A 72,089-nucleotide genomic window follows, 5' to 3' on the forward strand; every position below is an offset into this window, starting at 1 on the left:
AGGTGGAGGCCCTGAATCCCAGGCCGACCTCGGCCAAGAGGAAGGAGGGAGAGGTCGCAAGTCCCAAACCCCAGGTCCAACCCAAGAAGACCAGGACCGAGGAGCCACGCCAACTTCTGGGCAAGGGACCCAAGTTTGTCCAGTACACGGAGTATACTCCCCTCAACGCCGGTCTGGAGACAATTTACTCCGAGGTCAAGGATCAACTCCCAGTCGCAAGGGAGATCAAGGGACCACCCCCGGACAAAATCAAGGAGGGCGTCTTCTGCAAATACCATTCCAATCACGGCCACGTCACGGGTGATTGCTACGCCCTCCGCGACGGGATTGAGACTCTTGCCCGGGCGGGTAAGATCAATCAATTCCTGGCCGGTGGGCCTAGGGTACCCAAGGCCGCGCCGAAGAAGCCCACCAACACCATCGAGGTCCAGGATGCTGCCATCGGATCAATCGGCGGGGGACCGACCTTCGTGGGAAGCTCTAACCGATCCCAGAAGGAGTATGTCAGACAGGCGGCTCAAGCTCACGAGTCCCTGTCGATCCAGGCAGATCAGCCCAACACTTCAAAAAGACAGCGGAAGGACTGGGCGCCGGTCACCTTTGAGCCGAACGAGGCAAACGAGATCATCTTCCCCCACTATGATCCGGTCGTCATAGTGACTGAGGTGGCCGGAACAACCGTCGCGCGTTCCTTCGTCGATGGAGGGAGCTCAGTCAACATCCTCTACCACTCTGCGTTCGCGCAGATGGGCATCGGCGAGGATAAGCTGGAGACCGATACACCTGCCTTGGTCGGGTTCGGGGGAGAAGTGGTTCAACCCCTCGGACACATCTACCTTCCCCTTTCGCTCGGGAAGGGGCCGATCAAGAAGACCTGCATGACGTACTTCATTGTCGTCAAGCGGCCGTCAGCCTACAACATCATTCTGGGCAGACCGGCTCTGGTCGACCTTGACTGCATCGTCCATTACGCCAACCTCCTCATCAAATGTCCGGTGGGCGACGACTGCATTGTCATTCAGGGAGACCAGTGCTCGGCTCGGTCATGCTACGCCGCTTCGATCAAGCAGAAGGGTCAGCTGCCGAACTCGCAGGAGCTTGACTCCATCGCCGATTCGGGCAGGTGGCCGAGGGCGGAGACATTCGACTTCACTTCCGAGCCGAGCTCAGATTCTCGGCCCCTCCCCGCCGAGGCTTGGGAAGAAGTGCCGATCTCGGCCGAGACACCGGATCGGCTCGTCCGAGTGGGGACTCAGATCAGCCCCGAGCAGCGCTCCGCCATAATTGACTTCCTCCGTGCCAACGCGGAAGTGTTCGCCTGGTCTTACGATGACATGCCAGGCATATCGTCTGACGTGATCACCCACAGGCTGAATACTGACCCGGGATGCAAACCGGTCCGTCAGAAGAGGAGGTCATACGATCCGGTTCGATACGCCGCCATGGCTGAAGAGGTAACCAAGTTGCAAAACAACGGGTTCATCCGGGAGGTCAACTACCCCGACTGGCTCGCCAACGTGGTCATGGTGAAAAAGAACAACGGGAAGTGGAGGATGTGCGTGGACTTCACCGATCTGAACAGGGCTTGTCCCAAGGATAGTTTTCCCTTGCCCAGAATAGATCAGCTCGTCGATGCAACAGCAGGACATCAGCTCCTCAGTTTCATGGACGCCTACTCTGGATACAACCAGATCCTGATGCACAAGTCCGACCAGGAAGGCACATCTTTCATAACTGATCGCGGCATGTACTGCTACAAGGTCATGCCCTTCGGCCTCAAAAACGCCGGAGCCACCTATCAAAGGCTGGTCAACCACATGTTCCGTTCTTCCATCGGCAAATCCGTAGAGGTTTACGTGGATGACATGCTGGTCAAGAGCATCAAGGCGGACGATCACGTCAAGGACCTCTCAGACATGTTCGGAGTCCTGAAGGAGTATCAGATGCGGCTGAACCCAGCCAAATGTGTCTTTGGGGTTCGGTCAGGAAAGTTCCTGGGCTACCTGGTCAGCCAACGGGGGATTGAAGCCAATCCGGAGAAGATCCAGGCTTTGATCAACATGAAGCCCCCAAGGACACGCAAGGAAATCCAGAGTCTGACTGGAAGAGTTGCCGCCCTGAACCGGTTCATCTCAAAATCTACTGACCGGTGCCTCCCTTTCTTCAAAGCCTTAAGGGGAGCAGGGAAGAGCATAGAATGGACCCCCCAATGCGAGCAGGCCTTTCAAGATCTGAAAAGGCACATGGGGGAACCTCCCATCTTATCCAAACCAGAGGAAGGTGAAGAACTTTTTCTCTACCTCTCTGTCTCTGACTCGGCTCTCAGCTCAGTTCTAGTGAGAGAGGTCGGCGGTGTACAACACCCCGTCTTCTATACGAGCCGAGCCCTCGCCGATGCCGAGACCAGGTATCCAAAATTCGAGAAAATGGCTCTCGCCCTGGTTAGCTCGGCTCGGAAATTAAGGCCCTACTTCCAGGCTCATTCCATCGTTGTCTTGACGGACCAGCCGCTCAGACAAATCCTGGCAAAACCAGAGACTTCGGGTCGGCTCATCAAATGGTCAATCGAGCTCGGCGAGTTTGACATCATCTACCGTCCCAGGACGGCCATCGAAGGTCAGGCCATGTCGGACTTCATCTGTGAGTCGACCACCTCGACGGAGGATCCACCACGCACCGACGCTATGACAACAGCAGCCGATCCGAACACAATCGGCGAACGCGGCCAGGTTGATCTCCTCACCTGGACCCTCTATGTGGACGGATCTTCCAACGCCATGGGAAGCGGAGCCGGGCTTGTTCTGATCTCCCCAGAACAAGTTGTGATGGAGTATGCTCTTCGCTTCAGATTTCAAGCATCAAACAATGAAGCAGAGTATGAGGCACTCATCGCCGGGCTCAGATTGGCAAAGGAGCTCGGCGCGACCAAACTAAACATCTTCAGCGACTCTCAGCTAATCGTCAATCAGATTCTGGGAGAGTATGAGACTCGAGAGCCCAGCATGACTGCTTACCTCGAGAAGACTCGTCTGCTACTTGGGAACTTCCACGAATACAAAATATCCCAAATCCCGAGGGCAGAAAATTGCAGGGCCGACGCCTTGGCACGCCTGGCCTCGGCCACAGACACCGGATCCGCCAGGCATGTTCCAGTCGAAATCCTGGACAGACCTAGCACCGCCGAAACCGAGGCCGCAATTATGCAGACCGAGGCCGAGCCGAAATGGATGACGCCGATCATCAGCTACTTGGTCTCCGGGATCCTTCCCCCGGAGAGGGATAAAGCACGTCTCATCAAAACGAGGTCGGCTCGGTTCAGCATGATCGATGGTCAGCTCTACAAGAGGAGTTTCTCCCTGCCTTACTTACGGTGTGTCACTCCCCAAGAAGGTCAGGATGTGCTGAGAGAAATCCACGAGGGGATATGCGGAAACCACTCTGGAGGAAGAGCCCTCGCCTACAAGACGATCAGACAGGGTTACTTCTGGCCAACACTGAACAAGGACGCAGATCATCTGTCTCGCGCTTGTATCAAATGCCAGCAATTTGCCGCGGTTCCCCATCAACCTCCCCAGTTGCTGACCTCCATATCCAGCCCCTGGCCGTTCGCGCAGTGGGGACTCGATCTGATCGGCCCTATGCCGAAGGCAAAAGGGCAAGTCACCATGGCAGTGGTAGCAGTCGACTACTTCACCAAATGGGCCGAGGCCGAGCCCCTAGCCACAACCACAGCCGAACGGATGGAGACCTTCGTCTGGAAGAACATCATTTGCCGGTTCGGCATGCCGCACACCATCATTGCGGACAATGGCAAGCAGTTCGACTGCAAGAAATTCAGGAGTTTTTGTTCACGTCTGAACATCAACTTGCGCTTCACCGCGCCTTACCATCCGCAGTCGAACGGACAGGTCGAGGCCATCAACAAGATCATCAAGAAAACCCTCAAGACTAAACTAGATAATGGTAAGGGAAATTGGCCTGAACTCCTGCCAGAGGTGCTTTGGTCTTATCGAACTTCCTATCGCAACTCGACGAAGGAAACACCCTATGCATTGGCGTTCGGAACTGACGCCGTCGTCCCGGTCGAAATGGGGACTCCTTCATTCCGGACCGGCACATACAATCCCGAGACCAATGACACCGGACTTCGGCTCGGCCTGGACATGGTCGAGGAGAGGCGAACCGACGCCAATCTCTGCCGAGCCGCCTACCAACAGAGGGTAGCCAAGTACTACAATCAAAGGGTCAGACCCAGAAGCTTCGGATTGGGCAATCTCGTCATGAAAAAGAATCCCCTTGCCATCAAAGAGAGCTCATTCGATCCGAACTGGACCGGACCATACAGAATCACGGGCATAGTCAAGCCCGGCACTTACAACTTGGCCACTCTGGCTGGTAAGCCTCTCAAGCATAGCTGGAACGCTGAACACTTGAAGACTTATTACCAGTAAAAATGTAGTTAGGGTCGGGGACTGTCCGACCTAACACCCATTCCAATCAATGAAAGGATAAACACATTTCTACTCATTTTCCTACTTATTTTTCGAAGCAAACACTGGGGACTCCACTCCTATACACTTCTAACAAAGAGGAAAGATCTAAGTGTTTCATTCGAAAAAAATAGTAAACTCATGTGTCGAGCGGGCGCGCCATTTCCGGCCCGATGCTCGGCATATTACAGACTCATCAGGTCTATAAACTCATGTGTCGAGCGGGCGCGCCATTTCCGGCCCGATGCTCGGCATATTACAGACTCATCAGGTCTATAAACTCATGTGTCGAGCGGGCGCGCCATTTCCGGCCCGATGCTCGGCATATTACAGACTCATCAGGTCTATAAACTCCCGTGCCGAGCTAGCGCGCCACTTTCGGCCCAATGCTCGGCATGGTACAGACTTATCAGGTCTATAAAAATCCCTGTCTGAGCCGAAGTGACTTCCTACAGTCCTAACGTTCAACAGGATATTTCTAAAAGAAAAATATACACTCCAACCAAAACTTTCATCGTGCATACCGAGCCGATCTGAAAGTAGGTTTGAATATTTTTCTCAAAAAACTGCATTCCTAAATATCTCAATGGGTATGCCGAGCCCATCCGAGATGACTAGGGTCTTTAAATTTTTACTTATCTTGGTTATGCTTATCAAGCTGATCCGAAGACAAGTTCTAATTTATCATTACCATTCATTTTCATCACGATCGGCATGCCGAGCCGATCTCCAAGTTCTAATTTATTATGTTTTTCATTTTTATCATTTTCTTGTCCATGTGTTATTAGTTTTGTCTTTAGCTTAATTTCCGAGCCGAACTGACAACAACTTGTATCATAAAAAGAAAATACTGATAAAATTAAACGAGATAAATCCAAAATATAATCTGTTCCAAAATTAGTCAAACCCGAGCCACACCTCGGCTCGGGGAGAAATATAAAAAAAAAACATAAACTTTACAATTAAACAAAATAAGCCATCATGCAGATCGCTCGGCAGGGCCTTCCTGGATCGGCTCAGTTGACTCCTCGGGCGTCTCCTCGCCGAGCTGCACCACCTCAACCCCGCCGATCTGCATCTCAGCGTTGGGATCGGATTCGGGGACCGGGGGGATCGGGGTCGGTTCGTACGCAGGCAGTGGAGGGTCTTCCGGAGTCGGCTCGGCTTCTGCGGGGACTTGGCGATCGAGAGGAGGAAGCTCATCCTGATGACTCCCCTGGGTATCTTCCCCCTCGTCATCGGACTCGCCGAGGAATGAGACATCCCAGTCCGGCCTCTTCGCTTTGATCGCCTCCAAGAGCTCCTGATACCCATCAAAGTGGGCATCAGCCAGTGCTTGGGCGCTTGGAAGCCCAGCTCGACGCCGAGACTCGGCCGCCCTTCGTTCAGCCTCATCAACATCCCGCTGGAGCTGGTCAGCAAGTTGCCCCAGGTCGGCCACCTTTTGCTCTGAAGAGGCAAGCTCCTTGCCGAGCCGAGCGACCTCCTCCTCCTTCCCGGCCAGCCTGGACCGCAGACCCTCCGACCGTTCACGCTCGGCATTGACCGTCCGCTCGGCCTCGGCTAGCTTTTCTTTTAACTCCAGGATTCGTGCCCGAAACCTCTCCAGTTTCGCCTCGGCATCGACGGCGGCCTTGGCAGCTTCGAACTGCCTCATGGCGAGCTGCAAAAAAAAAAAAAAAAAAACAAAACAAATTCATTACTAATCCGAGCCGAGCGAATAGACGAAATCCGAAGTAAAAGAGACTTACCAACATGGCCTGGCGGGATGCGATCAGAGCCTGGTGGCTGAAGCCCGGCTCGCCATGATCGGCCCACAGCCCCTCCTGCACCCTCGCGGTCATCACGCGCTTAAGGCCCGTGACGAACGGCTCGAGGCCGGGGTCTACCTCCACCGCCTTGAGGGGCGCCGAACCAGACGCTCCGGCACCAGAACCGCCGGGCTCGGCCCGAGCCCTCTTCTCCACCGGGGCCTCGGCCTGGGGAGCCTTCCTCTTCTCCGCTTGCCGAACCGGTCTCGGCGCAGGAGATCTAGGCTGAGCTGCCGCTGGGGCAGGAACCTGGACCGGCTCGGCGGGGGCCCGTCCTGCGGCCCTCCTCTGGACGCTCCGAGCAGCCTTCCTCCTTAGGCGAGCCTCCAGTTCGGTGGGCGCCATTCCCCTTTCTGCCCGAGGATTCCACCTGGGTACAAACCAGGAGATCCCGCTCTGTCTGATCTGGGTTTCCCCGAGCAGAAACTTGGTTGACAAGTATTCTGCTGGTGAGTCCCTGATCGCGGCGATCTGGTCCTTGAGCTCGCCTCGGAGCTTGTACTTGCCCCAGCTGACTGCAAAGACGAAACCAAAAAGAGTTAGGAAAAATACAATTATTACAAGACATATACAAATTGTCCTCGGACCGGCCCCAAACTCCCAATGCCCACCTGGAATTCTAAAAGCTCTGGGGACCCGAGCCGAGGTGATTCTGTTCGGATCGGCGAACTCCCAATCCCCAGAGACAAAGAAGTATCTTTTCTTCCATGTCTTCTGGGAGGAGGGATTCCCACCGAAGAGTGGTCCCGAGTACGCCTGGAGGTTATAAAATCCGAGCTCGCTCTGCTTCGACCTCAGCGCGTAATTGCAAAACAGGATATCCTTGTGTGGCACACACTTGTGCACTTTGTGCCACAAGATGTGCATGGACAGGATGATCCTGTATACGTTCGGGTTCAGCTGGTGCGGCGCCGCGCCGATCGTCGCGAGCCAGTCCTGCAGGAAGGGATGCAGGGGAAGCCGGACCCCATTTTCAAACATCTCGGGGTACATTGTCACCCATCCAATTGGGGGTCGGCTCGGCTTCTCCCCCTCATTCGGCAACCTCATCAGCACGGAGTCAGGGACTGAGTACCTATCCCTCAAATCCCTGAGATGATACTCTGTCATCTCATTGGGGATTTGATCGGCCTTCCACGCCAATTCTTCGTAGAAGTCCGGGTCGATCGGACTCCCCGTCACCCCCTGAGCCGAGGTCGACGCCTCGTGACCCCTGTCCCTTTCATCCGAGCCTGAGGTGAGTCTGCTCGGGATGGTGGCGATCGGCTCGACGTCGAGAGGCTCTTCGTCGCCCCCTTCGGCCGTTCCTTGTTCCCAGTCGGAACTCAGTATCTCGGGATTTTCTTGGTCCCCTCGGGCTCGGCGCTCTCCGCCTGGATTGCGATTTAGTGCCGAGCCGGCCTCGTCCAATTCTTCGGACAACCCGTCCCAACTCGCCTCACCCGCAGGTGGGCCTCGGCTCGGCTCGGCCTCACCCACCGATGGACTTCGGCTCATCTCGGCCTCACTGTCTCCTTCAAAGGCTTCTCCCGAGCCGAGCCGGCCACTCGAGTCAGTCTCAGACATTACAAACACTTTCTCACTTTTCTCTCTCTTGCTTTTTGGATCAAAAGACAGTCTCTCTCAAGAACACCAAGAACACACACCCACAAACCCGAAAATACAAAAAACTCAAAAGTGAGGAGAATCACTTACTGGTTTTCCTCCGCCCAAAGTCTCCACCCCTCACACACTCAGACCAACCTCGCCTACGGCCACGCTCGGTCGGAACTGCGGCCGGACTGCTGCACTGACGACGGAGATAGCAGAGGACTCGCGGTGGAGGAGAGGATTCGCAGAGAGAGAGAGTGGAGATTTCTGGAAAAGCTGGAAAGTGAACAGGAAGAGAGAGGGGGGGGCCTTTTATACCCCATGCAAATCAAATCTCAGCCCTTCATTTCTGGCGCTTCGCATGCCACATTTTGACACCTGTCAAGCATTCAAAAATACCCATAACGAGGTGACCCTTACGTTCCCCCATGCAGAAAACCAAACGTCCCTTCACATGTCCCTGAGATATTTTGGCCAATCACAAGTCGTCTTGTGTTCGGATCTTCGGGAATATGGGCTCGTAGGGTTCGGCTCGGATCGAGCAACCAGCTATCTTTGGGGTAGCCCTTACACTTCAACTTCCAATCCACGACTGCCCGCTCGGATCGGAAGTTGGGGGACTCCTGTTTGTGGGAAAATCCACATCAATCCGAACAGCCAGTCACAGCTCGACACGTGGCTGGTCAAACATCCACCTCGGAGTCAATTCTCAGTGGTCAAACTTTGACTTCCACGTCATCACTGATCAGCACTTCCTCTACCAGCTCAGACCGGATCTCCACACCGCCCCTCCTTGTTCGGTCCGAGCCGAACCGATGATCTTCCATGGGATCGAGTGTCCATCTTCCCACGATCATCCCGGCTCGGCTCGGCTCGGCACAAGAGATGGCTTCCTTCCGAGTTCTGGCGTCGACCAGTTGGGGCTCGGAAAGACTCCAATCTATGGACCGGCTCGGCCTGGAATCCCATGTCCGATCCGACCACATATGGACTTCGTGTCTTCGCATGGGAACATGTGTTCGTGTCGGCTCGGCTCGGCTCTCCGCCGCCATTCCCAGGAAGATCACGCCAGGATGTACAACCACACTTAAATGCACCTGACACATTCTTCTGACAGATAGAATATCAGGCCTGCATTCATGAATGTTGGAGCAGTCTATCTGAACCCTCCAACCTTGCATTTAATGGAGCATTCAATGCAGCATTGAATGCTGAGGAAGCAAGCAGCTGAGCATGCAACTAGGTCTGACCAGGTGCGTGGGTCTCTGGCAACCATTCATTCACATGCAGGTATCTTACTCATTAAGGTTTCCTTTGCTTATATATACCAAGTCATATGTGCAAAATGAGGCATCTAGTAAGCTACTGACATACAAGAAAAACACTTGCATTCTCATCCACAAAAGAGCCTACCCAACTTGTTGAGAATAACCCAGAACATTTGCCTTGTTCTTCCCATTCTCCCAAGTTCTTCCTTTGTTCTTCCTTACCCACCATCAAACATCACCACTGATTTCATCATCGGAGTGTGTTTGGCTGGCACCACACCGGTCCATCTCCTTTGATCTTGTTTTTGTCTGCAGGAAGATCTCAACCAGTATCCACTTCATCATCCAGCGAAGCACCTGATCAGCCAGATCATCTTATCTAAGTTGTTGCATCTACCCTACGAGAATTTGCATCAACAATTCACATTCGGATTTTGCATGCTCGAATTGTCCTTGAGGTTGATAGTTTGGAATTTGGATGACAAAGCTCGAATAATATAATCTAGTTGTGTAAAATTGTGCTTAATAACAAATCCCAGCCTGTAAAGTGAGAGAAACAGTTATTGGGGTCCATATTAGAACTAATGGCCAGTCAGCAGTTCCATATCAATCAACTTCTGTTGGCTGTATACACTGATATACATATAGGACGAATTGGTGATTGGATGGCTTTATAACTTCAGGGCTAGTTGACCAAGAAAAAACTAATCAAGTCTACATAACACTGATGGGCTTGATGGCCTAGCTAGGCCATAGAGTTAGGTTTAATTAAATTATTTGCATCCCATAATCAATTTCTCCATGTAAAATCACAATCACCAACCTTACTATTCTTTTCGAAGAGTTGGGCAGCTTTCACATCCACACAAAAACTAATACTTGTAAGCTTCATATAACATATTTTAAGTCTTGGATGGCAATATATAAAATTAATTTAGGTCCCTTTGTGTTCTTTGGCAATTAGTTTAGTTATTCTCATGTCATACTCAGTTTAAGGGCACGTACTTATTGTTATCTAATTATATTGATTTTAGGTTCAATTTTTCACTTTTAACGATTATGCATTAGTTGCAAGGGTGTATCCACATAGTGCCTACGGGACCAATTAACCCAACTAAGCCGTTTGTTCCCCAATTAAATTTCGGTTATTACTTGTAATATTTTTGCTTTTTAACCTTAAGGGGTGAGAATAAAAACTGTTTGATAAAATGATTCATAGATATAGTTTTCAAGCTAAAAATAGGTGGTTCACATATATAGTCACACTAAATTTTTCATTTTTTTTACAACATTTAAAGAGTTATTATTATTACTTATCACGTCTCTATAAAGACAAATTTCTGAATCTACCACTAAAGTTCGGTGGCATATAAGACAGTACCTAATGTAGGGTAATTCCCTGCAACACTTAATTAGAATTGTAGTCCAAGTGTGATGGTGTGCATATTATAAAGATAAGGGAAACAAACAAAATGATCTCAATTAATCAAGGCGGGCGATTAATAAAGAAGAATACAAAGTGTTGGGTAGGGCCTAACAAAAGCTAGCTTGCTATTAGCTGGATGGAAAGCTATGATAGGATGAAACTTTCCATTAGGAATCACCAACAGATGTAATCACTCACTAATCTTTCCTCAGTCTCCCAAGTCCCAACTTTACGTATATATATAGTAGCCCACAAGTCCTCTCATCTATATCACATTCATAATACATATTAATTCTACAATCACAAATATAGTACTCACTACTCGATCTCATTCTTATTGAGACCACATCATGAGGAGTATTATTGCTTCTCTTCTTTGCTTTTGTTTGCTTGCATTGTTTCCTCTCTTAGCCTTTGGACGACCAGCCACTTTTCTCCAAGACTTCCAAGTCACATGGTCTGATTCTCATATCAGGCAAATCGATGGAGGCAGGGCCATCCAACTCATTCTCGACCAAAATTCTGGTAATTAAATTAATACTCATCATCGTGGGGTCAACTTAATATATATTTAGTCATATTAGCTTAAAAAGAAGCTCCTCAATTAGATTTTGTCACCACAAAGATTGACAAAACATATAATTTATTGTTTGACTACTACTACTAAATTTGATACATTTCAGGATGTGGGTTTTCCTCCATACACAAGTACTTGTTTGGGCGTGTGAGCATGAAGATCAAGCTCATCCCTGGAGACTCTGCTGGAACTGTCACTGCTTTCTATGTAATTCCACAGACTTAATATTAGAATCCAAATTAAGTATAAATTTTTATTGGGTATCTTGGTTTTTAATTGATTTTGTTATTTGCATGAATTGGTAGATGAACTCAGACACAGATTCAGTGCGCGATGAGCTAGACTTTGAATTCTTGGGGAACAGAACTGGGCAGCCTTATACAGTCCAAACCAATATCTATGCTCATGGCAAAGGTGATAGGGAGGAAAGGGTCAACCTCTGGTTTGACCCTGCTGCAGACTTCCACACCTACACAATACTCTGGAACCATCACCATATTGTGTAAGCTAACAACTCAGTTAAAAACCACAAATGATCTTAATTATCATATATCTGACATGTTATATTGTTAAACTATACGAAAAAGTTACTATTATAAACGGGCCTTCTTTTTCATTTGTGGTAATTAATGTCAGTATTGTTATTAATTGTATTGTTATTAATTAATGCCATTGTTGGTGGTGTGTAGATTCTATGTGGATGAAGTGCCCATAAGGGTGTACAAGAACAATGAAGCCAAAGGAATTCCATACCCAAAGCTCCAACCAATGGGAGTGTACTCAACATTGTGGGAAGCTGATGATTGGGCAACCAGAGGTGGGATTGAGAAGATAGACTGGAGCAAAGCCCCTTTCTATTCTTATTACAAGGACTTTGATATTGAGGGGTGCCCTGTGCCAGGGCCAAACAACTGTGCCTCAAGCAACTCCAACTGGTGGGAAGGAACCGCCTACCAAGCCCTCAATGCCCTTGAATATAGAAGATACAAGTGGGTTCGTATCAACCACATGATCTACGATTACTGCACCGACAAATCCCGGTACCCTGTAACCCCGCCGGAGTGCGCTGCCGGCATCTAAATTGCAGCCAATTAGCAACCAGTAGTACCTGTTGCTTTTGGTACGTACAAATCCATATACATATGAAAGTACCATGTACTCTACTGTGCAATAAGAACCATGCATAGTAGAGGGTATATAGGGAATTAATGGAAATGTTCTTGTGGGTGTGTATATGTGGATGAGGGCTATATAAGTCTGTTTCTTTTAGAAGTGAGCAAATGTCAATTTCTAGTTGTGGCTGTATGTGTCGGTAATCTTTATCCAGCTCGAATTATGTACCAATAATTCAATAAAGCTCCTGAGTTACTGTAAAAAAGATATGTTTTAATGTTTATAATCAAACTCTGTCGTATATGGTCAGTTTTTAAATGGGAAGCCAAAAATCTCTCTTTGTTTTCAACTGCTAAAGGAAGAAATTGGTCCCTTCTGAAAGAGTGGGAAACAAACAAACTGGAAGGGTGATAATTTGATTCAGTGCTATTTTTCAACTGATCAGACTGAATTGAACCATGCATCTATGTAATCTATGGAGAGCGCGCTGCTATATGCACACTTATATTCTTCTCACTACACATTCATTTCTCATCTCACACCTATTTTTTCGTTTTAATTTCTCAATACACTTCTAAAATTTTAAAATATCTCATTACAAAAAAAAAAAAAAAAAAAAAAAAACCTAAAACCCAGCCACTCCATGTCTTGACCCTACCCCCGATGCCGATGCCGATCCCGCTGCACGCCGCCATTGTCATCAGAGGTCCAACACGCTGGCCCCTTTTCTTTCTCCTTCCCTCTCTCTCCTCTCTCCTCTCTCATCTCCCTTTCCTTGTACGGCTTCTCTCCTCTGTCAATCTCTCTCCGGTCTCGGTTGTAGGGGCCAGCAACCTTGCCGGCCTCCAGTTCGATGGTAAACGTCCATTGATCTAGAGGCCGGCAAGGTCCCTGGCCCTTGCAACTGACCGAAGAGAAGCCAGACAGAGAAAGAGAGAGAGAGGAGAGAGAGGGAATGAGAGAAAGGGAGGCTTGGGTTGGGTGGGTTACTAAGGGTAGCTTGGGTTGGGTGGGTTGTTTTTTATGGTCATTTGAGGTTGGGTTTAAATGGTAATTCACTAAGTAAATTGAGAGAAATGTGTAACGAAAGAAAGTGGGATGTGCATATAGCAACCCTATAACCTCTGTTTGATATTTGCCCTTGTGCATCTACGAAATGCGTCAAGGGGGCTCCTCATCATCACTTAGCATATATAAGCCATAACTACCACAAAGATGGCATGGTCCCAGGTTAAGCATGGTCACAGTCGGTTATTGCATGCACACGTGTGACTCTGGAACATATCATTATATAGGGTCACTCTAGTTTGAATAATACTATACTTACCACATTCTTATATCACATTTTTATACCATCTTACGTGCCATTACTTTATTGGATATAATTTTTCTTTTTCATTTTGGGTTTTTATTTTTATTTTCAGTATCCAATGTATGAATGCCATGTAAGTTGCCACATAAGGTGGTATGAAATTGTGGTATAAAAATGTGGTATATCTAGCACTACTGCTCTAGTTTATCAAAAGTTTTATGTGTGTTTTAAAAGTGTGTGAACGAAATAGTAATTAATGAATTCATAACATTTTATTTTATGTGTGTGAGTAAAAGTGTGCATGGATTAAAATTTATATAGCCAGTATCGATTTGGTATTGTAAACCCCCTTATATTATGAACAAAATTATTGAGTCCTAAGGATTCATGCAGAATATGTTGGCTTCTATGCTGAGAGTACTCACTCTTATGCCAAAACCATTCACATGCTTGATACTACTTGATCACCCTTGTTATCACTCGGTGGCTCTCAATGTGTTACGGTTATATACATTAATTTTTTCAATTCTAGTGATGTGGAACCCTCAAACAACAAAGCCCAGCCCACTATTGCAAACGGCCGGTGCAATTTTATGGTGGTTTTTTCCTTATTTTGGGGACATACTGCGAAGAAATCGGAACTTCTCTTAATGATATGGGCAGCCCTAATAACTAGGGACCTCCAATAGTCCAATCCCAACCGGGACGATAAGAGGCATTAAAATAAGGGACCCCAATCTCAAAATTGACTTGAAGCTTTTTGAAGGAGGGACCATTCTCATTCTGAGACGTAGCAAGCAGCATAATTCAGAATCCACGGAGATGGCACATCTTCTCTGACTTGATTAGCACTAGGTCCACAAGTATACTCTCTGCCAATATACCTCACGAAAACGTGGTTAGCTTCCATTCCACAATGGTCCAATCCAAGGGTCTGCCTGTCGGCAACAACATAAAGGGTACTTATTTAGGATATGTAGGCAATGGCAACAAAAAGGTCTATACGAAGAAGGAAAAAACTTACTTATCCCCGTGTTATAGTGATGTTGCATCTCTTGAAGAGAGAGATAGAGACAAGAGATGAGAGAAAGAGAGAGAGAAAGAGAATGAGAGAAGAGAGAGAGTCAATGCTGTAAGAATACCATATAGTATTACATAAGGGGATATGTAAGTTTTTCTCAATGAAAAATCAATCATCACAAGGGTATCTCAAATCACCTCTTTGAAGGTACCTCCAATGTTAAACATGTAAGCATCGACTATCAAATCAATAGAGCCTGTGGATAAGGTTAGCACAGAAAACAATGAATAGAATACAACTTTTCAACATTTGATTGGTCAAAGACTTGGTCATGAGGAAACAGAGTACTGCAAATGATTGAGTACTATTGTACTAAGCTTGGATGGGATAGAGTACTAGACTTGATTTCAGTACTAAGCTTAGATGGGATGCTGATGTGCAGGATATCAAACTAGGTTTTCTTTGCTGAAGAAAAGAAAAAACAGGGGGAAAAAGAAAAAGGCTTGTGTTGTAGCATTGGCAAAAGGAAAGTTCAATACAACATTCCAGGTTTTGGTCCTCACATTTCCACACTGCTACAAAAATTACCATAAAAAACATTAATCCAAGTACAGAGTTCACTGCCTCGGGACTTGAAGAATGTGCCAGGAAAGGAGAACATCAAGAGATCTTTGATTAGAAGGTATAGAAGACCTAGATTACTTCTTCCCACTGTTGATTTTCACCGCAACTGGTTCTGAACAGTATGGACAACTTCCGAATAAAACATCAAATGACCTGTAATGCAAGTTCACACAGAAATCATATATCAGATAACCATAAGAGGAAGCCTGATTTTTTACTGTAGGTTCTGAATTCTGAATGTCAAAATGTTCTGATGGTTAAAATAATAATTGCTATGGTGTTTGGCCAAAAACTGATAATAGTTGCTATGGTGGCTTTAAGAGATTGTATGAAAGCAGCTTGAGGAGTGACAAGCGCCCCATTGGTGTGTCTCCTAATGAAATGTGTTAATGGAAGAATTCTATTTATCTCTACATATGTTTTTATTTTTATTTTTTATCATACCACTATGTCATTGTACTTGAATGGCAAGTTCAAGCCATTTTCATATGCAATAAGTGTGCTTAAGGCAAAGAAGAGCAATGCCATATGTACAACTTAATTCCTGTTACAAAATATTAAAAACGACAACTAAAGTTATATTCATGCATAAACCAGTAAAAGATGACAGTGATACAAGAAACGTAGCATACTGCCTTGTTGTGGTGATGGAGCGCAACCAGTCCACAAGACATATGCTATGGAAAGCCCTCTTACAACTGGTATTATCGCATGTATAGTCAGTCCCAGTCCCGCTTTTATCTCTAAGCTCATCGTCTACATTAACATTGCTTGGTCAATGACTGAAAAACTTGGTAAACATTTAAAGAATGTATATATAGAATTACCAATTGGAAGACTCTGAGCATAACAAATTCCACATTCAACTTGCTGGTGACTCTTCTGCACATCGGGGGGCCTTGGCAGTTGAGTCCCCAGAAGACATTCAAGATTTTCTAGAAATGGTTTGTCCTTTATCCTATGCAATTAGAGACATAGTGTACACAAATGATAGATAAACATGTATCACCAACAATCTATTTTTTTCTCAGAAAGATAAAGTTGAGCACTAATTTAAAGAACATTGCAATAATGAAATTTAAGTAAAGGTTCAGTAGTTTTCTCCTCGTAACTTCAAATGATAACAGTATTAGCAAAGTTATTTGATTCCCAACCTTTAAACTGAGGCCCATGTAAAGTGCTCATTGCTAAAAGAAGCAGAGGGGGTGTTAAAAAAATTGAGCAAGCAAGAAAATATTCGTGAAAAAAGGATGATTCTACAGTAACGACATCAGAAAATTCATATTTAGACTACCTTTACAGTACAAGTACCAAATCAGAATACAGATCCAAAAAAGAGATGCATTGATGTACCATCTTTTGCTATTTCTTCGCCATATGTTTCTCAACGAGCTTAAAGTTGGACCTGAACCAATAAAACGACACCTAACACAACTTGATATTCGCAACTGAATGAAAAGCAAAGGCTAGAAGGTAGCAGCTCTAGTAACAGATTCAAGATGAAATCTCACTCTGGCAAAGATCTAGGATCAACGGCATTAATAGACAACATGATGGAGCAATCATTTCCTGAAAAACAAAAACCTCAAAATACTTCCAACAGAAAGAGGGGAGAAGAATTATCAATACTTATTTTCAAGATGGCTAACCTATCATTATCTGGCGATGGGATGCAGCAGGAGATGCCTGTTTAGGATCAACAACCAAAAGGGACCTGTCAATATCATCCAAAGTAGACCAAAATGCCTGAAGCTTCTCCAGATGCTGAGAGCAAAAAGTTGTTGACAGGTTTTAGTAAACATAAGAACCCAGGAAAACAACACAACTTCTAAGATAGACAATATCCTTAGGCAGCAACTATTATCAACTGATGCAACATCTCATTCAATTTTTAAGAAAATAATAAAAACCTTTAGAAACTGCTGCACCACATCTTTCAATCTCGAGTGTATTGACCATTTTAAATTAAACATATACGGTACATCCTGAGAAAGAAACTTGAATGTTATATATGCCTCAGATGGAAAAATTTAACCATCTAAAAGATAAAAGAAGACATACTACTGAAATTGAAGGAGGACATTTGGGATGGGTTTTATCCAACTGAATTTCCATAACATGCACTCTTCCCTTACTATCTCTGCTAATCAAATTTACAAAAGATGAGTTCACTACATGAATAAGACAGTTTAAACATGTGAAAAATGATAGAAATTAATGATAGAAAGTTTGAAAAAAGAAAAGAAAAAGAAGAATAAAGAATGAGAAAAATTCATGTCACATACTCATCACATAATCAAAAAGAAACCTCTACCAAACAACTTAAAGCAACTGCCTCAAGTTCATGAAGATTTTTCACTACAACAACATGATGCTAAAGAAAACTTTAGAGGAAGTGTTGATATAAACTATCATAACACTATTTTATTAAGAGATATACTTTGGAAAGTAGTGGAAGTTCAAGTCTGATTCTTGGTAAGTTAAACTATCATAAACTTCAAGATTTAATACTCCAAAGCATCCAGGATAAACATTTTTGAATTCATTGATAGTGAAAATTTAATCTATGGATGACAATTTAGTATTATGAAAGGACAAAAGTTTAGACACAATCAAGCAGGCACAGCTTGTGGATGAAGATACACATAGTTCTAAACTCAGCAACCCTGGCAATAGTATCCAACACTTGCCTTCAGACACATGTTTACTCTACTTCACATCAACCAGATGTCTAGTTCATACCTCCATGGCATATAAACACATCCTTACAACTTTTGACAAGTATATGATTGCACAACTATTTTACAGCATTAGCAATTTATTGGGGCACAAAACAATCATTTTTGGCAGTACTGTTTTGAGCCAGTTTGGGAATGCTTCCGCTGGTAGTGAATTTGCTAGAAACACATCACATGTTTTATTAAAAACCCAAGTAGTATTTGCATATTCATTTGGAAGTACTTGTTGAGAAATCACCAGTTAGGTACTTCTCGAGAAAGCACTAAAAAAACCGTTTCTCCCACCCAAAACCCAAAAAACACTTTTGTCTAATTCAGTCAACCACTATAAAAAAATAATAATAATAAATAAATATTGTTTATCCGAAAACACTTGGTGCCAAAAGCACTCCAAAACAGGTCCTTCATTTCTCACAACTAAACACTTCCACTACCTTCTTAAATGTAATCACTACAACTAATATGGTGTACTCAACACCAATTATTCTTGAGCCTTATCGATAAGTTCTCAACACAGTCAAGCCAAAAATTAAATTAAGCACCAAAGCATTCTTTTTCCTTTTCGGCAAATGCAAAATGAATAAGAAAACAATAGCGAGTGGGTGATGAATGTGAACAATAATATCTTACAAGACCCGAAAGCTGAGAGATGTTAGATCTCCACCCATCCTCACTAGTTGCTCCCATCCAACCTCCTCTATCTACATTCACATGATCATCAAATCAAGTCAAGGGTCCTTACAAAAAAATATTACAAGCAGTAACAGAACCCATTATGCTAATGCATATCAGTCTACCAATGAAGCAAATGGGTTTCAGGAAATTTCTCTATAAATGAAAAAAACATAATGGGTTCACATGACATGACTGTCTAAGTCACCTCTGAGTACACTGCACGGTAAAACATAGACCCTTCGGCCAGCTCTCTGCATCTACTCTGCTCATTACACTCCTGCGCTCAACAACAGTTGGGGATACATACATCTACATATAAACATATACATAAAGAAATATATATGCAATGCATGTACAGTATAACATTATAACGCACATAGTAGAACGAAAATTGGCTTCTTTATAGCTTCATTTGTTATCAACCGAAACATTGGGGCATTTTAGCAAACACTTGGTGCGCTTTTTCTTTTGCTTTTTTTATTTTCTTCTTTCTTCTAACGCTTGCACATACAACAACTATCAATCAAAATCTGAAAGAAAAGGCAGCGAAAAAGAGCAGAAGAAGAAGAAGAAGTACCATTTGGTTCGGAGAGAGTGCTCAAGAAAAGAGTGCAGGCGTCCTGAATCAGTAAATGTTAGCATTCGTAAGGACTGGATCATGGGCTGACCGGGCCGGTGTTTGAGGCCCAGGCCCTTCTCCATCCTATACCATTTCAGCTCATAGCATTGATCATGGACCAATTTTGGGCTTTTGACTGGGCTAATGGGTTAGACCAACTTTATCTTGCAGTGGCCCAACAATTTTTTGTGAAAAGTCCAAAAAATATAAAAGTAAAATTAAGGGCAGTACTATTCTCACTCCCATTATGTCATACACTCCTTTTATGTGTATTTTAAATATTATATGTGGAGTGCAGGATGACTATTAAGAGTGTGAATTGAAACTGCCAAATTAAGTTGGATTTAGATTCTCTTCTTTCCATGTTTTTAGCTGTTTCAAGGTTATACATAGATGTAATTCTACTTACACAAAAAAAGTGTTACAAATTCATTACATATTTTGCCCCTTACTATTGGATAATAAATGAACGACTAAGTTTAAAAGTCAAACAAATACAAGCAGATGATTAGAATCCAATTAAGTCATACACTTAGAGGGTAAACTACATTTTTGGTTATTGTGTTTTGACTTGAAATCATATTTGGTTCTTGTGATTTAAATTTTGGCAATCTAGTTCTCGTGTTTTATGTTGTTTGCAATCTTAAGATAATTTTGAAATTTCGTCAGTTAATTCAACAAAACCCAAATTTTCAATGTGGGAATAAAATTCTGTATTTTTTTCATAAAGATTTTTGTTGGGGGATTCAAAAACTATCTTATGGACTTAATTTCTAAAACTAGTTGCAATTTCCCTTTTCGTGTTGATTTGCTAGAAAAATTTTTTGAGTTTGAACTTTAAGTTTGGGAATGCTTTGAATTCTTGTTTGAAAATCAAATTCAATGCTACATACATGATACATGATTTTCGGTCACTCATGAGTAAAACTTGCAAGTTAAAGTCATTGGTTTCAATTTGAGAAAATATTTCATGTCAAGTGTTGAATGTCTTGAGATTGTAAACGACAAACACATTGACCAAATTGAAAAAATTTAAACCACGGGAACCAAATATAATTTTAGATAAAAACACATTGACTAAATATGTAGTTTACCCTACTTAAAATGATAAGGCGGTCATATTTGGGTGTGTTCGCTTAAGAAGTACTTTACCATGAATCCATCTTGAGTGCTTCCTATAGTAGCTCCAACAAGTTGGGCTTTTAATTTAATGGGCTAAATAAAAACTTACATATCATGGGTGTATATAACTATATGTCTATCTCTCTCATCACATACTAGCTAAGGCATGTGATGTGAGAGATAAAGACAATGAGTATATATATTCATTACATAGAAGTTTTACTCCAATAAACCTAATTAGTGTGAGTTTACAAAGAAACTAGTTGGCCAAATGTATTTTCAATTGATTTAGTTTTTTTTTTCTTTTTTATATTGGAGGAGGGGATTCCAAGTTCAAACCTATTCCAACATGGGAAGAAAAATATCTGTAGACTATTTTGATTAATTAAGCTTAATGGGATCAATCTAACACTTACATCAGTCAAGTACATCTTTAAACAAAACAATTGAAATGTACGTGTGCTAACTGCTAATAAGCCTAATAGATGGCCCCATTTTTTAATATTGGTCTCTAAAATTATTTCATATAAAGATAAATTTGTAATTAAAAAATCATTAAAAAGCGGGTGAGATGAGCAAGATGAGATGTGAGAATAGAAGAAACACAAAATCTTATGCAAACAAACAATGTGATGTAAGTGGAGTGGAAGAGGAGGCCAGGTATTTCCGACTGCTAATCATGCAGCTTTTTATTTATTATTTTTGTAATGTGAATTGAAGAACTCTAGAAGTAATGCAGCACATTATTTGTGAGCAACATGCCCGGCCGCTCAAGCCCATTTTGACTTTTTTTTTTTGAAGATAACATAATACATAATAAACTATAGCTAGCAGCCAACAATTAAGCATGCATGCAATAAGTATAAACAATACATATAATTTAGTGTAATAATCGTGCCAAGTAGAACCTTCATTGATATAATGATATGTAATATGTTGGTAACTTGGAATGTATCCTTATCTCAATCAAAGTTTATAATTTTTTAAGATAAATTAAATATATGATCTGCATAGTAACAAATTGAATTATTATACTATACACGCAGTGTCTATTCAAAACTGATCTTCGTCCAGAAATGACTGTTATGTAGCCTCAATAATTTAAAGATCTGATGGGATAGGTCGGCTAGCTTCCATATCTACAACAACAACAGCCGCCCATGCATTCTTGTGCGAAACTCTAGTCCTAAACTATACAAGCAGCACTAGTACTACACTACTACAAGCTAGTAGTCAAACCTAGCTATATATATATATATATATGTTTCTGTCTTCAGGTTAAGGAACAAAACCAAGTCTGCTTAATTGCAAGAATAGGACCCTAACCTAAGGACCAAAACTGGTATTTTAGTATGTTCACTTGTCAAAATGGAGTTTTTTATTAGTTTGGAATTATATTTAGGTAAGCAAGTTGTGGCATATTTGTATTCATTCACGCGTGTACTTACTAGTCACAAACTCACAACTCACAAGCAACCCATTCATGATTGATTGATTGCTTGATTGATTGCCCCCACCTTTTTTTTTTTCCTTGCTGCTGACTCATGCATGATAGTCACCATTTAGTTTGCTTTCCGAACAATACTAATTAAAGACACCAAATTATTTATTCTAGTTTTTACATCTTAATTAACTAACGAATGTGTATTTCATTGTGTTCAGGTTTAATTAGATTCATTCAAGACTTAATTTATTATATACACCACTTAATAACTGAAAATTTGAATAATGAATCAATCAATAATGCATCTCATTACAAAGAAAAGATTAATAATACATATCAACCTAATACTCTCACACATGTCTAACTTCATCCTTACAAAAATCAAGTTAGTTATTTTCGAGGAGGCCAGAATGATTAAACTATGCAATAAGTTTTAATTACTAGCTAGTAGCTACTAAAGAAAAAGACAATGTAATAAATAATGCACTACGGGCTACCTGATTTTTAGGTTAGGCAACGTGTTGTATTTAGGTGCGTACATGTCGTGTTATGATAAATTATTCTACATCTAAACATGACTTATTAATGTATACACTTAAATTCATATAAACAATTGACAATTTAAGGCTCAATTATAATTTATCCCTACGAGAGTGATTTCAAGATGATTTACAAAAAAAAAAAAAAAATTTCAAACGCATCCACCAACTCTTGAAAATCATGCAATGTTAGTATTTTCATCAACTTTTCCGTTAAGTGACAGCATGAAGTGCCACGTAAATTTTTTTAATGCCGTGGAGTGCCACGTGGAGATAAAAAATAATAAAAAAATTACAAAAACGTTTTATAATATAAAAACTAAAACTAATTAAAAACTAAAAAAATTGAAAAAACAAAAGAAAAAAAGAAAAAAAGTTCCCTCACTTCCCATCAAGGAGTAAAATTTCGATTTCGATGGAAATTTTCGCGCAAATTTCGATTAAAATTTCGATTTCGACAAAATTAGACAAAAACGATAGAAATTGCTATTAAAATACGAAAATTTTGAATGAAACTTGACCATATGTTTATTTAACATATTATATACTATATTGATAAAAAACATTGAAGAAACCAAATTATATAATAGGTTTCATGTGATATAAGATAAATATAATGCGCGCTAGAGACAAATACTGTTAAATAAAATTAGTATAATAAATAAAATTAGTATAATAAATAAAATTAGTATATTCTTTATACTCTATAATATATACACTAACCCTAATATTAAACCCTATATACTCAATATTTTTTAGGATATGAACCATATGATATAAGATGTATAAGATATTAGGATTTAGACCCTTTAGGGTATTTTTAATTATTTTTTATATAGAAATATATTAAGATTTTAGGTTTACAAAACAACTAAACTAAATCCCAAAAGAGCCAAACGAAACCCCAAATCCTTTTTTTTCTTTCCAATTATCCAAAGGCCTCAAACTCCAATCAACTCTAAAGCCTTTTTTTTTTTTCTTCTCTTTTCTTCCTTTTTTTTTTTTTTTTTTTTTTTTTTTTTTTTTTTTTTTTTTTTCTTTCCTTGCTTTTCCTTTTAAGATCCAAAACTTAATCTTCTTAATATTGTTGGTTCCAACATCCAAGAAACAGGATGTTCGTTGGTTAATCAAAAGCCAAATTATTTTGTTATATAAATTTACAACAAGTCAACAATTACTGTGGCAATCTTATCACTTTAGCTTATTGTGAGAGGCTGAGAACTGTACCCTATTCATATATAATATAACAATCAAAGTTTTCATTCTCTCCTTCAGTCCTTCCTCTGTTCATCGCCCAGACCTTACTGTAAGGTAAGTTTTTTTTTTCTTTCCTTCATTTTTCCTCTTTGCCCGTGACTCTCTCTCGTCCTCTTCCTCCACAGTTTTCTCTCTCACACCCATCATCTTCCCACCTAGCACTAACACCAGCCCCTCCCCCCCGCCTCTCTCCCCCCCAACCTAGCCCATCCCCGCCCCTCTCCCCCTAAACCCAGCCCCTCCCAGCCCCTCTCCCCCTAAACTCAGCCCCTCCCCACCCTTCTCCCCCCAAACCCAGCCCTTCCTCGCCCTTCTTCCCCTAAACCTAGTAAATAAAACTCAAAATTTCGCCGAAAGAATTACGAAATATAGTGGGGTATTGATAAAATCTCGGTGACTCAAAAAAACGAAATTTCATTCCTTGCTTCCCATCCCTCTCACGTCAAGCCATGCCAAAAAAAAAAAAAACAATTAAATATTCTTTTCTTCTTCTTCCACGTGCAACAACCCCATGGCCACTAATTTCTTCCTCCCTCCTCCTTCTTCTTTTTCTTCAGCCACTCACACACATACCTACCAGTCCACCACCCACCACCCGCCGCCCGCCCACCCACCCATTCACACTCTCTGCATATCACACCCACACCCACTCGAGCCACTCCCCTTCCCCATCCCCCTCAACAGTACCACAAAGAACGGTCCCAAACCCTCAGAACCATTTGCAACAAAAGTTCTCTTCTATATGAATTGTAAGGGTGGGCACGGAATGGGAGGGAGGGATGGGACTGACCTCATCCTGTTCCCAATCCCGGAAGTTGCATTCGGGATGAGATCGGGACGGGATGACCATGATACCATTTCAAAACCAAATATATGGAACGAGATGGGTTCGGGATGAGTTTCGGGACCTGCTAGCTATTCATGCATTCATGACTATACTTCAACATATAACAATTCAAGTTTCAACAATGAATATGATGCAACTTCAAGGTTCAAAGTTCAAAGTTTCAAACTCAAGTTCTCAAATCTCAACAATTCAAGACTTCAAGTTACTGTTATTCAAATTTCAACAATTCAAGTTGGAAGTAATTTAATTCTATGGCATCAGTGCATCACAATCTCAGTCTACATCAGTAACATCACAAAATACAAACTCACAAACTTAAACTCAGTCTACATCACAAACTCAAAAGATTAGAATTAAGCCTTATGGCTTATTACAATTTACAAATACAAAATACAAAATACAAACTACAAAATTACAAACTCAGAAATCACACAAGAATTTGATTTGAACCCTTCAAACCACTGGCAGCAACGGTCACACTTCAAACTACTGGCAGACAGGCATCAATGGTCAACTGGTCATACTTTTGCCTTTGGTTTTGAACCCTTCAAACTACTGGCAGCAGTAGTCACACTTGCATTTTCTACACAAAATAAATCATAGTAGAAAGTTAGAAACTATTAAAATTCAATACACAAAGCAAAGCAAGTAAAGTAAAACAAATTTACAAAACATTACCCGATTCAATACTTTCATAAAATTCAAGTTCTTCAATACAAGGTTCATCTTTCAAGCTGGAAATGTCATCCCCTTCAACCAATTTTGAATACAAATCAAAGCCTCCACTGATGTAGGAGTTAATGAACTCCTAAATGCATCTATGACCCTGCCCCCAGTGCTAAAACAACTTTCAGATGCAACTGTTGACACTTGAATGACAAGAATATCATTGGCAATTGCTACCAACACAGGGTACTTGGGACCATTGAGTTTCCACCATAATAAAATGTCAAAATCATCTCCATTTTTTGTTGTCCATTTCAAAGGATCCATTAAATATTTATCAACTTCATGTGCCACCATAGTTTCATTACTCTCTTCCACCACCTTTCTTCAATCATCCAATATGTCATCTCTCCCACTACCTCTACCCTCATCTTCTACCATATAATTAGAAGTGACAATTTGTGAATCAGAATTCACATTCATTCTCATATGTATGCCACCATCTACGTTTGGTCCATACTCATCATAAAGAGCCATCAACACTTCTTTCAACTCTTTGGCAACCCTCTGCACCTCCCACTCTTCAAAACCCTCCTTTATACAGATGAATTACATGTCTCATTTTGAACCTTGGATCCAAAACAAATGCAATCAACACCAATCTATTCAGATTGTGGAATGAGCCAAAATACTTATTGTATTTAGCTCTCATGTTGGCTGCCATGTCAGTCAACACTCTCTCACTTTCTGAACCATTTGCCATCTCAGGTGCCACAAATAACCTTTCAATCTCATGTTCAATAGCTAATATATCATGAAAGGTTGTGTTGATAGTGGGATGCAAAGATGCACTAACCCTTAAAGTCACATCATAAAACATCTTCAAAAATTTCACAAACACCCTTGCATTTTCCCAATCAACTTCACTTGGTGGTCACCCTAAACCTCTTACTACTACTCTGAATCACATTGCCATCCTCATCAAATTCTTCATCTCCTTTCTTGAAGTAAGCCAAAAATGAGATGTCCTCATCCTCCCCCATTCTTGCAAAAGCCTTTTTAAATTTCAAGGCAGATTCCAACATTATAAATGTTGAATTCCACCTTGTGGGGACATCCATACACCCAAGACCTTTGCTGGACAGTTTCACTTTTTCCATTGAGGACTTAAAATACTCCAATCTCTGTGGAAAGGACCTCACATACTTCACAGCATTCCTAATAGCTAAAACAGACTTATTCAGCTTCTTCAACCCACTTCCTACTATTAAATTGGTTATGTGAGCACAACATCTCACATGCAAGTACTTTTCACCCAAAATAGCTTGTGAATTCTCCCACATATTCATCTTAGACCTAACCCAATCTAAAGTTACTTTATTTGCAGAAGCATTGTCAACAGTTATGGTCATAACCTTCTCTATCCCCCACTCTAACAAACAACACTCAATAAGCTTCCCTATGGTGGTCCCTTGGTGATTAGAAATCACACAAAAGTTTAAAACTCTTTTGTGCATTTTCCAATCACTATCAATAAAATGGGCGGTTAGCACCATATAATTAAAGTTTTGGACATTTGTCCAAGTGTCAGTAGTGAGGCTGATCCTATGTGCACTCAACTCCTTCTTCAAGTTGATCTTACAGACATCATACATTTTTAGAAATTGCCTAACTCCTGCTAGGTACATCAAACAATGGGCAAACAACACTACAAAACTTCCTAAAACCCTTCTTCTCTACAAAACTAAATGGAAGCTGATCTACTACAATCATCTCCACACAAGCTTCCATAGCATCATTCTGCATAAACCCCCTAGCAACCATCTTGTTACCCTGAACCTTATCACCATCAATGATCTTTTGGTTTTTATTTTGGTTTGGTGGGTAATATCTGCAATATTTTCTAATATGCTTAAGCATTCCTGATGTCCCATTTTTTCCACTATCAACAGCATAATCTCCAAGACTACCTTTAGGACAGTATATGCATTTGGCTCTCTTCATAATAACTTCTACATCTACTATCTTCCCTGATTGATCTTTTTTTTTTTTTTTTTTTCTGTTTTCTTATCATCATACACTTTAAAATGATCCCAAACCCAACTACGTTTGGAACCAGTACCAGCTTTAGTTTTACTATCATTAGTAAGGCTTACCTCTGCTTCATCTTGCATGTGCACTCTTTCTTCCGCTGGAGGTTCAGATTGCATGGGCACTGATCTTGGAGGCACTGGGGTTGGTGAGGTTACAGTAGAAGAAGCACTCACACTCTACTGCTGTGATCGAGACTGCATCAACAAAGAAACAAACCACATAACTATGTCCAAAATCAGTAACTCAACTGCATATAAATAACTAATCAACTGGAAAATCACAGATAACAAGTTTGTCAAGCTACACTAATCAACTAACTAATAAACTGGGAATTTGAAACTGACTAATCAACTAAGCAACTAACTAATCAACTAATTAATCAAGAACCGAAGAACCCATAACCCATAACTAAGAACTCAGAACACATAACCCAGAACCCAGAACCCAGAAAGCTTACCATTTGAAGCTGAGAAGATATGACCCACTTGAAGCCCTAACCTAGTCCCGTGACGATCTGATCAAGACTCAAGAGACAAATAGCGTGATTTCGAGAGGGATTCAAGATGGAATGATGGATTAGAAAGAATTTGAGATGGATTCGAGAGGGGTTCGAAATGGGATTACGTATTCTAGAGGAATTTGAGAGAGATAGGTTCTGGCTTCGAGAGAGATTCGAGGGGAACAGTGGAGATGTATGTTCAGTTTTGGTAATCGAAGAGGGATTCGAGAGGAGAGGTTGCTCTAGGCTGCGAAGTTGCGAATGGGAAGAGACGAAGACTGAAAGAAAGGCTGAACAAATTTGGGATTAGGGTATGGGCATTGGGTATGGTTGGTTGTGGTCAAGTCTATACTAGAAATATAGACTTGCCCAAACAGCCAACCAAAGTGTGACACATAATTAAAAAATAAAAATAAAATAAAATTAATTATAAACGGTACGATACATGATGGGATTGAAATGTTGGTACCGATCCCATCCCGTTGTATTCTGGATCGGTATGGGATGGTACCAGTATGGGTTCGGTATTCCGGGTTTAATGCCTACCCCTAATGAATTGCCACCGCCCAACCCATCGAGAACAACTCCACCAAGGTTCTATAACCTGATCCGCGACCACCCACATCCAAAACCACCACCGACACCGCCAAAACTACCGAGCACAAGTCAAAACCAAAACCCCAACTCTACCAACAACAACGTTTTAGGGTTTTCTAATTTCTATTGTTGAATATATATTGTTTTATCACAAGTGGGTTTTCTTTCCATTGGGTTTTTGGTTCCATATTAAAATTGAACAAGAACAGAAAAAAAAAAAAAAAAAAAAAGATAGAACAATGAAATTGTGCAAAATATGTCCAAATTGTTGAAAACCTAAACTCAAATAAAAACCCAGAAAACAATGAAAGAGAGGAAGATAGAGTAAGAGAGAGAGAGGGAGGCGTTGGCATGGTTGACCTCCACATCGACCGCAATGGATTTGACAATGGCGGCGATGCCAAGCTTCGCATCAGATATGAACAACCTCATTAGGACTGTAGGTTGGCAAGACCATCTCTCTCTCTCTTCCCCTCTTTCATTGTTCTTATCTCAACAGATATGAACGACCTTCGATCTAGAGGTTAGCGACTCGGCAATGGTGCGAAGACAGAGAGACGAGGAAGGACAGGGGGGAAAGGGAGAGAAAGAGGGAGAGGAAGAGAAAGGAGGAAACGAGAGAGAGGGAGAGAAAAGAGGGAAGGAGAGAGAAAATGTGGCTGTATGGGGGTAGAAGAAGGAGGAGGAGGAAGAAGGTGTGGCTGTATAGGGGAAAAATGAGATTTTTTTTTCTCTGGCAAATGCACGGGAGAAGGATGGGATTGGGAGTTGGGGAAAGTTTGTAGTTTTTGATTTTTTATATTTTAGTTTTAGTTTTTAATATTATAAAATGTTTTTAATAATGTTTTTATTATTTTTATGTTCCTATGGTAAATATGTGGTAGCCACATCGTTAAAAAACATGAGTCAGCAAAGCCATGTGGGCAACTAACGGTTCTATTGACGGTTTCCGTCATTTTTCATGTTTTCGCTTAATTGATGGATGCGTTTGAAATTTTTTATTTATTAATGGACCATCTTGAAATCACCCCTATAGTTCGTAGGGGTAAATTGTAATTGAGCCACAATTTAACATACGATGTCCAATTTGCCCTTTATTTTCCTTAATGAAGTAACAAATTTTATGTGAGGTGTATTGTATATAAATTTTAAAACACTTTTGTAGAGTTTAAAAGTTATGTGGTATTTAATTAATATTTTTAAGAATTTTTAAAAAGTCCGTAAAAATCTATGTGTATTCAAATAAGAATTTTAAAGACTCTATAAAAGTCATGTGATATTTAATTAAAATTTTTAAAGACTTTTAAAAAGTTCATAAAAATCTCTGTACATTTAAAAAATCATTGACTTTTATGGAATTCATTTAATGATGAATTTTAAAAGATTTTAAAAGACTTTTATGTGTATTTCAAAGTCATTATAAATCAGACCTCTACCCTGCAGATTTATAAAGATTTTTATAAACTCTGTAAACTTTGTTAAAATCTATAAATTCTGCTTAAGTCTATCACTTAAAAAGTCTATAAAAATATTTATAAATCTATATACATTACACCCCTACAAAAACAATGTCCATAACATAAATAAAATATTTTATAATACTAAAAAATATTTGGCCAACAAATCACAGTACGTAGCACACAATAAAAATCCAAAAGGCATTGCAAAGAAAAATACATCCAACATAAATTGATGGTACCACGTTCAAAAACTTTTCAATGAAAAGACCATTTAACCCTAATTTTTAAATTTAATTTGTATTTAATATTTTATACTTGTGAACGGATGATGTAGAATTTTATGAAATATAGTAATTCCAAAAATCGTATCCAATAATCATATATAACCTGAACATATATAGCCGACAAAGCATCCAATGGAAGACATGTGTTTTCTTGTCCATTTCTTTATATACTTACGTATGTGCACACGTAGATGGAATCTATAATTAGGGGGAGATTAAACATCACAAACTTTAATAAAAAGCATGCATATATATATATATATATATGGACCCTACCCTTTTTGCCTTCAAATACTTTCACTATGATTTTCTTAAACAAAAGTTTATGTCCCCTTACTATCCCCTCCACTCTAGACAACAACCTTATCCACCTAAAATAGCATTAAGCAAACCAAATAATCTCCTAAAAGTAGGAAAAAGTTGGAAAAAACTAACAAATGCTTATAGCCCATGTAGTCATATATACATAGCTTTCACACACAGTCTTTGGCAATCAAAATAATAATTATTCAAGTTTGGAATTCAAAGTGGGGGTTGAAGAGTTCATAGATAGACAATGAGGACTTTGACAGAAAAAAATGGGTGATGAAAGTGATGATGATGATGATGATGATGAGAGACCATAAGACAAAGGGTTTCCCGGAAAGTGCACTCTTTTCGTGGAAAGTTCCCCTCATGATTTATTGGTCCATACTCCACACCATCCATCATCTATTATGAGTGATGTGTGGACTATTTTAGAACAACCTTTCTCATCATTCATCATAGCGTGCTTATAACGTAAACATGTAGTCATATATCTTCTCGATCGGCTCCCTTGTCAATCTCAACCGTCCATTTGAGTACCCCTCAACCTAATATGTGTTCCATTATAGTAAAGGTAGAATATTGATGGCTTTTTAGATGGGGTTTAGAAAATAATACTTTGAACCACCAAAAATTTTCTCCTGGCATCAATAATGTGATAGATACATGTGACTATGTGAGTATCTTATTGTTAAGGGCACCTCTGGAGTTCTCAAGTTCGTAAATGATGTAACAGTAATTTATTAATTCATATGTGATCGAATTCACTTGGATCTAGACTCTTTGCTTATGTGCTTAGTTTTCTAAAAGAGTAGTGGCTTTGTAGCATTTTTAGGTGTAAATGTGATCAAATGAGAACACTTAGATTTACAATACATGACTAATATTAAAGAAAACAAAAAAAAAAGTAAATCATATAATCTATTTTAATTTTGTCCACTCTAAAACTTATTTATTTACAACAAATACATGCAATATACTACCACGATACTAACACATCATTATTTTAGGTGTACCTTAGAGCACATTTTAGTAAACTTTCTTTTATCAAATAACTTGACATGTTATACTGCTTAAAATTGTATATCATGTGATTTGAATGAATATATAATTTAGATCATGCATTCTAATATGTTAAAAATATGGCAAAAGAATATTATTCGTTTATGGTAAGATCTTGTACATAAACCAATTAAACACTATCATATTATATGAAAACAAAATTTAAGAATTTATTTTTATAGTACCAAATCCAAGAGTTTTAAGCAATGGGAAAGAAATGGTGGATAGATTCATTGTTTGGAGTCCATCCATAAAAATGGAAAAATGGAAAAATGGAAGGAGGCTCTGACTTTGAGACAAAATCTCATAATAAGATTTTGTGAAAGAGAGAAAGGGAAGAGGGCCATTGGCACATCACGTGGGGGTATGACCCACTGGTCCTTATAAAAGCCTAGCATATCACGTGACCACAACCCTCACTATCTATTCTTGTATTTTTTATAAGTTTAATCATCCATTCCTTTCTTTCTCCACACGCTTCTCACCACCAGAACCACCCGTTTAGAAGTAGTAGTAGTAGTAGACCCTAGGGGTGGGCACGGTGTGGTTCGGCTCACTTCACCCCGAGAACCATGCACCGCGCCATAAATGTTTTCTCGGTGTGGTTCGGTGTTGTAAACCGAATAAATTAGAGAAAAACCAAACCAAACCAAACCATTGTAAAAACGGTTTGGTTCGGTGCATGCACGGTTTTAAAATAAATATAACCTGCTTATTTTGTTGGTTGGGTAGTAGGGGTTTCATTTGGAGTTTTGGCAAATTGAGGTTATAACTTATAAGTTATATCTAATATAAGATTATAATCTGTAACTATATATATTATATAATTTATTTGTTGGTCTATTTGTTTGGTTTTTTTAATTTATTTTATTTGGGGCTTCGTTTGAGGTTTGGGGAGATTGAGATTTCGTTTGGGGTTTGGGCAAATTTGGGTTATAAGTTATAACTATATATAAGATTATATATAAGTATATAACTACTATAGAGTAATGAGTATAGTATATATATAATTATATACTACTATAGTATATACTAGTATACTACTATAATTATATATTACTTATATAGTTATATATAATTATTGTAGTATATATACAACTATATACTAAGTTACTAACTATATAGTTATATATAACTAACTATACTAAGTTACTAACTATATAGTTATATACTAAGTTTATATATAACTCTATATGCATAAAACATTATTATATAGACTATAGACTATAGAGTATATAGAAATAGAATACACTAATTTTATTATATAAGATATAACTAACATTATATACTAAAACATTATTATATATATAATATTAAACTCATAGGGTTATATAAAATATATTTTAGGGTTTAAAATAAAAATGTATAAAATGTGAACAAAAATGTATAAAATGTGCATAAAAATATATAATTATATTTTAAAAAAATTACTCGGTTTGGTTCGGTTTGGTTCGGGTTAAATGAGCATAAAACCGAAACCGGAACCGTCCATATACGGTTTGGTTCGGTTTTCTCTTATGGTGTTGACTTTTCGGTCAATTCGGTTTTTTTTCGGTTTTTTTACGGTGGGTTTGGTTCGGTTTTTCGGTGCATCGGTTATTATGCCCACCCCTAGTAGACCCTCACCCTCTTTCTGTCTCCAAGCAACTGAATTACAGACAGATACATGTGAGCTAACGTCCCACCCCTTAACCCCCCCACACTTACTTCTTATATAATCATCAACTCCAACACTATTTCTTGGTCAAACATGTCATATATAGTTTCTTTGAAATCATTAATTTAATAATAACTTCCCTAGCTACTTTCTATCAATTTTCATCATTGTTTGATGTGTCACATGATTGTTGATAACATCTTTTATAAAAATAGGATTGATTCACTTGTACGTATGTACAGGGGAGTTTCATTTTTATTAGAAATGTAATTAAAATAGCCAGTTAAAGTGATATACTAGTTAACTCCACGAATAGTCTTATAATAGTAAAAAATAGTTAGGTTTACTAGTTACGTGTAATTGAACGATATTTATTTCATACGATGCTTAACACTCACGCATTATATGAATTTTTTTTGTTTTTAAAAAAGCTTACTTAAGATCTTGTAGCTGATAAAGAACTGGGTCAGTGAAGTGACACAATAGTTTTAATATTGTAAATATTTGATTGTTTCTATATGTTTAAGATATAAAAGACATTTGTGCTAGATATTTTTATATTCAGATCATGATTTATCCAAAGACCAAGCCTTTGTTTGGTCCAGATTTGAATTGAATCCCATCCAATTAACATTGTACTAAAAGAAATTTGCTGCACGTATAAATTAAAGGCTTAATTTTGTACATACATGGCAACTCTTCTTTCACTTCAACTTCAACCAACTCATGCATGATGAGGATATACTGTCGTTTGTCTCAACTTACATATTTGATATTTCAAAGAACGAAATTAAAAGAAATACAGTTTAATTAATAAACAATAAATAATAGTAATCCCTTCATAGATATATAGTTCGAAAATTTACATACATATATACTTTCTTTTAAAAGAAAAAAATAAAAGAAAAGGTAATTGATCAGTAATAACTATTTAATTTCTACAAATTAATTACACTAACTAGCCATGTCCTTCTTTCACTACAAAGCCCTTAACCAACAAAAAATATAGGGGTTATGGGGGTTTGATTTATCTTTGTCCTTGGTCTAATCCTAATATCCAAATACTAATTAAGCATGAAACGAGGCCTAACAAGCCGCATAAGGATTGGTGAAGGGACTATAGAAGTGAGGCTTTGAAGCCATCGAAAATGGGGTCTTGGAATTATTAGCACCCTCACTCCCCACCCCTCCAATCCTTTCACAAGATGGACACATAGTGAGGGTGGCTGCTGGCATGTGCATGTACAAAGGCTGGCTCAGCTTCAGTGCCTTCAGTTCTTGGACCTCCTTCTGTAGCCTCCTGTTCTCATCTGTTAGTGTTTCACAGCACTTCTTCAAGAACTCACAGTCTACTTCTGTTTGCTTCAGCTTTGTCCTGCATGAGCCAAATAACAAAACCACAACTTAATTGATTGATTGATTCCACACCCATATAATTAATTTTGGTATATATATTTCTGAAAAAAAAAAAGGCTATAATTAATGGGTCTTTTGGAGCAGTGTTTGGGTTGTGGTAGTAATTGCATGTAGAAATAATTTTCATCTGGGTTATGTCCTGTTTTTACACATATAGAATTAACAAGGATGATATAGTGAATTTTACCTGGCTCTCCTATTTTGGAACCATACTTCTACTTGTCGAGGCCTCAAATTTAGCTGTCTGGCCAAAGCTTGCTTTTGCTTCTGTAATTAAACCCAATAACAATAATATTAGTACTTTTCAATTTTCATGAGAGAGAGAGAGAGGGAGATCGAGAGAGATTATTACAGGGTTGAGAGTGCTATGTTGTTTAAAGCTTTCTTCTAGGAGGGCAGATTGTTCCTTGGTGAGCCTGAGCTTCTTTCTTGCATTAGGACCATCTTCATCTTCATCACTGATGACTCTTGAAGAGACTACTTTCTCCACCTCAACCTCTTCACTGCTAAGGTCCCTCTCCCTCTTCACCACCCTACCACTAGAGAAAGAAGAGACTGCGCTATGGCTATGAGGCGATGCTTGCCTATACAAATCAATGGCTTCCTCATGACAAGCAGTAGTAGTGGTAGTACCTTTGTGATATGGCTCACTACCATAGAGACCCAAAGTTAAAGATGGCTCAAAATTAGGACTTGTGGCACCAAAATTTGAGGAATTAGGCTTCTTTGTCAAGGTTGGTGAACTAGTCTCTTGGGGGGATGCTGTTGTGAGACCTAATCCCAAGACAAGGCCTGTGTTACAAGCAAGATGATCATGATCAAAATCCATTTGGGGGGTTGTGAAAGCTAGAGAGGTGTTTAGTTTCTTTGGTGTGTGAAATGGGGGATTGGGGGAGATGATAATATATATATATATGTGGGTTGAAGTTATGGGGAGCAAAAGGGGGTGTTGTGAATGAATATTATTAAGAGGGGAAGGAGAGGAGAGAATTAGGAATGAGACTTTTGTGGGGGCGTTTGGGTGGGTGGGTGGGTGGCTATGATTATTAATCAAACCAAAGAATGAGTAGAGAAACGAATCTGGGGCATTGGGAAATTATCATGGAACTCCCTATCTCTCTCTCTCTCTCTCTCTCTCTCTCTCTCTCTCTCTCTCTCTCTCTCTCTCTCTCTACATAGGTTGACCATTTGAGCCCCACTACCATATATTATTATATATCTCTCCATTATAATAACAAACAAACAAGGACAATCTCTCTCTCTCTCTCTCTCTCTCTCTCTCTCTCTCTCTCTATAATATGGTATAGCTAGAATCGCATGGCAGTGGGAAACACATCAAGAGGATGATTCGCTTGAGCTTGGCCACCCATTAACGTACCAAATTTAACTATTACTACCACTTTATTAATTTCTTTTCATACATATGATATGCTTCCTTGCGTACCTCTAGCTAGTTGCACTTTACATGTATCAATTATTGGGGCACACTTTTGCTATGTTAGCTTGTGTCCCAAACTTAATAACTAGTTTTCTTTTAATTAATTTCACTAGACAGCAATTATTATTAATAATATCCAATATTTGGTGTGGGCTTTTGCTCATTCAAAGATTGCTTTAACTGATTGGCAAAAGAAATAAAAAATGACAAGGCCATGATTGGATATTAATAATTATGAATACTCCTTTTACAACAGACCCACATGAACTGTCTCCCACTCCATGCCTGCTTCAACTGGCTAGAGAAATGGGCATGAATCACATATGTGTCACCTTATTGCTTACCAATATTGCATATTCTAGCTATTGCTTTTAATTTAATGAGATCGATGATGGGTGGGTGTGGTTTAATTTCTTTTCTCTTGCTTATGAATTTGGGAGAGATTAGAAAGAGATGTGCACTATCTTCTTGGCATTGCATAATTAGTGTGGCAATTGGGCATGGACTATATGTTCTTTGTTTTCTTGTTTGTTTTGTGAGAAAGGAAAAGAGAAAGTGAAAAAAGGAAAGTAGGTAGCTAGAAGACAATATTGCACCATTGGAGTAATTGATGAATTCAAAAGAGTTATAATGGTGCCATGAGAATATGATTCATGAACAAGAATCCGGATCTTTGCTTAACTAGAAAGTTGATCGATGTGGAGCCTCTCTCTCTCTCTCTCTCTCTCTCTCTCTCTCTCTCTCTCTCTCTGTACATGATCATGTACAATAAGCACTTTCAATAATATTGCTTTGTCGGCGATGCTGATGAGTAGTTAGGTCACCCATAAAACATGATAAACCTAAAATAATGCAAGGTAAGACAACAGCCATATTGGCACCCACCAGCTTCTTCAGCTTGTTCTAATGCTTGCCTTATTAACTCCAATTATAATCTTTTTAAGGACAAGTAATTAAGGTTTGAGAGGAACTGTTTGATGGTCCCGCAGACCAGTCATTGATTATCAGACTAATAGTACAGATCGAATATATATAATGGCCACAATTATTTATGGAAATTAATTGTATTTGGCTGTTGAAGTTTGAAACATGATGGAAATTATTAACTAGCTAGTATATACGTTCTTTCTTAGTCATTAAGAAATTGGAGGGGCTTATTAAACATTTGCAATAGCCAATAGCACATGAGTTTTTTTTGGGCTGCCATCTAGCTTTAATGGTATTAGGTATATTATATATATATGCGCCTTCAATAACCCCTTCTAGAATGACGAAATATCAAATGAAACCATTTGTACTATTTTTATTGACCAAATATTTGATGGAGGTAAAATGATTATTTGGTGATCGTGTCCGTAAATATAGGTATAAATCGTGAATAATATTTTTTTTATTAGACAATCTAACAATATAAAATATTTAAACATATATGTTATCAGATTGTGAATAATTTAGACCACACACTCATGCAAAAATCAACATGATTAATAATTCAGATTTACAGTCTAAAATCATCCGATAAAAAATATTTTTAAATATATCTTAATTGGCAATGAATGGAGAAGTTAGATATGTCAAAGTCCACATGAGACCAACTATAAAGTGCATGTGTTAAAATCATGAGCTTAACTCGATCATCCTTAAAAACCGGTTTGTAAGGAGATGATTGCTTTAAGGCTTATATAGTGCACAGTCCAACCATATCCTAGCGATGTGAGATATTTAACACCCCTTCAAAGCCAAGGTTGGGCCCACTGCTAAATGATTGAACTGTACGTACTAAACGAAAGTCCAAATGCCACATAACAAACCCAACCAATTCCAGGATACATTGGGTCATAAGATTCAGTTGGGCCTAATTAATGCCAAGGAATATGAATCATCGGCTCTGAAACCATGTCAAAGTCCACATGAGACCAACTATAAAGTGCATGTGTTAAACTCATAAGCCTAACTCATCCTCAAAAACCGGCTTGTAAGGAGATGATTGTCTAAGGCTTATATAGTGCACAACTCAACCATATCATGACGATGTGGAATATTTAACAAGATATAACACTTTACTTCTTTGATCGATATGAGATATAGTCTCAACACTTATATGAGAGTTTTTTTTAACATTGTTATGATCATGAGTTATACATGTAGCATTATTTAATTATAGAGATGATTCAAAAATATTCAATTCTTGAATTTGATTAAAAGGTCATACATGGCTTGGAAACTTGATTACTTTAAACTTTGCTAGCAGAGAAAAATTGACTACATATATGGCTCATTTTGGGAGAACAAAATGGGGCTAAAGAATATATATGTACGTGAACCGCCATCCTAACGTTTAATAAACGTACAAAACATCTTTTTTTACACTCTTGACCCATAATATTCAAAACTCACTTTGTATACCTTAGACTGAGGTATTCTAAGAAATCAAGTTAATCAACAAATGATTAATACTTGATAGATTTTCTGAATATATTTGAGTCATCGTAAGCATAGGGAGGACTATTTATCCAGTACAAACTCATGCACTCCGACTTTAATAAAAATTAGTTATGTCTCAGGATAATGCATTAGGCATATATATAAAAATTTGTTCGTGAAAGATATATCTTTGTTTTACTTTAACTTCTCTCTTAATTTTTTTTAATGGAAATGAAGTTAATTAAATTTAAAAAGCATTACATAAATTCTCAAACAAAATGATGTAGGACAAGATATGGCCATATGGGTGAATTCATATACAAAAAGTTAAAGAAATTAAGCCGATTCAAAATTAGGAAAAAGAGTCCAAAGTTGGGAAATAATAGCTCAAGGTGGTTATGGGCTCCTGAAAAAGATCAAATGTTATTTTCCTAGATATTTCGGGATGGCGTAACTTGGTGCAGAAGTGTCCGACGTCGCAAGTCCAAGATAGAAAAATTCTGATTTTTGGAGAAAGGTGGTATGGAGTTAGAAAATGGGCATTTTGGGCCAAATAACGTCGTTGATTAGGCCAAAGCTGTGTTTTAAGTTATTTTTCAAATTTTTTCAATTAATTTCCTATTTTATTTTTGCCTTCCTACTGAAGCTAGGGCTTGTGAGAACTATATAAGCCAAATTTAGGCCTGTGATTATCAATTATTAAGTATTTTATCAATAAAAACTTTTGAGTATTCTCTCAAATTTGTGGACTCCAGTTTATCAATTTAGGGTTAATGCTTATTTTTTCTTTCACAAATTCGCTGCGTTATACCATTTGACGAAGTAAGATCGTGAAAGGGATTAAACAAGCGTATAGTCCATGAACAATAAAATTGAAATTCACCAGCAATCTAGAATCCACCAGAAAAAAAGAGAAAAATGTCTGAAAGTTATCAAAAGATTGAAAGATTTATTGAATTATTGAAGTGCAAAGTAAGCTATGCCTTTATAGGCTTCATACCCTAAACCAATTAGGAAACATAAAAGGAAAGCCAAATTAATTAAGAAAACCAATCCTAATCCTTATTGGAAAAGAAAACAAAAAATTAGAAATATCCTAAAAATAACTAAAACTATAAAAATCTAATTTGATTAGGAAGATGATTTTATATGACCAAAAAATTGAACGAGCTCATAGTTTCACTATAAGGCTTGTAGATCTCGTCGTTAACCTTCAAATTGATATATTATGGGTCTAAATTGGGCATGTCTGTACTAAGTTATGTCATTCCAAAATATTTAGAAAAACAACTTTCGATCTTTTTTAACAGCGCGCATAACTTTTTTGAGCTAAAATTTCTTAACTTTAAACTTTTTTCCGGACTTTAAATTACCTTAATTTCTTTAACCTGTTATGCATGCATTGACCCATCTCTTATCCTACATCACAAAACGTCCTGAATAAATATTCAGGAGCTCCCTCTCATTGTAATAAACAAAACGTAAGGAAAGGATTTTTGGAAAGGATTATCCAAAGCTTTCGTCATGTGAGAGGCTGAATATCAAAAAGTTTACAGCCATTGTTTTTGGACCCCAAGTTGATAGGCTTTGACTTTTACATATTGGAGAATATCAAATTAGTTTTATACATACATATATGATATATGTTTACACGTCCAATAATATAAAAAATGTGTCCTTGCAGCTTTCACTTTAAAGTTTAAACGCATGATTGGACATATTCATAAATTCTTCAATCTTTAATTGATGAATTAATTAATCCACACATTAAATTAAAGGAAGTGTCATAAAGCCAAATAAAATAGTGGTGGTTATCATGTGTCATCGCCACACCTTATCCAGCCCTCTTTATCTCATGTTAAAATTAATTAAAAAATTGGATGGTGTGGAGGGCAGATGGGACACGTGGAGGGGCAAGGGGGTTGGACATGTGGGACCCATCAATGATTTGGTATATAGGGCATTTGATTCTTGGATTATGGAGCGTAGAAGTTGGCAATGATGGAGGGAGAGAATTTGGGATAAGATTTTGGCCTCTCTTGCTCTCAAGTCTCAAGTTCTCAACTCAACTCCCTTTAAAGCCAAGCCGACCATGTTGCTCCTCCAAATTCTCCGTCAGTGTGTGTGTAGGGGGGAGACTGTAGGTTGTGTATCTTCCTGCTCCCACACTCCACATGTTAATTTGTATAAGTTGTTCCTCCGAATTATGTTTTGTTTGACACTTTGCTTTAATAGGTTAGGTTAAATTTGTCAACACTTTTACCCTTATGCTAAATTCTGTTAAATAATTCATCTTAAAATCGTAAGAAAATCAGTTTCTTCTTCAATTTTATACAAGTGCCACCACATGACCTTCAATCTGTGGACATTTTCAACTTTAATTAATGATAACATGAAAATGCCCTCATGCAGGAGGCCACGTGGCGGCACATATGCAAAAATGATGGAAAAATTATAACTACATTGAGATAAATTGTTTAATGTGATTGAGTTTAAAATGTTAAAAAATTTAATTTGGAGGCCAAGTGTCAAACATAGCATAATTTGAGGATAATATATGTAATTAACCCTTAGACAAACTATGTACAATTTTATCTACGGGATTCTACACTAGCTGTTATATATATTGGATCGTTGGGGTGTTTTGGAAAATATGTGTGGATAAAAGAGTGAATTTGTAATTCTAAAAAAAAAAAATTGAGAATTCATAATACTTTTAGACAGTATCGCATAATAACCTTAGTACTGCAAGATTCTTTTTCTGGAAGGAGTTATAGATTACAACGATGACATATTTCTTGGTGCAATGAATCACCCCCGGCTCCTCCCCAAAATAAGTTGCCCGAGTTCTACTACTTTTTCATATTTTTTCCTAAACCATCGAATTCCCACTACCTTTTATAAGTCTTTGATTGAGTTATTCTTAGAAAAAGTTAGGATCTGTAATGGGATTTTTAGAGTTAGCATGAGTTATTCTCATTCCTAGTTCATCGGTTGTTTGGAGTTGAGATTGTACAAGTTGTATAATATTTTTCATCAGATATCTGACATATTATATTGTTATATTATTAATTTAGCATCTATTTAAAAAATGAATTTGTATAATTAGTAATTTAGATTGCTAATTTAAGAATATAACATAAAGTATCTGACTAGTAAGCAAAACATTTCTCCATACAAGCTTATCCAACAAGTTGTTTTTAACTTCCCAATAGAGGTTAAAGAGATCAATTGATGGCAACTTGAATAGTAGAGGATATGAGGAGTATGCATGTATCTGTTAATAACAAGTGTGTCAGTATCAAGCTAGCTTGAAGTAGTATAATTCTATAGTAGGAAGGGGATTTGAAAAGTTGAAACTATTACTGTTGGCTTTGTGTCTGGCAGGTGTGGACTGACTCACACACATATATTAAAGCGATCGAAATTAAGATGGAATAAGAATATTACATCCACAAGAAAAGAAGAAGTTGAATTACTACTTCAACAAGAGGATCTTTTTTGCTTAATAAAATAGAGCATGATGTTTAATTATTTGATATGAGGGAGGGATTGAATCTGAATATTGTTGAAGGGATAATCTTTTGGAGTATGTGTGTGTCTGTTTATGGTTTTTAGAGGAGTATAAACAATCGCACCGACTTTTGATAAAGCAAAAGCCAAAAGGCTTTGGCTTGCACCACTTGAACTCTCTTTTCTAAGACTTGTTGGGTGAGGCTTTTCCCACATAGCCATCATGCTTGCGTTGAAAAGTTGTGAAAGCATAGACCCATCTCAACCCCACTACGGTGATTGCCTTCCCATCATAGGGAGAGATATCTATATGATTTCTAGGAACTGTTCTCCAATTAAAATATTCTCGGATTTGTAAAGACTAGAGAGTTTGTGTATCTTGAAAAGTATGTGCATATAAAAGAAAGATGCATTCTTAACATTTTTAAGCATACCTACGTCAGTGAAATAAACTTCAATTGTATTATATATGCCAGCACTGTAGAATTAATAATTTTAAATTTGATATGTTATATTGTCAAATAATTTACATTATTAAACTCTTGAAAACTCTTGTTATAATTTTCTCATTCATGGTTTGAGAGTTTAATAATTAAAAAGTAAAGATCCAATAATAACTCTTAGATTGTAATACATGGTTAAAATTGAAAATTAAGGGAAAATAAGCGCATAAAAACAAGTAAATAATTAGAAATAAACTCAAAATATATACATGACTTTGGGTAAAACCCAATGACTTTTCACTTTCAATTTAAAACCATTTTGATTGATATCACGTTGGATTACTTTCCTTTTATAGGTTTTGATGAGTCATTCTATTACTTAACAGCCCCATATTGCCCCTATGTTTTCCAATGGTAACTTTTAATGTTGAATTAATAAATACCATATTTTAAGCAATTTTCAATTAACAATTATGATTATGAAAATTAAATTTTTTTCCATTTCAAGTTGTAGTTTTGAATTTTGAATGTTCTTTCATAATGGCAGTGTATCATAATTTTTCAAAGATATATGCATTTGCATGTTTGTATATTTTTCTCGAAACTTCTGATAACAAGGTAAATAAAATTTTTATCCTTCTTCTTATTTTTTCTTCTAGTTTCATCTTCCATCTTTTTTTTGTCTTAATTTAGAGGTATAATTTTCTTCTTCTTTACGTCCCCTTCTTGTTCTTACATTTTTTAATTTTAACTTGAACGAAAAGTATCTTCTCATTCTTTCATCTTTTTCTTTACATGAGCCAAAAATATCTTATTCTTATTTATTTGAATTGATCTAGAGGTTTCTTATTCTTCTATCCTTTTTTACTTGAGTTAGAGGTGATAGTACTTTTTATTTTTAAGTTTATATACCTATTTTGGGTGGGGATACTTTTGGTTTATACACCTCATGAAGAGGTTGAATTTTTAGTGGAGTTGATCGAGTATAGAGCTTAGATGTTTGGAGTGTGTTAGGTGATGCTCTTTAGATACTTGATGAAATGTTGTTATGAATTTTTGTCGATTTGTATACCTTATGGGGAGGTTGGAAAAGAACAATAATGATTTAAGGTTGGAGATTGGCTGATTTTGTATACGAGGATGTTACAAAAGTAAATGCTTTGTTACCTATTGATCATTAGGTAATAATTAATATAGTTATACTTATTTTCTGGTGTATTATTGCATTGTACGACTATATAAAAAGATTGTGATTATATACTAGGGTTGGGAATATATGGGTCAGGTCTGGCCCATATTGGCCAAACAACCGACCCACTCGAATAATTGACTTTGTCTATGGTTGGGCAACCGACTATGTCGGTTAAGGTCGGGTCGGTTGGTTGAATAACCCTATGCTCTCTTTCTTGCTTTCTATCTTTCATTTCCTTTCATTTCCTTTCCTTTCCTTTCCCCCATCATCAATTTGAAGCTCAATTAGCTAAGTTAGCTCAAAAGCTTAATACTAATACATTAACACTAATGCATTTTGAAAGTAACACTAAATCACAAAGGAATGCTTTGTGTGAGACAAAAATAATAACAATTTCAATGGCACCGATAATCAAACATTGAAAAAATCAAACTGTAAACAAATTAAAAACAAAAAAACAAAAACAAAAAGCCGTACAAATTCTGGAGATGTTGGGGTCCTCAGCTTGAATCACATCGGCGGCTTGCAAGATTGCCTCAATATTGGTGGTCTTCACCAGCGACGACGGAACCGCACCGGCAATTCCACTCGGACCCCTCTCGTGGCCTTGCCCGAAACTTTTGAGCTGCTCCCGCTTTAGTATGGCTCGCACCAGCCATTCCTAATTGTCGTAAACCCTAGCCATGTCTGTGAGACCGGCTCAAATGAATTGCGAGCTCGGTCATAGAGATGGCGTCTTTGCTTCCTCCTTTGATGCCTCCGAGTTCAATTTGACCAACGTCATCGAGCACCAGCGCAACGACAACCAGTTTGAGATGAGTGCAGATGAAAGATGAGAGATGAGAGATGACTGATGATGAAAGTAGATGAGATGAGAGAATAAATGATGAAATCGCAGAATGGCTGACAGTCTGAGAGAAGATAAGAAAGCAGAGAGCAGGGCTGAGAGAGTCGCCGACGAGAAAGAAGATGAAAGACTAGAGAATTAGGGCTGAGATTGAGAGAGTGAAATGAGTGAGTCAAGAGCTGAAAAAGAGGCAGAGAGTAAAAGGGACTAATTGGGTCTGAGCTTTCCATTCTCACATAGTCACACTCATCACACACACACTAGTGCTACATAGCCTAAGCTACCAAAAGCCCAAATTAATTTCATAGGGTCGATTGTCGGGTAACCGACTATCTCCCATATCCAAAACCGACCACCAAATCAACTATCGTAGATCGGTTGGTAGAAACCAAACAGACTTGGTTGGGTTCGTTGTTGGTTGCATATCGGCCACAAAAATGGGTCGGTTATTAAGTAAAAACTGACTTATTCCTACTCCAATTATATACCTATGCCATAGTATATGTGCAATTTACTGTTTAAAGGAAGTGCCATCCCTATGCCATAGTAGAAAGGAACATACCCCGAATGGTCTGCAATTAAGAGATATGATTCTCAGGGGCATCTCTTTAGCATCCTAGCAAGGAGCTTACCTTATTGCCCTGGAACTAGTACCGGCAAGTGACAGATTCTAAGAATCGAATGCCATTGTTTGGCTGTTAGCAAGTCAATTCCTTTACCTAGCGGGAAGGCCATTTCTTCAAGAGTGAAATTGAGAGACAGTCCCCACAGCCTCCACGCGTAAATGTATCCCCTTTCCCGTGATGATGCTTTGTTAACCCGGGGGTCTGCTTGTAAGAAAACCCTGCGTGGAATTGGTCACATGAAGGGTAGTACTCGAATCAATATATCCACCATGCATAAGTAGATAAATAAAAATAAAGCAACTTTTCAGGCACCGGGGCATAGTGATTACATTCCTTCACTCCTAGGAATATGTTCGTATTTGTGTTGATTTTATTACCTTTTTATTCTCTTAAATTTTGGAGGCTTACTTGTTCATTTTTCTTTATCTATATAGTATATATATATATATATATTTGGTGTTTAACGTGCTCATGATATTTGTATATTTGAAATTAAATGTAGGTGCATCATAAAATATTAGGGAATAAAAATTTTAAAATTCAAAATTAAAGTAATAAATGCCAAAATTTATGGATTCTTAATTGATTTCCATTATTTACCCTAAGGGGTAAAATAGACATACAAAATTAAGAAATGGGTCTAAAATGAAAATTAACCAAAAACCCTAGAGTTAAATCTAATAGCCATTCTACTTTTTGAGCTTAAATCTAAAAATCCCTAAAACAAGTACGTAGATGGTGTGAATCCTAGTAGAAGCAATAACATCCAACTTTGATGCTTACAACCAAGCCTCCTTAGAGTTCAACGAAAGCATATTAGAGTAGAGAGTCATGTTGTGTTTAAATAGGTTTTATTGATTTTTTTGAGTTAATATATTGTGTTTACGTTGTTTAATTCAGACTTCTATATAGTTATATTTCAAATATAAAGCATAAATATATTTTAAACTCAAAACGGTCGAGTCCTTAAAATCCAAAACAAACGTTGTTTTACATTAAATAATATTAACACAAAGAAATCCGCAGATTAAGGATCCTATTGAATATTCTAACCTACAGTAAATGTAATTATGTAAGTTCAATAAAAAAGAAATTTGAAGAAAAAATGAATTAAGTTATAATTTTTTTTTGGGGGAAATTGAATTATAAAACTTAGGATAATAGGTTTTCAAATTTCTAAAACATTTAATAAAAAATGAGGTGAATTTAACAAAGAGGTCCCGCATGAGACACTTGGGGGTGGGGATGGTAGCCAAAATGACTAGATGGTGGGGGGTAAGGGGCAGATAAACGGTTGTTGGGAGTTAATTTGCCGGCAATATTGGGGCACAAAGTTAAAGCATTAGGGTCCTACAAAACAGTTCCTAATACAAATCAGATGGAGTATGTGGTGTTAATTTGTTGACTTGGTGTTGGTGGAGGAGCATGCATTCTTGTTTGTGTAAATGTGTATCAGCAAGATATGAAACATTGCATGGATATTATTGATCAAGTAATGTGCTCCGCGGGGGAAGACAACATTTTCAATGCCCATTCGACTGGCCCTTCCCTTGTACAAGACAAAATTTCAACTACCCATGGATTGACATCTGTATCTGTAACCTGCCTCCAAACTTTACATCCGAATGAGAGAATTTCAATCTTGTATATATATGAATACGTATATATTTATTTATGAGAAATGTTATCCATCTTCTTCACTAACTTTCTCATTTATTATTCTTATTTTACAGTGTGATCAATTTATAATCGAAATCGTTTATTTTTAAAATCATTCTATGAATATTAACTCTGTAAAAAAAAATCAACCAAATTGAAAGTTGTTTAGTTAATTATGTAACTCTGATTAAATGAACAAACGATTTAGTTTGATTCACTGTTTATTTATTTGATAACGATTACATAACCAATAATTTTCGATATAGTTGATTTTTTTTCAGAAGTGATCTTGAAAGAATGATCTAAAAAATGAACCGTTCTGATCATGAAAATATACTGTGAAATGAGAATAATTTGAAAAGGTGGATAACATTCCCTTATATTTATATATATAGTCCGTCTTCTGGCACTGCTGACATTGATTTGTCACTTAGATGTTAGATTTTAACTATTAGGTTAGATTTTGACTCTTGAATTTTGGGCGAAGATGTTAAACCCTATCGCAAATGAGATAAAAGAAAAAATGGAAAATTTATAGTGTTTTTATAGTGTTGATCGATACCGGTAGCTTCTACCTTTTGGTGGTGTAAAAAAAAAAAATTCATCAATCAATTTTGAAAAATTTGTTAAAAAAAGAAAAGTACGATTAACCGTACCTGAGAATAATATATAATCTCATTCTAGATATCCGAAATTTATTAACTTCAGACGTAGCATCGATTGATCGACACTATAGAATTTATACCCTCAGAAGCATATATAGTTGCTTCCATCGGCAGCTTAAATCGCCATTTTTAATCACATTTCCCCACATGATATAATACCTTAGGGTGTATAATTGAAAAATTTTACTACAGAATATATGAGGTATTGAGTATCTCCATCAATTTCTTATTGATTTTGTGATTGAATGACATATAGTTTCTCTAAAGAAGCACAAGTAGAAAGAGATGAGGTGGAACATGCAATAGTAGCAACAACTGGAGAATAGAACCATTAATCCAGCTAAGCGCGCACCATTAATCTTGTTGGATGCCTCAATCCACTCCTCATAAGAAAAATGGATAACTTGGTAATTTTTTCATCTCCACCAGTTTTGAAACATGGAGGACAATGCCTAGTACCACCAACAAATACCATGATAGGACAATGTGTAAAAATAATTAGAGTATCAAAGAAAGGTTTTGATACACCGTAGAGATTAGAGTATCCAATGTAAAAACAATTACAATAGATAAAGAGACTCAAGATCTTATTTCTATTATAAAAGACTTTTATTTTTATATATAATTATCATATTATATAACGTGTTCTATTATTTACGATCTCACAGTTAAATTGTTTAAAGTTAAATATTTATAATTTATAATTTGTATTTGAATATAACTAAGTAGAGACCCAAAACCACATAGTTTGGTTACGAGCAATATCAGCATAGAGAGCATAAGTAGAAGATCGATCCGATCTTGTAAATTATTCTTACCTTTCTCCATGTGAATTTTCATTCACCCTACCGATAGAATAGTAATTGGGCCAATAAATAACATATTAATAATGAAGACAACAATTTTAGAAGTAGTGGAGGCAAGTCTTAATTTAATAATTTGTATTGGACAATGTGGGAAAGGTGTTGGGGAGGGCCCAAGGGCTGGGGTTAAGAATTTCCCTCAAAAGAAGCAATGAAATTGTTCATGATTTCTTGGCTACAAAACACATTTGGCTAAAGTGGCCAAAAAAAAAAACACGTGGCTAAAATCAACAAATAAATATAAAAAAGAAAGGTCAAACTTCTTTTATTCAAGTTTGCTTCAAAGTGGGTTTGGGCATCTAAGCATCTCGTAATCCTATAAACTGGCCGAAACAAGTTGACTGAACATATAAGTAACCATGATGAAGAGAATTGCAGATAATGAAAAAGACACACAAATACAAATTTTCTTCTTTCACCCACTCAGCAAACACTCAAAGTTGGAGATCATGGAATTGATGTAATTCATGTATGTACATCGAATTATATCTAATCATGCACAGAACCTCAACTTAAGGTAATATCCCTCAAATCAACCTTGTAGGGCAAATGTTCCTACCTTTATGTCAACTTATATGATCTTTTATGGCATTTAAATTATGAGGCATATTTATGGTCAAACCACAATCATGCATTCCCAGATGCCTCTGGCTTTTCTGGTTGAAATTTTGGAGGGAATAGATACTTACAATGATATCAAGGAATAATAAGAGGGTATAATTTAAGTGAGACTTTGAAAAGTTTCAGGTGTTACTTTGTATTTTTTTTTTATTTACTTTTAAGAGCATCGCCTGCATAATTGAATATTCTTTTACAATTTGCTTCTGATATTTTCTTTCTTGATTCAGTTTGTCTCTGATTGGGACACACAATCCCTCAATCATTGCTCTCTATCTTAATATTCCTTTATTTATCTAGATACATGGAAATATTACTTTATTAAATGTCTAGCAGGTTAGGTTATGATAAATTAGCTATGAATAAATTAAGAAGATCATTTAAACATAATTTTATGTAATCCCAAAGTAAAATAACATGTTACTTACCTATAATAAAGATGAATAAAAATTTAAAAAATACTGCAAAAAACGTCGTGTGAAACTTTTAAAATTGTTAACCTAAAGAACATGTGAGAATAAAAACCGTGTGGATAATGTAAATAATGTTTGTAAAGCTTCGAACGTTCATATAAAACATAAATGACAATTAATTACCATGTCTAATAAATGATAAAACCTTGAAATAAGGCATATTAAAACACACTAGTTTGGAAAAGGCATAAAACTTTGAAATTTGGAAACAAAAATTAGAAATGGAAATTAATTACATAATTTTTTTATGATCATACCTTGAAATAAGGCATTGAATGACAAAATTAAAATTTACCTTTTTTCAACTCAAAGGATAAAAGAGTAAAACACAAAATGAATTTTCTGCAGAAAATGGATATCCTATGTGGCAAATTAAAAAATGAGTGTATATCTAATTTTTTAAAAAATAATGGGGTAATATGAAATTGGGCCTCTCGAAATGGATGTATATCCAAGGTATTAAATTTCATTTTTTTTTTGTTCCGAAATCGAAACACATGTTTAACAATTTTTCTTGAAGATTTCGCCGAAATTTTCAAAATTTTCAAAATTTCGGCGAAATTTACTGAAATTTATCGAAATTTATCAAAATTATAGAAATTTTCCTATTTTCTCAAACTTCAGAAATTAACAAAAAATAAATCGAGACTCCAAATAATTCACCGAAAAATTCTAAGGACTCGTATTGATGAATACTAATTTCCTATGACCTCAAAATAGTCAAATTGCTTTAAAAAAATTATGAAAAATCCTACTCTCATAATTTAATTAAAAAAAAATAATAATAATCGTCAAATTATTGAATTTTAATTTTCATTTTAATTTTCTAAAATTCATTTCCACACAACTAAGCTCTAGAACCACAACAAAAAGCCTAAGTTAGTTAAAATAAACTTAAAGAAATTTCTAATTCCTTTAAACAAACCTTAAAACAAGTTTGAAAAATTTAAGTAACAAAATTACCATAAGCCAAAATTTGGGTTGTTACACTCAGTGAAGATAAAGCTTGGCTGGGTGAGAGGCACGAGAAAACTGAAGGAAAGATTAAAAAAAAAAAAAAAAGACTAAAGAGAGAGGCACTGAGAAAAAAAGTAAAGAAAGAAAAAAAAAAAAAAAAAAAAAGGAGGGGGGGGGGGGTTTGGGGCCTTTGGGCAATTAGAAAGAAAAAAAAATTTTGGGATTTTGTTTAGTTATTTTAAACCTTAAACTCTAATACATTTCTATATAAAAAGATAATTAAAAGTATCCTAAAGGACCTAAAACCTAATATCCTAAAGAATATAGAGTATATAGGGTTTAATATATAAATTATAGAGTATAAAGAGTATTAGAGTATATAGAGTATTAGGGTTTAGATTTTAGTGTATAATTAAATTATATAGTATAAAGAATATACTAATTTTATTTATTCATTATACTAATTTTATTTAACAGTATTTGCTCCAGCGCACATTATATTCACCTTATATCACATGAAACCTACAATATAATTTGATTTCTTCAATGTTTTTTATCAATTTAGTAGATAATATGTTAAATAAATATATGGTAAAGTTTTATTAAAAATTTTTCGTATTTTGATAGTAATTTTTGTCATTTTCGTCTAATTTTTGTCGAAATTTAAAAATCTTCAAAATTTCGATAAAAATTTTCGTCGAAATTTTCTCTAAATCCGAAATTCAATTCCTTGTGTATATCTAATTAACTATTAAAACAAGCAAAAACAAAATTAACAGAGGATCCAAATCAATATTTTCAATCCAATTCAAACCCAGTCCGGTCAGTCCGGTCAGTCCAAACCCAATAGGATTTGAACTTTTGGTGGGCTTTCTGAAGTAGAAACAGATGCACTAACGGACGGCGGCTCACAAAAAGCCCAGTCCAGCAATGTTTTGGATTTCAAACCGTAACTTGATAACAGTAGAAAGGTAACAAGTAAATCCGAGTAAAACAGAGGTATTTTAGAATACCTCATCAGAGAAACAACATATCATCATCGATTCATCATCATCACCAGCTTTCGAACCCCTTCCCTTGTGGGGTATCATGCAAGCAGCAAGCACTTTACCACAAGGTCAGAAGCAAGGCCGGTGCCAGCCATTGCGATGAAAATATATTTATAAACAAAAATTCCTACAATAAGTTATAACACCCAATAATCCCATGCCACGTGTCAACCTACCTTACGTTACGCTGCTCTCGCATCCACGTGAAGCCCACCTCCCAGCCCAGTTTCTAACTGCAACAGTTGCTGGAGCTCAAGCTCAAGCTCATTTCCTCAAACAATCAAACATGGCGAAACCCAAACACTCCCATATTCTTCTCTCTCTTCTCCTCATCATCATCACTTCATCTGCACCATCCCTCGCATCACAGCCGTCCAATACCCGTTTCTCTTCCTCCTCCAGATGGGCCCCACGCGTCCTCGGAAAGTTCTCGCGCTCTTCGCCACCGCCGAGACGCAGACAGCAACAAACAAACCAAATCCGATACGAAACCCGATATTTCGCGCAGCGTCTCGACCACTTCAGCTTCTCGGACCTGCCGAGGTTCCAGCAGCGGTACCTCATAAGCACCGAGAAGTGGGTGGGCCCGCAGCGCCGGGGCCCCATCTTCTTCTACTGCGGCAACGAGGGCGACATCCAATGGTTCGCCGAGAACACCGGCTTCGTCTGGGAGCTCGCCCCGCGCTTCGGCGCCATGGTCCTCTTTCCCGAAGTAAGTAAGCTTCTGTTTGGTTGCCGAGAAAATTGAAAGAATTAAAAAAAAAAAAAAAACAGGCAATAAAAGGAAAATTAATTTGCTTTTTTGGAATTGGCAGCATCGGTACTACGGGGAGTCCATGCCGTATGGGAGTAAAGAAGAAGCTTATAAGAATGCCAGTACGCTGTCGTTTCTTACGGCTGAGCAAGCGCTTGCCGACTTTGCTGTGTTAATCACCGAGCTTAAGCGAAATTTGTCTGCGGAAGGTTGCCCTGTCGTGCTCTTTGGTGGATCCTATGGCGGAAGTATGTAAATTGTAACGCTCTGTTTTCGCGAATTTTGCTTTTATTTTGTGTTTGATGAAAATGATTGATAATTTGATACTCATTCATTTGCATAATTGAATTAGTTTTGTAGCAAAATAGCATTAAGGCAAGTAGCGAATGATCACTTTGGCTGAATGTTACTTTCATACTTTGATTTTGAAAACAGTGTTAGCAGCTTGGATGAGGCTTAAGTACCCCCACATTGCAATTGGTGCACTTGCTTCTTCGGCGCCGATTCTTCAATTCGAAGATATTGTGCCGCCAGAAACGTTTTATGACATTGTCTCCAATGATTTCAGGGTATCTTGTGTTTTTTGTCCCTTAGTTTTATGTTGTTTATATGTTTTTATTTTGTGTTGTGACATGATATTCACATATTGTCACCTCCATCTTATATCCATAGCGTGAAAGTAGCAGCTGCTTCGACACTATAAAGGAGTCCTGGGGTGTATTAATAACTGAGGGTCAGAAACATAATGGCCTGCTCCAGCTGACAAAGACTTTCCATTTATGTGGGTAAGGAATGCATTATGCATGCCATATGCTGCATTAGCTTTTGCTAGCACAGTGGAGATTGTATTGTTTATACTTCAATTCTTTTTCATTGGCCACTGGGTTTCAGCTGATCAAAGCCATTTGACAGGGAATTAAAGAGTACCGAAGATCTTATAGACTGGTTGGAGTCTGCGTATAGTTATTTGGCAATGGTGAACTACCCATATGCTTCTGACTTTATAATGCCTTTGCCTGGACACCCAATCAGAGAGGTTTGTTGGTCATTTTCTCACAGCATGGACACACAATTTAGAAGCTACCATATCTTATGATAATAACTTTTTTTCCAAGCCTAGTATTTGCCACCATGTAATACAGCCCAGCCTCTAGGAAAGTCAATTTGAAGGTGCATCCAAGTTCCTTTTTCCCGATTCCAGGGTGTTGTGCATATCTATTTCGAGTGTGTATTGCTACTAAAGAATTTAGAAGGTTTAGGTTATTGTGCTATTTACTGCTCTTTTGATTATCAAATAATCTGTCATTGTTTTCTGTATTCTTCAATTGTGATCCTATGAAATTTGTTTTTTGGGTTTTTTTTCATATTTAGTACCTGAACTTTGACCATTATCTTAATGTGGTACCTAAACTTTTATTTGTCCCAATTGAGTACCTAAACTTTTATTTTGTGTCTAATAGGTACCAAAATGAATTTCTGTTAAAATTATCAACAAAAGTTAGGGGCAATATAGTCACTTCAAAAAATTTATATTTTATTTTTAATTTTTAATTTTTTTGTTTGTTGTGTGTTTTTTTTTAATAATTTTAAACATATAAAGAAAATAATTAAAATATACTTTGACTATATTACCCCTAATTTTTATTGACAATTTTAACAAAAATTCATTTTAGTACCTATTAGACACAAAATAAAAGTTTAGGTACTCAATTGGGACAAATAAAAGTTTAGGTACCACATTAAGACAAGGGTCAAAGTTTAGGTACTAAATATGAAATAAACCCTTGTTTTTTAATAAGTCTTTGCCAATAATTGTCACTTGCCATGTAGTCTATTGCTAGCTATTGTAATTTTTGTCTTATCTTAGGAATTATGACCATCAGTTTTCTACTTGAGAATGTCAGACCCTCTTTCTTTTAGTTAATCATGATGTTTTAACCTGTATGAGTTCAAACCTTATGAATTCCCTTTTTGGGCTGTGTTGCCTTTCATATACATATATATGTGAATTTGTGTCTAGCAGGATATGCTTCAATGGTTTTTGCTTCTGCTTCAAATCAAAATAGTCATTTACCTCTTCTCTTGTAGGTTTGCAGAAAGATTGATGGTTCTTCTGATGGGACTAACACACTGGAGCGCATATTTGAAGGCATAAGTATATTCTACAATTACACTGGACAGGCTGACTGCTTTCAGCTGGAAGATGATTCTGATGTTGGCACAGATGGTTGGAATTGGCAGGTCTGTTAGTCTTAAATTAATATTATTTTCCTTTTCTAATCAAAATAATGATTGAAAATGATTGCTCATAAATAATATTTTCCTTTACTGAAAGAACATGATTTTCATTAGAGTACAAATTTAATGCTAGTGCTTCTATTATTTCTTTTCTTTTATACAGGCTTGCACAGAAATGGTTATGCCAATGTCTAGTAGCCGGAATGCAAGCATGTTTCAAACATATAATTATAATTTCTCTTCTTTTGAAGAGGAGTGTTGGAAGGATTTCAATGTGAAACCAAGACCTAGATGGATCACAACAGAATTTGGCGGACATGTATGAGAATGATGCATCGTGCATTGATTAATCCTTTCTGCTTCAAATTATATTTGCATTTATTGCTGGTTTCATTTCATTATTGCTGGTTTTGAATAATAATTACTTAGCGTCTAAGAGGTGCTGGTTCGGTGCGTAATAATATTATTTCTCTCTCCTCTATTAATTTTGTGTATTTCCTAGGGTAGTGGGGTTGATACTTGATAGTGTTTTGGTAGACGTCCTACATTACCTAATTATCTTAGTACACATTGTGTAACCTCTTATGTTCAAATCAGATTTAGATGAAAGAATAAACTGTAAAAAGGCTGATTTTTCTTTTCTAAATAAATTTGCTGCAATTTCCTGGTCTTCCAATATATTTTGGTCACAATAAATTTCAACACTTTGGCTATCTAATGTAGATTAATAATTTTCACTTACCATGCAAGACCAACCATTAACTACCAATCTTATTTCAAACTTGTTTTTTCAACATTTGTTAAACTTCAATATTTGAAGATCTCAATATTTGAAATTCAAACTACTTCCTGGAATTTTACCTTTTGAGACAGTCACTAATCTTTATGGTTTACACAAGAACTCATCTGTTGTTTGAAGAGTGTGGGTCGTTGCTTGTACTTGTAGCTACTTGCTCTGTTCAATAGTGAAGAGATAATCATAAATTCATGATTCTTACCTTCTCAAATTGTATAGTTTGATACTGATATTCTTGGCTATTAATTGTGAAGGATATCAAGGCCACCTTGAAAATGTTTGGAAGTAATATCATTTTCTCCAGTGGCTTATTGGATCCCTGGAGTGGTGGCAGGTAACCATTTTATTTATCGAATATGATGACCAGTGTTGTCAAAGGTTCATTATCTGAGTTCTAATGGCTATGAATAATATCCATTGCAGTGTTCTGCAGAATGTATCTGAAACTATCGTCGCGCTTGTTACTAAAGAAGGTATCTTCTACTCTTGGCAGTTGACATTACAAGTCATATGCTAAATTAACCACATCTCTAATCCACTTGCTTTCTTGAGTGGTCGGTTATGTCTCTATTATATCGTCATCAACATAATAGTTGTTTAGGCACCTATGAAACTTTTTAACTAGGTTAAGACTTCTCTTCTTGTATAAACTCGTTATGACCTGATACTGTCTTGCAAATTATTTTCACTGTAATTCCCTGCAACCTCTTATTTTATGCTGTTAGTTGCTGGTCATTAAATGTTAAAAAAAAAAAAAAAAAAAAATAGATTGCTTCTACTGTTGTTACTAGATGGAGGCATTAGAGGCTTAGAGCGGCTAGCAAGACCTTAGCCAGTATTTTTCTTCTCAAAATAGTGCATTTCTTTTGTTGTTTATCAGGTGCCCATCACATAGATTTGCGTGCTGCAACCAAAGAAGATCCTGAATGGTTGGTAGAGCAAAGGGCAACTGAAATTAAGCTGATACAAGGCTGGTTGGATGAATTCTATCTAGAAAAGAAAGCAAGTTTCGCCATATAGAGGTTTAGAGGTCGAAATCTGTATGTGTAAATTCTCATTCATCTTTTTGTCTTCTTTCTGAACAAGTTCTGTTTGATCATGTTCACAGATAAACTCCGCCTGCAATAACATTATGGTGAACATAGTAATCGTGTTGATTACTCAAACAGGGCAGTCCAGATGAAACTGATTTTCTGTGCATAAAACATCCACACTGCATTTCATTTCATCAATGGTAGAACTGTGATAATGTTCATGCATATTTGAACATTAAGCAGCACAATTTAGCAAATTCTATTGATGCCAATGAAGTATAATCCCAAAAGATCCTTTAACCATAGAACTAATAATACCCTAGTAAATAAACGTACAACTCATGGTGATTGAGCCTTTGGATTAGGAATGAGGTACTCTAGGATAAAAATCTGGAAAAGTAAAACAACAAATTTTACAGACTTGTGAAGACCCAAATTTTACATTCACTCCAAAAATCTCCTACAAATAAAATTTCGGCTATCATAAAAAATAATAAAGTAAATTACACGGATATCTTTTGGGTCACATTGGAGAGGATCAATGCTTGGCATATTTTAATCCTAACACATTTTCTTACCCTCCCTTCATGAGAATAGCAAACCTAAGGGGCCTCAAAGGTTTCAAATTCTCCCCTTACGAGTACTTCATACATGTGTAAAGGGGCCCATTCCCAAACGTGTGCTTAGCAGGTGCTGTGGGTAACAATGAATATGCTATATGTGAAAGCAAAATATAATGAGTTCTTTATTTTACATTCATTTGGGTTAAATTGAATATTTACCAATTATATATTCACCTCAGCAGGGAGAGAGTTATTTTTTTCTTTCTATTTTAGAACAACTGAAAGAGTTCCTTTGTTCTTTAGAAGAGTTGGGCAAGTGGAGAAGAAAGCGTCTAAGTTTTCCTACCTTGTTAAGAAGTTTAATTAAAAAAAGGTTTAATAACCCGATTCCTAGTGGGAAAAAGGTTTAATTTCTTAATTCCCAGCTCTATTTATAGTGATGGACTCTCCGATCTTATTAGATGTCACATAGCCTACGATATCACTTTAGCTTTCAGAGGTCATATTCATATATCTTAGAAGAAGACTCTGTTAGGATCCAATGAGCAATAATCTGATGATGATGAATAGGTGGACGGGAAGGTCCTACTCCTGGAGGTACTATGAGATTCTTGAGAAGAGGAAGACTCTGCCTGTTTGGCAGCAGAAGGAGGACTTGTTGCAGGCCTTCAACGCCAACCAGATTCTTATTTTGGTTGGCGAGACAGGCAGTGGCAAAACCACCCAGATTCCCCAATTCGTATTGGAAGCTGCCATTGATCCTACACAATTAACTAAACAACCTACAAGCAGCAGCAGCAGCAGCTCAAACATGATGGTTGCATGCACTCAGCCCCGTAGAGTGGCGGCAATATTGGCATCCCGCCGTGTTGCGGAGGAGATGGACGTGAGCATTGGAGAAGAGGTCGGTTACAGCGTCTGTTTCGAAGACTGCAGCAGTGACAAGACAGTGCTCAAGTATTTAACCGATGAGATGCTTTTGAGAGAAGCAATAACGTCAGATCCACGGTTGGAAAGATACAAGGTGATCATTCTCAACGAGGCTCACGAGAGAACTTTAGCGACGGATGTTCTGTTGGGGCTTTTGAAGCAAGTGTTGGAAAACAGACCTGACATGAAGCTGGTCGTGATGAGTGCCACTCTTGATGCTGAGAAGTTTAAGGCTTATTTCAATGATGAACCCCCGATCATGAAAGTTCCCAGCAGGCTTCATCCGGTGGAAATTTTTTACACCGAGGTACCCAACAGTGATTACTTGGAGGAGGCGATTCGAACTGTTTTGGTGATTCATCTGTATGAGAGACCTGGAGATGTACTTGTTCTTTTGAATGGAGAGGAGGAGATAGAAATTGCATGCTGCGAAATTAGGAAAGAAATTGCACTTGCACAGTTGGCAAGTGATCAGGTTGGTCCTGTGAATGTGGTGCCTCTGTATTCGTCTCTGTCTTCAGCTATGCAGCAGAAAGTATTTGATCCTGCACCTAATGGGACTAGGAAGGTTGTGGTGTCAACCAACATTGCAGAAACTTCTCTTGCAATAGATGGAATGGTTTATGTTGTTGATCCGGGATTGGACAAGCAGAAAGTTTACAACCCGCGGACGTGTGTTGAATCCTTATCTGTGTCTCCAGCCTCTCAGGCGAGTGCACATCAGAGAGCAGGGTGTGCTGGAAGAATCCGCCGGGGGAAATGTTTCAGGCTTTATACCGAGAGTAATTTTGAAAATGATCTTCAACCGCAGATGTATCTGGAAATGTTGAGATCAAACCTCGAAACTTTAGTTCTTACACTGAAGAAGCTAGGAATAGATTTGGTTCATTTTGATTTTATGGACCCTCCTCCTCCTCCAGAGGCATTAATGAAAGCACTATAGGTTTTGCATTGTTTGGGAGCATTGGATGATAATGGTGACTTGACCAAGCTGGGGGAGATAATGGGGGAATTCCCATTAGACCCTCAGATGTCAAAGATGCTCATTGCTAGCCCCAAATTCAACTGCTCTAATGAAATTGTATCGATTTGTGCCATGCTTTCGGTACCAAATCCCTTCATCCAGCCTAGAGAGGCTCGAACAGCTGCAGAGAATGCACACGCCAAGTTCGTGGACATTGATGGAGATCACCTTACACTTCTCAATGTGTATAAATCATACAAGCAAAACTATGAGGATCCTTTGTGGTGCAATGAGAACTTTCTTAATCACAAGACCTTGGAGGCAGCAGACAATGTTAGGCAGCAATTGGTGCTTCTTATGGCTCGTTTTAACCTCAAGTTATGCAGTAGTCATTTTCACAGTCATGACTACTACACCAACATAAGGAAGGCCATACTAGCTGGATATTTCATGCAGGTGGCTCGCCTAGATCAACGCACCGGACATTACGTCACAGTGAAACATAATCAAGTGGTACATTTGCATCCGTCGAATTGCTTGGATCACAAGCCACAGTGGGTGGTTTACAAAGAGTTCGTGATCCCTACCAAGAGTAAATATATCCGGACAGTGACAAACATTCGTGGTGAATGGCTAGTTGATATACAACAACAATCCCACGTTCTTTAATTTTTCTTTTTCAATTGGTAGAAGACATTACCTATGTAAAGATTTTAAATAATTTGAATTGAATAAACTACTTTTACTCTGTAATTGATCTTTTAGTGTGTTTTAAATCTTTTGATACTGTGTTTTACTCTGTAATAAACTACTTTCACATACATAGCACGTACAAAAGGAACTTACCCTCCATATATGATAGAATCTCCCCAACAATGGTGAGGATACGTCGTCTCATAGTTTCAATTGCTTCGTCAGTGTTAAGACCAACGTTAACATAAAGCTCTTCTTGGAGGGCAATGGTTACAAGGGAGAGGCCTTACTGAGACTCATCAGGCATTATGGAAAAACCTGAAAGTCTTTAATCATATGTCAATATTGTTCCAGATTGTGAAGCGTTATAAACTTCTGAAAGAGTCATTGGTAGGGTGTTGTCATAATGAAAGAGGCAATGAGCAAAATTCATCTCTCAAACCCTCTTGTACCAAATATTTAACATGCTGTTACATTGGAATGTGTCATTTTAGTTAAGTGAAAATTACAGATTTAGTCCAATTATTTTATAGCTAGTTTAATTTTGGTCCACGATTTTTTTTAAGTTCTGTTTTGGTCTACTAATTGTTCCACTTGTTAAATAAAGGTCCATATTTATTTTCTCAAATTTGGCCCACAATTTACCCAACATATACTTATTTTAAAACTATGTATCTCCTCTTTACAATCACATAAAGATCATTCAAATTAGAGTTCTAAAACTCAAGATAATTAACCTTAAAGTAAGGTACCCTAAACAACCAATTTTTCCCAGAAATTTTTCAAAATCTTCAAACTTCATCAAATTTCAATTCTCTTATATTCTAATTTTCCAAATTAGTTTCTATGACTAATAAATAATGAAATATAACTTATACTTCAATTATAATTGAAGAAAACACAACTCAAAGGATTTAAAATCATAAACCCCAAAACTAAAATTTCGGGCTGGACCTTTATTGAACAAGTTGAACAATTAGTAGACAAAAATTGAACTACGTATAAAATAAGTAGACCAAATCTGTAATTTCCTCTTTTAGTTAATTCTAATCAATTAAGGAAGCACCGGTATAATGTAAAATAGTGAGAGCAACATATTTGAATCACAAAAGTCTCGAGAGAACTTCAAATTCTAAAAAAGTCACAACATATTTGAATCATAAATTAAAGTAATCAATATATTGCACTCGATAGTTAATTATATATAGAACCTCAAGAACACATTGAACATACAAGAACCATTAAATGATAAATGAAATAACACAAAATTAAATTTGTGGCCTACAGGCAAGGGTTTAAATTTCGAAATTTCGCCGAAAATTTCGATTTTTAGGGGTTCCGAAATTTTAACACACATTCGATCAAATTTCAGAATATTTCGGTGAAATATTTGAAATTTCAAACACTCTAACAGCCAATTTTTTGAATTTGAGATGAATTTCGTCGAAATTTCGCTAACTTACCCAGTAAAGCAGTAACCTAGGCTACCCAGCTAACCCTCACACTGGCGGTAACAAACCCAGCCATCTCTGTCTTCTACATTTTCCTTGCTGGCGGTAACAAACCCAACCACCGAAGTGATTTGGGAGGGAGGAGAGAGAAGGGAGAGAAGAGAGAGAAGAGAGAAGAGATAGGCATGAAGAAAATCAGATCGGGGAGGGAGAAAGAGATTGGTGCAGGAAAGGGAAGAGAGAGAAGAGAGAAGAGAAAGAGATGATATATTATAGTGGCTGGGAGGTAGGGACTAACTGGGAGAGAGAGAAAAGAGAGGGAAGAAGGAGAGAATCACGAAAAGAAAGGAAAAAGGAAAGGAAAGAAAAAAAAAAGAAAAAAAAGAAAAGAAAAAAAAGAAAAAAAAAAAGAAAAGAAAAAAAGAAGAAAAAAAAGAAAAGAAAAAAAGAGAAAAAAAAGGGTTTGGGGTTTGGGGTCTTTGGACAATTGGAAAGAAAAAAAAAAGGTTTGAGATTTCGTTTGGGGTTTCGTTTAGCTCTTTTAGGGTTTCGTTTAGTTATTTTTAAATCCTAACCATAATACATTTTTATATATAAAATAAATAAAAAAATACTTTGAAGGCCTAAACCCTAATATCTTATACTATATATATATTCTAAAGAATATAGAGTATATAGGGTTTAATGTATAGATTATAAAATATAAATAATATTATAGTATATAAAGTATATATATAGGGTTTAATGTATAGATTATATATTATAAAGAATATACTAATTTTATTTAACAGTATTTGCCTCCAGCACGCATTATGTTCATTTTATATCACATTAAATCTACTATATAATTTGGTTTTTTTAATATTTTTTATCAATGTTGTAGATAATATATTAAATAAACATATGGTAAAGTTTCATTCAAAATTTCCGTATTTTGATAGCAATTTCCGTCTAATTTTTGTCAAAATTTAAAAATCTTCGAAATTTCCGTCGAAATTTCTATCGAAATTTTCTCAAAACTCGAAATTTTATTTCTTACCTGCAGGGCCATGTATAGACATTATATCCAACTATCCAAGAATGTCAAAGCCTTTTGTCTGGATTAGATATATATAAGCATACCATCATCATCCACAGGAATTATAAGGCCTTCCCATTACTTCCATTCCGCTTCCATTTTTGTGATAATGTACTAACCAATGATGTTATTTGTCCACATTTACATGACCACATAAGTCGCGCACATGCAATTAATATGGTCAGACAAATGTGTCCAAATAACATAATATATTGAAGGTTTTATTTTATTTTATTTTTTTCTTGTAGAAACGTAGGTGGTAGACTTTCGAGGAGAAAGATAATTAAACCTCTACTAATATAGTAAAAAGTAGGCTTATTTACATCATTGCCCCCTGTAAGATACACTTTTTTTCACTTTGCCCCCTGAAACTTAAATCCTCTCAGTTTGCCACCTGAACTTCACAAAGTTATTACAAAAGACCCTATGCCGTTAACTCTGTCAATTTTTCCGTTAAAATAGCTGATGTGACACCTATATGGCATAAATGAGACCCTTTTTTAGTTATATAAAATCCATGTGGACAAAAAAAATAATTTTTAAACTAAAAATAATAAGATCCATGTCAATTTTTTATAATTTTGCTTGTCTACATGGATCTTACATAACTAAAAAAGGGTCTCACTCATGCCATATAGGTGCCATGTCAGCTATTTTAACGGAAAAATTGACAGAGTTAACGGCATAGGGTCTTTTGCAACAATTTTGTGAAGTTCAGGTGGCAAACTGAGAGGATTTAAGTTTCAGGGGGCAAAGTGAAAAAAAGTGTATCTTACAGGGGGCAATGGTGTGAATAAGCCTAAAAAGTATTTATAAAATATTCACCTAAAGCTATATAAACATACTGTTGAGAAAACGTACGTATGTTTGTTAGTAACGTATATACTATAACACACATTAACTAAACCTTTCCAAGATCATATATAAACCGATCACTGAGGTCCATTCAGAAATTTCTTTTCCTTATTAAGACAAAACAAACAGTCTTCAGTAGTTATCTAATTGTAACAGATTAGCCCATTTTGTAGGACCTTATGGGTTTAATTAGTTCAACTTATTTATACATACAAATCGATCAATGCAAGATAGCATTGAATTAATGCACAATAAGATCAATACCGATGGGAAGCATGTTAAGGTTAGCTTTGCTATGTGTGATCACATGTCTGGCTGCAGAAACCCTAGTAAATATTTCCCATGCCCAACAAGCAGACCTGCGTGACTTTTTGAAGGTTCACAACAATGCGAGAAGGAAAATCGGGCTTCCTCCCTTGGTGTGGAACCAAACCCTAGCAGAATTTGCTAGGACTTACGCTACTAAGAGAGCAACTGCAATGGAGGAGGAGGGGCTCTCATCATATGCAACGTACTATTATCCCCCAGGCAATTGGCTTGGAGAAAAACCTTATTAATTAGCTACCCATTAAGACCTAGCAATATGGATCAGAAGGCAGATCAATATGCTTACATTGCTTGTAAACATCCATGCATGCATGTAGTGAACCAAGGTTTTTGTATGTTTTTTTCCTTTTCTTCGATCGGTTGTCGACATTTGTAGGATTGTGGACATCCGTATTGGACTACTTACGAAATAAAATTTAGATAAGACCACATCAGAGATTGGGCCCCCATTATACTTGCTAGGCCCAGTTTAATCATTGTGTAGTTTTATTGTTGGGCTTGGGCCCCCATTCTAACAAAACAAATTGGAAAATCTTTGTTATTTTTCAGCCTAACATATTGGCAAAATTCGAAATAGGCAATTGGAAAGAACCGAACAATCAGCCAATAACTCCTCCTTTTTTTTACTTTTATATTCCTTTGTGAAATTCCTTTTTTATTTTCAGAATTTTTAAAAGAGTTCTTTATCGATAAAAAAAAGGACTTTAAAACATGAAACAACCTTAATAACCTCTTACTGTTGTAAATATCATTAATTATGTGGCTGTCCATTATCATGTTCAATATTTATCTCATGTCTTATCTAGAGCAATTTTATAGATAATTATGAGGAGTCCAATTCATTGTAAAATAGGAGACCTTAAGTGTCTATCTCAGGTCATCCAAGAGCCTATAAATAGAGGCCTTATGTGAATGAGAAATTCACTCTGATTCCTCCCCAATTCTCTCTTATATTTTCTCTACATTTCTCTTTATTTTATAACACGTTATCAGCACGATTGTCTCGATCTTAGTTGCTTAGAGTTTTTATTATTGTTCATATACATATACTTATATTTGATTGTGCAAAGCCACGATGATATGCACAACTTAAACGGTGCAATGACATCCGTTAATTATAGTGTGCGATGTGGTCCTGTGAACATTGGTTTTTATATCCTATTCATGTTATTTGTGATGGGTGGTAAAATTGAGATGGTTCATCGATTTATTGTTTAGAATCCAGATTGCATGTTTTGAGATCTTCCACATGTTGATTATACGATGTGGATCTACCTTATGTTTTAATTCCTGCAAGTTTGCTTCCACTGCTACTTTATTCATTATTGATTCTCATGATGTTGGTATACTTGATTTGTTATCTGGTTGTTTTTCATTCAGACACATAGATGATATTAATCATGATGATTCACAAATTAATTTCTTTTAATGATTACCATGACCTGAAATTATATTTCTATTTCATGTAAGTTTGACTCTGCAACCATAATAGCCAATATTCATGAATGATTATCGATATAAGCCAAATAGAACTCCGGCTTGAGTTTGGAAAACTAGACTTTCGGGTTTGTTTTTCACATGATATATATATATATATTCTTTATGATTCATTTATTCTATTATCTAATTGTTCATGACCACGCTGTACTAGAAGTTTTCTTTTAGTCGAACTTAAATTACCATTTTGTGATTTATATATTATATAGCAGCAAGGTTTCATGTATTGGAAGCTTGAGAACGTGGTAAATTATTTCGTTGTATGGTGGAAAAATATTGGTACAATTATTATCAGTCTGGCCTATATCAATTGCTTTTATGCCATAGTAAAGCGTTATTCCTATTAAACTATTATGTGGATCAGACCTTGAATTTCCTTTAGTGATCCTCTACTATATATGTGATACTCTCTAACTTGCTTTCGCTACTGGAAGGTGATATCATGACTGCTATTTATACAATTCTTATAATTGTAGATTTAGTTATTTATTGTATAATCATGATTTTCTACTATATGTGATTATTATCATTGAAAGATCAGGATCTTTTGATCCCACAAATGAGATTAAGGTTGTTTGATCTCACAACTAATATCAGGACTAAAAGTTCCTTCATTCAAAGAAAATCAATTAAGGGCTAAAGGATCTTCAATCCTTGTATGATTGATTAAGGGCCAGAAATTCCTTAATTCTCTTCAATTAATTGAGGACCAGAAGTTTCTCAATTCTTATAAATTGTATAAGTGCCTTTGAGCCCCAAATTTTATGCCTTACTTCATGAGAGCAAAAGGTGTCTCACTTCATGAGAACTAAAGGTGCCTCACTTCATGAGAATTAAGTGTGACTCAATTCTTATACACTCAAATGAGTGCAAAATGACTCAATTGTTAAAAATCAAATAAGGACCCGAAGTTCCTTATTACTTATTATACAAGGACCAAGTTCCTTGATCCATACAAAGGTCTTATGTTTCCAATACCCATTTTGAGAATGGGTACCAAAAAAATTTTGAACCCGAAGTTTCGAATATATCAAAATTGATGACCTACAGTTTATGGATTATAATATTATGAACCTGAAGTTTCATAATTAATATGATTATATTATATGAATTTTCTTATGCAATTTTAATGTCAGTATTATTTTAATTATGTTTATGTTTCACTACCCGTTCTATATTATTATGCACTGAATATATGATTATTCATACATACATGAGATTAGGGCCTAAATTTCCTTATCATACGATCCAATCGAAACCTGAAGTTTCGCGATCCAATTGAAACCTGAAGTTTCGTGACTCAATCGAAACCTGAAGTTTCATGATGATTGGTCAATATTGGAACAATATGCAATGAAGTACACGTTCGATGATAGTGCAAATATGACATATTCGATCATTGAGGTCTTGATATTGTTAAACACTCGATTTTGCTTTATATATGATATACACGACGATTATCACATATTATATTAGGACCTGAAGCTCCTTAATTTTGATTAATCATTTAATCATACGAAGATTTGAAGTTCTTCCATTTTTATGAGGACTTTAAATTCTTTGGTTCTTATCATGTGATCAAATCATAATCTTGAAGTGTCTTGTTTTTATTATATATAATAAAGACTCGAAGTTCTTCAATCTTTATCTAATCGTGTAACTAAATGAGAACCTGAAGTTTCTCAATCTCTATATACATATCATGACCCGAAGTTTGTTGATTCATTTTATTGGAACCAGAAGTTTCCATAGCCTATTTTAATGCAATGTTTTACAATTTCTACTTTAATTTAATCGTTCTGTTTATTTCCTTATTTTAATTCTTAGCTATGCAGAATTTCATCATTCTTTTTATATGGACCTGTAGTCCTAAACATCGAACCTGAAGTTTCGAGTATTAATATCATTTTGAACTTGAAATTCTAATTAATGCAGCCTCAACCTGAAGTTTTGAGCAATTTATTTTGGCATGAAATTCAAAATATATGAATCTTGTTAAGAACCAGAAGTTCTAACATAGTACATACATAAAGGAAATAAGGACTTGAAGTCTAAATATATATGAACATGAAGTTCAAAACTCAAACATTTTAGACTCAGAAGTTTACAAATTAAATTTAAGTCCATGTTTTAAATCTGAAACCTGAAGTTTCAGAAATATGTTAAAATGGACATGATGTTCATGTTATGACTTTTGAGGAGCAAATATTTAGAACCCGAAGTTCTAACCTACTCCAAATTTGAGGTTTTGGGAATACATGGGAACATATTATTAGTTGGCTACATCATTTTCTTTAAATAGAACCTGAAGTTCTAAATCTTTGATCTATACTGTATTTATGCCTTCTATCACGGAATGGAGAGATCAAACTTATAAAGAAATTGATATTCTAACGCATACAACGTCAAGTTCCTTATTCCTTGGTTTTACTCAAAACCTGAGAAATTTGAAGTTTTTGAAAAATATGATCAGAACATATAGTTCTACAGTCAAATAAGAACCTGAAGTTCTTTGACATTTTGTTTCTTTATCAGAAGTGGATGAAATTTGGAGATGCGATAGAACGTAATGTTCTTATGATTGATTAAAATTTGTAGTTCAATGTGCATTGCTTAATCAAGTCAGAACCTGAAGTTCCTTGATTTTCATGCTCTATATTATAGAATCAAATTGAACCAGAAGTTCTTTGATCTATCATTCCATGATTTAGAACTCAAATTTTTCACAACTCCATAATTTTTTCTTATGAACCTGAAGTTTTTGATTAAGTTTAGATTAAGCCAGAAGCCTTTATTCATATGAGCTTATAGTTCTATACTTTAACAAAATTTAAGAACCTGAAGTTCTGCTTAGATTTTGTATAGAAACTTAAAGTTTCATGGCTTTTAATGAACTTGAAAGTTTCATATAGCTTCAATTTTGAACATATATGGCGTATATGTTCATAGTTGTTCATAATTAATTTATTGATTCTTATTATAACCTGAAGTTAGATGCTGAAGAATTATTTGAAACCAGAAGTTTCATATACCTACATGTGCATTGCAAACCTGATTATGTTTCGTCTTTATATAACCTGAAGTTATATAAGCATTTGAGTTTGTATAACTACTCACTCTATTGATTTTTATATATGCACTTATGAAAATTTTCCCGCCGTTAGGGGGAGAAATGACCGTTCCTGAAGAACGGCGTGAAAATAGTATGCATATACTAGTCTTTTTCATACCATTCAATATGGGAATGAGATATGAATGATAATGTAAATCTAGTGAATGTATTTATTTGGAAGCTAGATGCATATATATACAACAAAACTGCAAAGTCACATATAGAAGTTTTATATATGTCAACATGGATTGATGTCCTAACCTGGTAGTCCATCAATTTGGCGGAAAATGGTTTATTGCACGCCTGAAGCGTGACAAATCTATAGGTTCCAAAGTTTACCTCCCTAGAAGTGGAGAGTATATGAAATGGTCCACACAAGCCCAATTAATTAAATTTAAAGATCCACATTCTGTACACAAATCATCCTAGAAGAGATGACAGTCCCTGAAGAGACTATAAAAGCCCCTGAAGAGGCATGTGTACCAATTACAAAGATATATATATATATATATTTATATCTAATGCATGCAAATAAGAATTGTGAGAGGTTGATATAATGATGATATATTTTGTTTATAGTAGCTACTAAATATCATCATGGGCTATAATAATGTGGAACCACGTTTACTATAAATGTCGACAAAATTAAATGATTGGCCAAACTGGAAAGAGGCAATTCCAGTAGAATTGAACATCATTATAAACGTGGAATAATGAGAACCTATAATTCAAACACCAAATATGTTAACCCTGAAGGTTATAGAGTGTTTGAAATAAAGTGAATGAAATCACTATTTATAATGGCACAAGGTTTCTCTAAAGAAACATGGGATTGTGGTTATATACTCTCCTGTTATAGATGCAACCGCATTTTAACATATTTGGTAAATTTAATGTGTTCATTGCATATGGAGAAAAACCTTTAAAGATTATGAAATACCTGAAGCATATTGCCATAAGCGATTTCCTACAAGATATAGGACAAATTACTAAGTCAAATCCCAAATTGAAAGTGCCATAAAATATTATGTGCTTGAAGCAAATCCTTGAAGGATTGAAAGAGCCTGAAGCTCAAAATATGTACTCAACCTTAACACTATAAATATGGTCAAAATTGCCTTATTGAGTACTTTGATTAGAACCCGAATTCGGAAATTATTGCAACATATTCAAACTTTTGAATAAAGTTATGAATTAATTGAGGCTCCTGAAGAGCTCATAAGATTATTGAATGCTTAATTATTGGATTTGATATAAATAACCTTGGGAAATGAAAATAGTGTCTCGAGCTGCAGATCGAGTACTGTACTAGTGAAATTCTTATGCCCAACGGTTATTCAATCTATTGGCACTAAGAATGATCACTTGCTTCCTAAGGAAGATGTGAGAAAGATCTTTGGTCCAGAAGAACCATATCTTAATGTGCCTTATTCAACTTAATCACAATGCAGTAGACCGAATATAGCATCGGTGATTGTGTCATATAATTTTTCCAATACTCAAAGTATTTTCATAATAATTCTTCTCTTTTAGAGATAATTGTTTCTAACCACTTTATTTAGTGGAATTATATTTTGTTTGTATTGCTCCAATCTCAATAGGATTTCAATATATGATGACAAACATATAACCCCTGATGGTATAGAAGCCATGTTCATACAGGCATTGTCAAACTCCATTCTCTAGAAGATGGGATGTGAGATATCATTATTTGCTGGATTATTGAGCCAGTCAAATTAAAGCTTGTTGTTATCAGAGGGAGCATCCAACCATTTTGCGTGTTGTACTCTTTTCCCTTCGACTAGGTTTTTGTCCCATCGGGTTTTTCTTAGCAAGGTTTTAATGAGGCAAAGCGCATCCAACATTGTAGCAGTGATATTGCAAAAGTTGCACTCTTTTTCCTTCGCTTTGGTTTTGTCCCATTGGGTTTTTCAAAGCAATGTTTTAACGAGGCAACATTCACTGATTGGAGAAATATATCAACATCAGGGGGAGCGTGCCATCAAACATTGTACTCTTTTTCCTTCGTCCAAGGTTTTTGTCCCATTGGGTTTTCCTGGCAAGGTTTTGATGAGGCAGTGACGTGCGCCCATCATATCTATCAGAAACACATGAAGATTGTACTCTTTTCCTTAGCTAGTCTTTTTCCCATAGGGTTTTGGCTAATAAGGTTTTTAATGAGGCAACTATCATATTCAATGGACATCCAAGGGGGAGTGTTGTAAATATCATTAATTATGTGGCTGTCCATTATCATGTTCAATATTTATCTCATATATTATCTAGAGCAATTTTATAGATAATTATGAGGAGTCCAATTCATTGTAAAATAGGAGACCTTAAGTGTCTATCTCAGGTCATCCAAGAGCCTATAAATAGAGGCCTTATGTGAATGAGAAATTCACTCTGATTCCTCCCCAATTCTCTCTTATATTTTCTCTACATTTCTCTTTATTTTATAACACTTACCATATTGATCAATCCAAAAAACAAACTTTTACTAGATGACGTGGAGAGTTGACTGCGGTAGGCTGTAGCTTCCACTAGAAGGAGGAGAGGGTCTTCCATGGGGCATGCCCCAGTGGGGCATGCCCCATTGAAGATTAATCCCTAGAAGGAGTGGAGTGTTTTTGTGCGGGAGTGGGATCCTCGTAATTAAGTCACAATCTCAATTAATTTTGAATTAAAATTTTATGCCGCTAAACGCAGAATTAAAAGGCGGTTTAATTGCTTAAAACCCGTTAAACGACGTCGCTTATTCCTTAATGTCGTAAAGATGCCACCAAAACTCGCCCAACTCGGTCCAAACAGCCAAACAGTTCAGAGCTGTCAACGCACAGGACAAGCCTCTACAGCCAAAATCGTGAGAGAGAGAAAAAGAGAGTGTTAAAGAAAAAGCAAGAAAACAAGGAGTACCACTATACCAGATCAATTTTGGTAAAGCACTTCAAGAAAAAGCACAGAGAGAGAGAGAGAGAGGGGGGGAGCATCTAGGGTTTTGTTTTGTGGTGGTGCTGAACTGCTGAACCGACGTCGTTTTTATGGCGAGTCCACAGTCGTCGGAAGTGTTCGTGAGGACTCCCAGTTCCGGGAGAGCTCTGTCGATAACGCCGGGCTCTAGGGTTTTGCAAAGCCCCACCAGTGACGAAGCGATCTGGAAGCGGCTTAGAGAAGCTGGCTTTGATGAGGAATCGATCAAACTGCGGGACAAGGCTGCGCTCATTGCCTATATTGCCAAGCTTGAAGCTGAGGTTTGCTTTCTCTTCATAATTTTGAATTTTGAAGTTCAAATGTGCCCTGCAATTGTTTCTTTACTTTTTGGTGTTTCCAGCAGTGTGCTTTTCTTTAATGGAATTCTTTTGTTAGATTTTTTATTTTTATTTTTTCAAATTTGTGGGGGTGAATTTCTTGCTTGACAAGAACAGATGAAAAGCAATGGAATTCAAATTTCGAATTTTCGGAAGCACTAAAATATGCCCAAAGTAGGTGTAAGAGAATTGTACACAATTTTGTTGGTTGAGTTGGGTTTTTATATAGATGGGAACCAAAATAGAGATCACATTGCTGAATGTCTTGTTACTTTTCCGGTCCGTTTGGTTCTCTGGTAGGCAAGGTTTTTAATTCGGGGTGTTATGTTCGAGATAGATAAATGAAATTGTAAAAAAACTTTCAATGTATATATGAGTTTTGATTGATCCTGAATAAGAAATGGCATAAGTGCATGGCTTGGGTAGGCAGCATGTATATAATGAGCTTTAAATTGATCCCGAATAAGAAATGGCATATGTACATGGCTTCCATCTTTAATAAGTTCCATACTTTTCTACATGTGTTACGAAAAACCAACCATTATAATAAACGAAAATAATATGCTGTTTATTTGAGAATATTTTCAACATTTTTTTTTCTAAACCAATGTTGATCAATATAACCACAGTAATTTGTATATATATATATTTTTTACTTATCTTATGTGCTTTTGTCTTTTTCTTTTCCTTGTGTTCTTTATCATCAAAAGTTTAATTGTTTAGACACAAATAGACTAATTTTGGCGTGTTGGGGCTAATCCTGGTAATTCTGAAGTGGCAAACTTGTATATGTAATTCATATTCTTCCCATGAGGTGTGTGGTAGCGGCTTTTCTCCTTTTATTGTTATGCTGACTAGTCTAGCTTAACTTAGATTTTTGACCATCAACACCACATGGGTCTTCTCATATTGGAAAGAAAGGAGTTGGCTTCCAAGTATGAGCAAATTGAAGCTTCTGCCGAGACAGCAGAACTTCGTTATAAGCGTGATCAAGCTGGACATGTATCTGCTTTGGCTGAAGCAAGAAAACGGGAGGACAGCCTAAAGAAGGCAGTAGGAGTCAAGGAAGAGTGTATAGCCAGCGTAAGCTTATCAATTGAGACTCTTTTTAGTAAACATCCCTTGCCTCGCATCTCATCGTAACATTTTTTTTTTGTTTGTATTTATGTAGATTGAGAAGTCAATGCATGAGATGCGTGCAGAATCTG

General features: G+C 37.1%; 5 protein-coding genes and 1 pseudogene across 8 annotated transcripts in view; 4 read left to right on the top strand and 2 right to left on the bottom strand.

Annotated features, from left to right (window-relative positions):
* Window positions 1-10,836: 10,836 nt before the first annotated feature.
* XTH6 (xyloglucan endotransglucosylase/hydrolase 6) lies at window positions 10,837-12,540 on the top strand. The gene is made up of 4 exons (XM_086243354.1): window positions 10,837-11,110; window positions 11,269-11,369; window positions 11,468-11,664; window positions 11,852-12,540. The coding sequence occupies exons 1-4, from the start codon at window positions 10,936-10,938 to the stop codon at window positions 12,240-12,242; spliced, it is 864 nt and encodes a 287-aa protein (XP_086099480.1). The 5' UTR covers window positions 10,837-10,935; the 3' UTR covers window positions 12,243-12,540.
* A 1,522-nt stretch (window positions 12,541-14,062) lies between these two features.
* On the bottom strand, window positions 14,063-19,280 carry LOC147284249 (zinc ion binding protein). 4 transcript variants are annotated; one of them, XM_086244511.1, is made up of 12 exons: window positions 19,223-19,280; window positions 18,851-18,922; window positions 18,601-18,671; window positions 17,294-17,375; window positions 17,143-17,217; window positions 16,882-16,996; window positions 16,744-16,801; window positions 16,586-16,657; window positions 16,060-16,190; window positions 15,865-15,988; window positions 14,806-15,385; window positions 14,063-14,525 (listed from the first exon to the last, which is right to left on the bottom strand). In XM_086244511.1, the coding sequence occupies exons 1-11, from the start codon at window positions 19,223-19,225 to the stop codon at window positions 15,307-15,309; spliced, it is 882 nt and encodes a 293-aa protein (XP_086100637.1). In that variant the 5' UTR covers window positions 19,226-19,280; the 3' UTR covers window positions 14,063-14,525; window positions 14,806-15,306. The 4 variants fall into 4 exon arrangements, with proteins under 4 accessions (XP_086100637.1, XP_086100639.1, XP_086100640.1 ...); XM_086244513.1 differs by having other exon boundaries at window positions 17,294-17,372; window positions 19,223-19,275; XM_086244514.1 differs by lacking the exon at window positions 19,223-19,280 and adding an exon at window positions 19,022-19,186.
* Window positions 19,281-33,923: 14,643 nt separating this feature from the next.
* Window positions 33,924-35,514, bottom strand: LOC147284250 (homeobox-leucine zipper protein HAT22-like). Its single transcript, XM_086243367.1, has 3 exons — window positions 34,867-35,514; window positions 34,702-34,781; window positions 33,924-34,473 (listed from the first exon to the last, which is right to left on the bottom strand). Exons 1-3 carry the CDS (start codon window positions 35,341-35,343, stop codon window positions 34,185-34,187), a joined length of 846 nt encoding a protein of 281 aa, XP_086099493.1. The 5' UTR covers window positions 35,344-35,514; the 3' UTR covers window positions 33,924-34,184.
* A 15,995-nt stretch (window positions 35,515-51,509) lies between these two features.
* On the top strand, window positions 51,510-56,274 carry LOC147284251 (Serine carboxypeptidase S28 family protein). The gene is made up of 11 exons (XM_086243696.1): window positions 51,510-51,993; window positions 52,097-52,283; window positions 52,471-52,604; window positions 52,708-52,820; window positions 52,948-53,071; window positions 54,124-54,276; window positions 54,437-54,592; window positions 55,324-55,403; window positions 55,493-55,542; window positions 55,950-56,091; window positions 56,178-56,274. Exons 1-10 carry the CDS (start codon window positions 51,568-51,570, stop codon window positions 56,087-56,089), a joined length of 1,563 nt encoding a protein of 520 aa, XP_086099822.1. The 5' UTR covers window positions 51,510-51,567; the 3' UTR covers window positions 56,090-56,091; window positions 56,178-56,274.
* A 141-nt stretch (window positions 56,275-56,415) lies between these two features.
* LOC147284252 (putative pre-mRNA-splicing factor ATP-dependent RNA helicase DEAH3 pseudogene) lies at window positions 56,416-59,229 on the top strand (annotated as a pseudogene).
* Window positions 59,230-70,416: 11,187 nt separating this feature from the next.
* The window catches only part of LINC4 (crowded nuclei-like protein), a 6,259-nt gene continuing 4,586 nt past the window's right edge, over window positions 70,417-72,089 (top strand). Inside the window, exons 1-3 of the mRNA XM_086243025.1 lie at window positions 70,417-70,824; window positions 71,755-71,964; window positions 72,053-72,089. The exon at window positions 72,053-72,089 is cut by the window's right edge and continues 217 nt beyond it. Of these exons, the coding sequence (XP_086099151.1) occupies window positions 70,615-70,824; window positions 71,755-71,964; window positions 72,053-72,089 (457 nt within the window). The 5' untranslated portion in view covers window positions 70,417-70,614. The remainder of the gene's footprint in view (window positions 70,825-71,754; window positions 71,965-72,052) is intronic.

This window comes from Dryas octopetala, chromosome 5 (assembly GCF_963921425.1).
Source record: "Dryas octopetala chromosome 5, drDryOcto1.1, whole genome shotgun sequence".
Taxonomy (NCBI): Eukaryota; Viridiplantae; Streptophyta; class Magnoliopsida; order Rosales; family Rosaceae; genus Dryas; species Dryas octopetala.

What these genes read in the sequence shown, in the direction of transcription:
- LOC147284251 (XM_086243696.1), top strand. Translation starts at nt 51,568, where the DNA reads ATGGCGAAACCCAAACACTCCCATATTCTTCTCTCTCTTCTCCTCATC. An exon ending in CAGATGGTTGGAATTGGCAG is followed by an intron (nt 54,277 to 54,436) that starts GTCTGTTAGTCT and finishes TCTTTTATACAG; the next exon opens with GCTTGCACAGAAATGGTTAT. An exon ending in CGCGCTTGTTACTAAAGAAG is followed by an intron (nt 55,543 to 55,949) that starts GTATCTTCTACT and finishes GTTGTTTATCAG; the next exon opens with GTGCCCATCACATAGATTTG.
- XTH6 (XM_086243354.1), top strand. Translation starts at nt 10,936, where the DNA reads ATGAGGAGTATTATTGCTTCTCTTCTTTGCTTTTGTTTGCTTGCATTG. An exon ending in CATTCTCGACCAAAATTCTG is followed by an intron (nt 11,111 to 11,268) that starts GTAATTAAATTA and finishes GATACATTTCAG; the next exon opens with GATGTGGGTTTTCCTCCATA. An exon ending in GAACTGTCACTGCTTTCTAT is followed by an intron (nt 11,370 to 11,467) that starts GTAATTCCACAG and finishes ATGAATTGGTAG; the next exon opens with ATGAACTCAGACACAGATTC.
- LOC147284250 (XM_086243367.1), bottom strand. Translation starts at nt 35,343, where the DNA reads ATGGATTTTGATCATGATCATCTTGCTTGTAACACAGGCCTTGTCTTG. An exon ending in AACATAGCACTCTCAACCCT is followed by an intron (nt 34,782 to 34,866) that starts GTAATAATCTCT and finishes GTTTAATTACAG; the next exon opens with AAGCAAAAGCAAGCTTTGGC. An exon ending in TTCCAAAATAGGAGAGCCAG is followed by an intron (nt 34,474 to 34,701) that starts GTAAAATTCACT and finishes TGGCTCATGCAG; the next exon opens with GACAAAGCTGAAGCAAACAG.
- LOC147284249 (XM_086244511.1), bottom strand. An exon ending in TCTCTCAGCTTTCGGGTCTT is followed by an intron (nt 17,376 to 18,600) that starts GTAAGATATTAT and finishes AAATTTGATTAG; the next exon opens with CAGAGATAGTAAGGGAAGAG. An exon ending in CCATCGCCAGATAATGATAG is followed by an intron (nt 16,802 to 16,881) that starts GTTAGCCATCTT and finishes TTTGTTTTTCAG; the next exon opens with GAAATGATTGCTCCATCATG.